Source organism: Neopelma chrysocephalum, unplaced genomic scaffold (genome assembly GCF_003984885.1).
Source record: "Neopelma chrysocephalum unplaced genomic scaffold, ASM398488v2 Primary Assembly neopelma1_80b, whole genome shotgun sequence".
Taxonomy (NCBI): domain Eukaryota; kingdom Metazoa; phylum Chordata; class Aves; order Passeriformes; family Pipridae; genus Neopelma; species Neopelma chrysocephalum.
The window spans coordinates 2,931,803-3,003,891 of NW_020897742.1; the positions used below are offsets into that span (position 1 = coordinate 2,931,803).

At 38.1% G+C, this 72,089-nt stretch overlaps 1 protein-coding gene across 11 annotated transcripts; it reads left to right on the forward strand.

Annotated features, from left to right (window-relative positions):
• The first annotated feature begins 2,678 nt into the window (after positions 1-2,678).
• FAM49A (family with sequence similarity 49 member A) lies at positions 2,679-57,934 on the forward strand. Of its 11 annotated transcripts, none has more exons than XM_027690204.1 (14): positions 2,679-2,793; positions 18,611-18,661; positions 20,434-20,502; positions 34,312-34,457; positions 38,317-38,396; positions 47,703-47,824; positions 48,736-48,841; positions 49,605-49,741; positions 49,826-49,903; positions 50,176-50,292; positions 50,383-50,462; positions 52,215-52,341; positions 54,906-55,027; positions 55,763-57,934. In XM_027690204.1, exons 5-14 carry the CDS (start codon positions 38,327-38,329, stop codon positions 55,824-55,826), a joined length of 1,023 nt encoding a protein of 340 aa, XP_027546005.1. In that variant the 5' UTR covers positions 2,679-2,793; positions 18,611-18,661; positions 20,434-20,502; positions 34,312-34,457; positions 38,317-38,326; the 3' UTR covers positions 55,827-57,934. The 11 variants fall into 11 exon arrangements, with proteins under 11 accessions (XP_027546005.1, XP_027546000.1, XP_027546004.1 ...); XM_027690199.1 differs by lacking the exon at positions 34,312-34,457 and adding an exon at positions 38,585-38,664; XM_027690203.1 differs by lacking the exon at positions 34,312-34,457.
• Positions 57,935-72,089: the final 14,155 nt, after the last annotated feature.

Consider the following 72,089-nt stretch of genomic DNA (forward strand, 5'->3'; position numbering starts at 1 on the left):
CACCTAAAAAAATCAGGAGATTGCTGCTAGGCTGCTATGAGCCATGTCAACTGGCTGTGTATACACTGTCATAACTGTGAAATAAAATGTGTTAATGCCCCTGAGATTTGAGATTGCAAATCGATTTGGATGGAATTTAGTGTGAGATTCAGACTCCTAAACTTTAGATATCTGTATGCATGTGTCTTTAGCTAAATGTCTTACATATCCACTGTGGTGAAGACAGATGCACTTACATAGGCAGTGGACATTCTGAGCTACATCTATAGGTCACAGGAGATCCAGGGCTTCTGGAAGACCAGTAGAGAACAAAGCAAGATACCAAGGGCATCTTAAGAATCTCTGAATGTTTCTGGTTAACCTGCCCATGGATCAGGACCTGGGTAGCTTTAAGTTGTGATAACACAGACTCTTACTGGCTGGTCCATTGCATTACTCACCTGAGAACTGATTGTAGGCACCTGCTTCTTGTGATGTGTGAGACAATCTTATGAAAACACCACACCTGGATTCTAGTACTGCCTGTAATGGGAGATTAGACACCTAATTAATGTCTAAGAAACGGAGCTGTCTGTATACCCAAATTAAGAGGCACAATTCACCTGTGTAAATATAAGAACATCCTTTTACCTGAGAAAGTTTAGGGTGCTTGAGGTACTGGAATGGGGCTGGAAAAGATAGAAATTTAGGTATCTTATATCTCTTCAAATCAAAAACTGGGCACTATGTGTGATCCCTCACAGAGTCGAAGTGATCAGAATTTACTTTATTGAGGAATCTGATCTCTACCAATGTGCTGCAAACTGAATTTGTCTCGCACCAGCAATGGGATAACAGTTTCACACAGACAGTTGTGGCTTGGTAATACATCAGTATCTGGTTAAATAATTGTTTTCTCATCTCTAATGTCATTATCCAAAGCTGAGAATCTGAAATCTACCACTCGCCTGCCATTTCCCCTACAGGCTGTTCAACTTCAGTCTTACGGCGGTATATTACACTACAGCTATGTTCTGATGTTCTACAGTTCATTTCATCAATATACAGCAGTTCCTTTGTTTTTGGCAGGGTTTAAAAGCTAGACTTTTGTAACTCCTAAATATTACCTATATGCAGAATAAAAATATTCTTCTGGCTGTCCCTGATGCATTCAAGTGCAAGCAATCTGAGACCATGCACTCACAGAGTCAGAATATTTCCAAATGATGTGACAGCTGCCTCTTCTTTTGTAAAACCATCCGGTTAAGACACGTCCATTATACAGCAGTCAGAATGCATGCCCCAGAAAAATAACTAAAAGGGGACATTAAGCTGCTAGCTGGGAACCTGAGGTTCAGTTCTCTCTCCTGGTTCAAGTTTTCCATGTGACTGTTCTTCCCACTTGAAAGTGGAGCATTGCTATTTACTTCTTTTAAAGGGTACTTTGAGACTTGTGGGTAAAAAATGCAAGCCAGCAGCTTAGTGTTCTACTGAGCTGGGTGCTGTAAGGGTAGCTATATTAGATATGTGCTACAGCAACAGACACAAGGTTTTTAATAGACTAAGTATGTCACTTGAATTATTTTCTAACTAGACAATTTGGAATTTTCAGATCAAAGAGGAACAATTCAAGGACATCTGGATACAGCCTGGGTAAAGGCAAGAAGTTAAAGCATGGAAGTGATGCTTCTCTGGAATGCTTGCTCAGAGGGAGTGACAGGAGAGAGGGTCAAGTCGGCAGCAGGCCCTACATGCTCACAGCTCCACCAAACCATTCAGCTTCATAATGCTCCAAAACTTGCCTTATTCATGAGAATCACACCTTTTGAGGCACACAGCTCTATTCAACACATCTGCCCCAGGCAGGACGCAGCTGTGAACTCTCAGGTTCACTGGCACAGAGCTGTGATGGCTTTTGTGGTCAGCATCACAGCTTCTCACATTTAAAGAGCTCAGCAAGCAAAACCCTGGTATGAACAAATAAGTAGGTATTTCTGTGCTGTACTTCCAGTATTGTCACTTGAAGGCTCTTGTTTTTCTCTTTCTTGCTTGCTTTCTTTCTGTTTTTCTGTAAATGGTTCACAGACTGACTTTTAGGGAAGGGGGAAACCAAGCGCCGCACAGCCATTCTGGCGACTTTAACCTCATTTAACCCTCAGCACAGCAAGAGGAAGTACAAAGTATTTTCACGAGCTGTGAATGGGCTCAGATCTCTTTTTTTTTTCTTTTTTTTTTTCGTCTTGAGGAAGCGCTGCCTTCTGCAAAGCCAGAAATTAAAAAAAAAAAAAAAATGTATCTGCAGTCCTGAACTCCAGCATTTACACACGCACGCTCCGTCCCGTCCCGCCCGCCCCCCACCCCAAAACAGAGCCCACGGGCTGGGAGGAGAAGAGAGGGGACGGGGAGGGTTTGGGTCAGCGCCGATGTCCCCGGGCAGGGTGACAGCCGCTTGCTGCCCTGCCCTTATTTCCAAGTGGACACCCCAGACCCCCGAACTGTGGAGCCAGGGGGACCTCACGGCCGGTCTGTGCGGGAGTGAGGGACCCATCCCCCAACCCCATCCCCATCCACCACCCCTCGGAGGGCGCTTCGCCCCCCCAGCCCTGGGCGGCGGGAGGCGGGTCCGGGGGAGCCGCGCCCGGGGCGGCCGCCGGCGGGAGCCGCACGCAGCCACCGCGGGGCGGGGCGGCTCTGCCACAGCGTCGCGCTGGGCCGGGCGGGCTGGGCCGCGCCGCAGCGCCGGCGACTGACTCGGAGGAGCAACGGGGGATGGACGAGGGTCCCTGCAGCTGCCAGCAGCGACGGGCGGCTCAGGTAAGGGCGCAGAGGCACCGGGGGCCGCCACCCCCCCCGGGGGCTGCGCGGGGGCGGGCGGGCTGAGCCGCCTCTGCCGCTCCTTCGCTCGGCGCCCCCGCATCACCCCGCGGCGGCGGGGCGGGGACGGCGCGCTGCAGCCCCGGGGTTCCTGCGCTCCCCGAGTCCCCCGAGCCCTCGCAGCCGCCTTTGTACCCGCTGCCCGGCCCCGAGTCACCCTCCTCGCGGTGCCCCTCGCACCGCACCGCGGGGGCGGCACCGGGGGACACGGGGGGGACACGGCCAACTGTTGCCTGGGAAGCGCCGTCCCCGGAGCGCTGCCAGCGCCCGCGGCATCGCGGCGGTGAGCGCTGGGGGGGGCTGCATTCGCCCCCACCCGCGTCCGGAGAGGCATCGGGTGCGGTGCGAGCCCCAGTGAACGTTCCCCGCTTGGTCTCGCCCCAACCTGGGGAGACGCTTCCCCAACCACTGGCACTCCTGGGTGGAAGTGTCCGGGTTGTCGCTGCCAGGGGGTGGTGCCGGAGTCGCCGCGGCCGCGGGGACCCGGCCCGGGGCAGTCCGGCCGCGCTCCAACGCTGGCCAAGGTTGTTGGTCTCACACAGCGCGCCGCTGTTCCTGGCTGGAGTGAGTACTGGGGGGAGAAAGGGAGGTTAAGCTTCCAACTTTGGTTATACCGAAAACTTTCTGTTCCAGCTGCTGGTAGTTGCTGGATGGGGGGTGGCATAAGCGTAGTGTTTCCAGAGGGATGTACCTAGACGAGAGATGAAAAACAGGCTCTGTAATGCTGCCTTCCTTTCGTTGGAATCGCTGTCCATGTTGAGAGGTGTTACAGTGAACAGATACGACGCTTGCATCCATTCTTCCTGTTATTACTTTTTCCCCTAATTTGATTTCGAGACCGTTTAGCTTTAATTTTATTTATGTGGGGTTTGTTGTGCTAAGGTCTTGATAATACAAGACACCACTGTGTAAAATCGAATACTCCATAATTCGCTGGCAACACAGCGAGGCTCTTAACTGCACAGGCTTTCAGTGGTGCTGCTGATAACTTGCCGTGGGTGGTGATGTGCGTTGATTTCCAGCCTGTTCCTGGTAGTCTCTAGTTGTCGTACAGCCCATCTTTGTGCTCTCTGATTTTGTTTACCAGTTCTAAAGGCAGCTTATATGTGTATGGGGAAAGGGTAAGGTAAGAGGGACAGAGGTGTGTTTCCTTTGCTTCTTCTGTTTTGACCATCTGCAAGGTCAGAAAAAATTGAAAACAACTTTGGCAGTGAACTCTTAGGTGGGGAGACCTGGAATGAAATACTATCGTGACATGAGGTTCCCTCATGAGGCAAAGATTTTCACATGCTCTGCACAACTCTACAAAAATACCCCAACTCATATTACACAGGGAAGAACTGAGCTGATACTTCCCTTTTCGCTGTTATGGTAACTTTTGTGTTTTTATAACATGTTAGGAAGACTGATACATCAGCAATGTACTTTTTAAAAGTAGTATAAAAAGATCAACTTCTCATGTTTAAATATCCTTTCTACTGTCCTGTACTACCCCCACTCTCCCACCTCACTAGGCCTAAATTATAAACTAATGATAACCCCTACTACTTCCTAGGGTAGACTTAAAAAAAAAAAGTTTTAATGAAATGAAATTACGGAGCATGGGAATATCATGAAGGGTTTGACTTAGATTCATAAAAAGCGTAAGGTAGCAACTAAGAATAAAATTCTTCAACTTGAACAACTGTAGTATAGTTTATCTGGTCTTTAAAATTTCTCTTTATGTAAACTATGGCAAATATAAGCAAGGCTTTCTGAGTTTCTGGTTTACAAGGTTACGAGGTTTTCTGAGTTCTGGTTTCTCAAAGACTGTGCAATGTTTTATTGTATTCTGCTCTGTACTTTTTCAGTACCCTTCTGTGTTGTTTTTGCAGTGATGCATTTTTTTCCCGTGAACTTCTGTTCTTTATTAAAAATAGAAAATGAACAAACAACAAGTGATTAAAAAGACAATGTATGCCAGTAATTAGAGTAAAAAAAACCTTGATTAAGTAAAAAAGGAAAACTGATGACCATCTTGGATACTACTGCATAGTTACTGTCAGCAGATGTCATTTTGCCATAATAGTGAGTCTATTAGAGAATTTTACAGTGCTGAGAAGATAATTCATTGTTAGTGTGCTTAGCTTGTCCTCATGACATCATTTTTGACACTGTTTTGTCAGGCTGAAATATTTTGGCCTCAGCAGTATGGTAGCCTCACAAAGACATTGAGGATTTGCATGTGCAGTATGTTGCAGATTTACGCGTTATGTGTTATACAAAATGAGAGCTTAAAATGTCTGTCAATAATACGAGATGTTATTTAAATGAATAACCATTCCGGTACTTTGACAGAAGTAATATTTTATAGATGTACAGATACTACAAGTAAGACCTCCTTAGTCGATCGTATTTCTGTCTACTTCCAAATACCCTCCTAATTAGAGTTTTTAGAGAAACTGTAAAATATTTTTGTAGAGTCACTGGCATTCTTTAGCACTAGGTGCATGCTACATGCAGCAGCACATGAACTTGATAATTCAATTCAGATTTTATACAAACCAGAAAAATACTATTCTATATCCAAAACCTGTATACGATCCAGACATCATTAGGTCTCCTGTTAAATCCCTGGAGACAAACTGACTGTGTCAATGTGACCTATAACATCAATATACAGGGGCATATTCATGCCAGCAATGTATGTTGATTTGAAGGAGCCAAAAGCTTTCAGTGTTTCCTCTGTACTGAATTCAGAATGTGTTTGGATCCATTTCAATATTACCAATCATTCTTTTAGCAGTGCTTTCTACTCATGTTATCTAGGAATGCAAAACAGTAACACTAAATCAGAGAAAACAGTTTGAGAGGCATGAATTAAAATACTTAATATATGGGGCAGCTTGAGAGCTACAAAAAATGCAGTCATAAATTTTAATTTTGTTGTTTAAATTAAAATTGTAATAGAAGCTGCTATGCACTGCTGGGAATGATGATGAGAGCAACGTCAGTGAAGTGAGATGTACAGATCTGAATTCTTATGAAGTACCAAGAATTTACCATTCTTCTGCTTTCACAAAATTCCAATTCCTACTTCCAATGAAAAGTGTGTCTTATCTTTACTTACTGCTTATAAAAGTTCTTGGTTTAAAATGGTAGCAGTAGTGGATTCTACAGAAAAACTAACAGTAATAGATATAGGACAAATACCTTTTAGGACAGATGTGACCCAGTACAGCAATGCCACACAGGTGCTTGAGAGATTTTTATTTAGTATTGTGGATTTAAAATGTTTAGAAATAATGCCAACCATGAGATTTAGTTAAACATCAGTCAGCCTTACCTTTACTCAGGAACAGTTTTGCATGCTAACAGCTGAAATACTCTTGTCTAATTTGTGAACTTCTCAATAGACTACAAAACCAGTGCTCTCTGGGACTTCTGTTAGCCTTTTTTTTTTCTTTGTCCATAACAACAGTACTTCTGTAGCACTGTTCATAGTGGACTATGAAAGTCAAGGCTGACTTTTAACATCATGGTTTGGATAACTGGCAGTGCAAAAGGTGAAGTTAATGCATAAGTCCCAGGCTTATTTTTGAGTAAATCTGTGTAAGGAACTTATGACATTTGTAACATGTGAAAAGTTAATTTTGAAGGTTCCAGTAGCCTGGTGGAACCTTCCGGTGGTGTTATGTGTGCCTCTGTGTGCTGGTCTGGTTTGGTTCAAGACTTAATAAATATATTTCACAAGCATGTGTCCCTCAGGCATGTTGAAGAGCATCAATATGGCATGGGAGTTGTCATGTCTAGAATGTGGCATGTAGCATACTGGGATCTTGAGTTTGATCCTATTTGTCTGTGGTGAGCTCTGGATGACAGAGTGCGAGTTTTCACAATTTAATAACACTGGAGGTGGTTTGGTGTTTTTAAGGGGATGTGTAGACTTACACTGACTGTACTCTCCTGTATCTCTCTGATACACATAGGTTTAACTTAAAATTTAAATAGTTGTTAGAAGCTTTTTTATATATAATTTATGGGATTTGGGCAGGGGGGGAATCCTTTTCCCTACTGTATTACTGCCTGAATTCATAAATTATTTGAGTGGCCTATTTTACAATTAGATGCCTCAAAGCTAAGGTTGATGGTCTTAAAACCCCTGTCTGAAAGCACACTTTTCCACATTTTTTACTGTGAAGAAAATGAGATGCACAGAGCTTAGTTTCTGCATCCATCCAGAGCTATTACCAGAGACTGTTCTGGAGAGTGGCATCTCTCTCCTGCCTCACTGCATTTGGCATCCAGAGATGGAAATGTTTCCTCAGGATTTGAAAAGCCTGTTTTGCTAAGAAATAAATGCATTCTACCCCAAACTCAAGGTAGAAGCATTTGCAGTGATGTTAATCTCTCCCTCTTCTCTTTGTCTGATGTTGCATTAGTTGCATCCCATACTCATTAAATGTGATGCTTGATTCTCTTTCCTCTTTTCAGCTTTAAGTACCTTTCACTAACATCACCTTCTTCCCAAGAGAGTGCAACAAGCAGCTTGTCATAAGCTGTCCTTTATTTCACCTGCAACTGTGTTACTTTGAAAAACACCCCAAACAATAATTAGGCCAGAGGGAGAGTGACTCCTGCCCTGTGATTAAGGCATTCAGGTGAGGGAAATCTGGTTTCTATATGTGTTTCATTGTTTCATCCAGTGAATATTTTTCCATTTCATGGCTTCAGCAGGAATAGTCTTAGGATTGTGGTTTAGGGCACTACCCTGGTGTGCAGAGATGTGGTTGGGAGCCAGTCCCTCAACCTGAAAAGAGCCTACCACCCACTTTTACTTCCTCTGTGGTTGCTTTCCTGATGCTTTTAAATTGCTCTATGGTGCTTGGGGGCATGCTCCTGCCCTCTCATCCGAAACTTCAAAATTGCATGACTCCTTTCCTCAGGAGCTTGTGAAAAGAATAACTTTGTATCTTGCTACTGAGGAGACCTGAGGGTTTTACAACCCTTTTTAATAACATAGGTACCTCTTGAGCTTCCAGGAATAGGAGACATCAGTTTAAGGTACAGCCTTCACAACTTTGTTACCTACTAGGTTAGATGGTTTTCTGCTTACTATCCCAGTTATCTTACTTTCCGTTACCCAAATTTGTTGTAGCCATGCTCAAAATTCTCCTGTTGAGTCCAATTTGTGCTTCTAGATTCATATGGACTAATAAATCTAAGAAGAGTATAGATTTGGGGGGTGGGGTTGGAGGCCAGAATTTGACAAGACTGAGGACTCCAGGAGAAAGTCTTCAGTTTGAGTTTAGAATACAATTTGAGTCTGGTTTGATTCAGTTGTTCAGTGTAGGTGTCTTGTCCTTGATGAGATGCTTTACGACATCCCTTGCATCTTGGTGCAGATGTGAGGCGGCCAGGAGACCCATGTCTTGCGTGGATCCATGTCCTGTAGCGCCTGCCGGTAAGGTGGGATATTTTAAAACAGCTGAATACTATTTGCTTCTGCAACTGAACTGAGCTCAGTAGTGTCCTAAGACTATTGTTGCCTAGGCTGAATGTGGTTAGACTAAGAAGTGGGAGGAAGGGCTTGTTTTCTTGTTTTTCAAAGATAACCTGCTTTCTGTTTTATTTTCTTTATTGTGAGTGTATTTAATGCCTAACTTGATCATAATTTTCATTTTGCATCTGCCCCAGATTAAATCTGGAAGGTTAGCTTGAGTTAATGGCTCTCTGGGAAGAGGGGGAGAAAGTTCATCTTCTGGTTTCTCTCATGCATGTTAATAGTGGTGTGGAGCTGTGGGGCAAAAATTCATTACTGTTGTTAGCTGGTGTGGAAATGCTGAGTGATGGTGCCACTTACAGAACAGAATTGGTTTTGGAGAAGAAGGAAAATTCTCTCTGATAACTGATCTGTATGATCCTATCTCCAGTAAATTGATTCTAGAATTGTGTTTAAATGGCTTCCATGGGAGATGTACAGTGGTATTTATTTAGTAGAGGTGATCTGTTGGTCCTGATTTTTTGGAGGGGATTCCTATAATGCTGTGGAAACTGGGGAGGGAAGCAATGGTGGGGGGGAAATTCTATAATAGTATTTCTCAAGAGTTGTTCAGACCTGTTTAGATTTGAGAAGGCTATTAAGGTTGTTAAATTTGTTACATTTGTTTCCAGGAATAGTCTAATTTTGTCTCAGTTACACTTTTCTCCCACCCACACATATATGGCCTGACTCCCTGTACTGTATAGCTCTGCAATTGCATAGTGCTCTGCTTCAAGGATCGTCTGTAGGCAGTTGGTGACTCCTTCAGGTAAAGATTTCGTGATGAACTTTGGCATCTTTAGAAGCTTCTGGAAATAAGTCTGTAATCCTCTCCCTAATCATTGATGGTGGCAGAGGAATTTGAATCTACTAATTCTCTGTTTTTCCTATGTTTTTATTATTAAAGCATAAAAGCCCTGTAAGACTGGAGTGCTTCCCTCACCCTCTCACAAGGCTGTGCTTCAGCAGGGCTCTGTAATACCAGTTACTGTGGGGACAGTTTGCCATTTCAGATGAGATCATGATGGCGATGCTGGAAAACGAGCCTCTCTCAAAATGTGTTTTATGCTCTGAATACTTGAGAGATTTTGTTATAGTGTGATATTTAGGTCTATGGGGTTTATATTTTTAATTAGTGAAGAGATTAAAAAATCCACTTAAAATTTTCTGTCAACATCTCTTGTATTCAACAGGAAAACAGAAAAAAATTCCTAATCTTGAAGTATTTTGGGATTGTGTTGCCTTAGAAGTGATTGGTATTTCTGCAACTAGATAACAGTACTACTTTTGTTTATTTTATTTTTTTCCCAAAAGACAAGGGGAGAGCACATGTATTAGAGGCCTTAGATGTATAGATAATATATACCTATTTTTTTGTCCATTTTTATACCATGAGACACAAAATGATTGGGCTCCGACTACTTATGCCTTTGTTTTACTGAGGTTTTGATTCATTAAGACACAGACAGTATCATTTTGTCCTTTACTGAACTAAAAGTAAAACTGCCAAAAAAAATCCCCTTTTGTTCTGCTGCTGAGGAACACTGTGGGCTGCCAAATCCTGACAGTCTGAGTCACCACAATTGTAATAAAGTGTTTGTACTTTGGCGGTTGCTGTTATTCAATGTCTTCTAATTTATAAGCCAAAGGGACACCTACAGGTTAAAATACTATTTTTTAAAGAAGCAGTCCATGTTTATAATGAAATAACATTTATCAATAGAGAATTAAATAAATTCTTGAAACACTTCCAAGGAATAAATTATTAATCTTTAACAGTAAGGAATATATACATTATACATATATGTATAACAAAAATTCCATGTTCTGTGTAAGAGTAGTGCTGGACTTCAAAAAATGATGAGATTGTTTTAAACTCCCTACTGAACTCTGCTGTTTTGGCCGTCTGATCTGACCTGATAATGATCCGATAACCAGGAAGACTGTTTCCTTCCTTAAAAAAAAAAAAGTTTTAAGGACAGGGCCTCTGACTCTGGAAATGCTTATCTGCATTTTAACTTAAATGCATGGGCCATGACCCAGCAAGCATAGCTCATGTAATTGAATTCAGTTGTTTTCAGCATCACTCCCAAATAAAGTAGTCAAGTTTAAGTTGTAATAGTCAAATTAAGTCGTAAGAGTCAGATAACACTCGGAATGACTGCACGTAAACAGCTGAGGGAAAGCAAGGTGGCTCTGAATGGAGGATGGGTACTTGTAGGACTGACAGGTATGTTCCCAGACTCCACAGCAGGTGTTCCATGGGTGGCCATGTGTACACAATAGTGATCTGGCTGATGGATTCTGTTGCCTGTGCTTCAACGGGAGAGGGGAGTTCTTACAAATTCTTGATCCCATCACCTACACATGGAGAGGAAGTGTGTTTCTTTACAATTTCTCAGTACGGTAGATGTTTATGGATGGGAGTCCTCATATTGTCTGCTATTGGTTATCGGGGCAGAAACAATGATTTCTTTCTATTGATTAAATAACAACAAGGCTTTTATTCCTTTTTTTTGCCTGATACATAGGGAATTTTGTGTATCATTTACCTTTTCCTAAAATTGAGCTAATGAGATTTCCGCTGTTCTTTCTCGCAAAAAAAAAAGGCAAATTTGCTGAGTTGGATCATGAATAACTTTCCCTGAATCTGTCTTGTGGAGCAGCTGAAGAGAAGGACTGAGCTGGGTGTGGGTGGTGGGCACTGGGGCAGTGTGGGACACATGGAAATTCATGCAGCAGAAAGCACTATAATTTTAATTGCTGCTCAGTGTCACACTATCACTACAGCTGTTTCCCAAAGAAGTGCTTTGCCTGCTATTGACAGGACATGCACACAAAGGGAGGAGATGGTAGATAAGCAAATGCAAATATATTATATGCCTTCTATCCTTTGGTTTTTAATACATTCTGTAGTAACGAGTTCAGCGTGAAACACTCAGCGACATGTAATTATATATGCATTAAGTGGCAGTTGATTCATAGTGTCCCTCTTTCAGGGTGTATATCCATAATGCACTGAGGTAGGGATGAGTGAGGAGTAGCACAGCTCTGAGCTGCTTGATTCATGTGGCACTGCAGTCCTGCTCGGCTGCTGACTTCCTTTCTCCTTTTTTTTTGCCCATAAAAGGAGAAAAGTGCTGCCATATGACTTGCTCTAGAGAGAATCACAAGACGAGGTGGCGGGGGGGGAAGTTATTCAGGTAGCTTTGTTTCTTGTACAAGACATTCTGCTTTCCGTGTTTTAATGTGGTATTACTAGCAAAGCATGTGGTAGTATTTCCTTCAGCTGGCATTGAAGTAAAACATTTCATTCTTTTAATAACTTCTCTTTTCTTTTTTTTTGTTTTCTGCACGGATGAAAGATTCTAAAGGGAAGCCGGATATAAGTGTGTTTGGAAAGGAGATAGCCCCAGTTCCTAGGGATTAGGCTATCCTCCAAACCTGCAGACACTTTCCTGCTGGTTGTTAAGGAATGACTGCATGTGGTATTCTCCCATCTTGTGCCAGTGACTGTAGGTAGGCATGCCTGAATTCACTGCTTAATTTTGGACTGTTAAAAAGCTTCATCTCCATCTTTTCCAGAAAACAGACTGATTGGGTGATTCTCTGAAGACTTGCTCAGACACCAAATCGGAATAACTCTGTGTCTTTGCAAGAAGTCCATGAGCTTGCTTACTCTGTAGTCTCACAGTGACTGTTGGTGTACAGTAGAGCAAGAGTTGCCTGACTTCCTTTGGTATATTCTGACAAAAAGCGCAGCCTTGCCACTGATGAGGGTCACATTTTCTCCATAGATGAAGGCAATTAACATCTCTAAATGAGCTTCTAGCATGGGTTACTAGGTGCTGTGTGATGGGCTCCTGATTCTGCCAGCACCAGGATGGTCAGCTCCAACCATGCTGCCGGCTGATGTCCTGCGTGTGTGTTCAAAGCCATCTCTGAGTCGATGATTCACAGTATTGATCAGCTTGGGTTTAGTCAGCCTTGTATGTTCCCTTTATTTACTGATGCTGTGAAATGATTTGACATGGGGGCACGTAAATCAGCTGTCTCTCTTCTTGCTCAGCCCAACACAAGATGTTTTAGAAATCACAGCAGAATAGATGTGTCTGTGTAAACCAGACTTTTTCCTTTGACAGCTATGAAAAGTGGAGATCTTTGACCCGAACATTTACTTTCATATGAAATGAAGCATTTTGTCAAGGAGCCCAAAGGGAGCTGGAGAAAATTAAGATCTTAATGAGCAGTCCCTTTTCTGGCATCACCCTTTTCTAATGTCGCTGTAGGTATCCTGGGAACAAAAGAAAAGGATCATACTAATTCTGGATCTAAAGTAATTTTTTTAATTTTTCTTTTTAGCTGTTGCTTTGGGGTTTTTTTCACATCAGAACTAGGATGTAGGCCAAGATCTGTGAAAAACAGATGTCTGTCTCATACCTCCAGTGTTATCATCACTGGGATTTAATAAATTTGTTGGTTCACGTATGTGGGTGGGCATTTGGTTGTTTTTCTTGAAAGATCTAGTGGTTTTTTGGTCAATTGGAGTAATGGTCTTTAGTCGGTGTTGGCATCACTGTTGAGATAAATTTGTCATTTTTCATCTCTTTGGAAGACTGAAATTGTACCTGTAGTTCAAGGCACTATGACTAAAGTATTTCTGGGTAAATCAGGCTATGGAAGTTCATCGTATGGGACTATTAGGTTGAGGCAGGTGGTTATTAGGTGGATGATTAGGTGAACTCACTGGACCAGATTGGCAGCCAGTACTCCAATGGTTATAAATGGGTGGTCAAGGTTTGACAAAGTAATAAGCAGTTTTGTCAGTACTGTGGTGGATTAACCCTGTCGAGGTGGTAGGTGCCGACTGAAGCTGCTCTATCATTGCCCTCCTCAGCTTGACAGGGGAGAGAAAACATAATGAAAGGCTTGTGAGTTGAAATAAAGGCAGGGAGAGATCGCTCACCAGTGACTGTCATGGGCAAAACAGACTCCACTTGGGGAAATTAGTTTAACTTAATCAAATCAGAGTAGGATAATTAATAATAAACTCAAATCCTAAAACACCTTCCCCCCATCCCTCCCTTCTTCCTGGGCTCCACTTCATTCCCAAATTCTCTGTCTCTTTCCCTCAAGCTACACAAGGGGGATGGAGAATGGGGGTTGCAGTCAGTTCAGCACACGTCTGCCACTCCATCCTCCTCACACTCTTCCCCTGCTCCAGCGTGGGGTCCCTCCCACAGGAAACAGTCCTTCATGAACTTTTCTGATGTGAACTCTTCCCAGAGGCTGCAGTTCTTCACGAACTGCTCCCATGTGATCCCTCCCTCAGGATGCAGTCCTTCAGGAGCAGGCTGCTCCAGTGTGGGTCCCCTGTGAGGTCACAAGTCCTGTCAGCAAACCTGCTCCAGCATGAGCTCCTCTCTCCATGGGTCCACAGGTCCTACCAGGGGCCTGCTCCAGCATAGGCTTCCCATGGGGTCAAAATCCTTTGAGCATCCATCCACCTGCTCTGGAGTGGAGTCCTCCCCAGTCTGCAGGTGGATCTCTGCTCCCTTGTGGACGTCCATGGCTGCAGGGACACAGCTGCCTCATCATAGTCTGCACCACGGGCTGCAGGAGAATCTTGTACCTCCTGCCCCTCCTTCTGCACTGACCTTGGGATCTGCAGGTTTGTTGCTCTCATGCTCTCACTCCTCTCTCTGGCTGCTGTTCTGCAGCAGTTTTTTTCCACCTTCGTAACTCTGTTATCCCAGAAGTGCTGCACCATCGCTGATGGGCTCGGCCTTGGCCAGTGGTGGATTGTGTCATCCTGTCCTGTTCCCCTCCACCTCACTCCTGCTACCAAAACCTTGCCACGGAAATCCAATACACAATACCCTTACACTTTTAAGACAAGAAGACAAGCTGAATTGGGACTGAAGAAGCATCAGCTTTAGGTCAGCAGCTGTAAAAGATGTGTATGTTTTTGTACTGTCCAGATGACTTTTTGGTACCCCATGACACTGCACAATCACATCTATACAAAGTTTTACACACAGTAATTTTTGCCAAGTATAATATTTACATCCAGATTTGCACCATGGTAGTTGTGTTTTCCTTTGGAAAAATTTTATGTGCCTCTCTTGTGTTTACAAGAACTTCTTGCTTGTGGGTTTTTTTGTGCAAAATAAGAGTAAATGTTTCTGATTCAGATTGGCATTAAATTTTTTAAAGTTGGGATTTCTGACTTAGAAGAGAGAAACAAATTTGTGAAGACATATATAACTTTGTGAATTATTGAAAAAAACACACATTTGTCCCAAAAATGCTGATCTTGATAAGGTGAATTTCTTCCTTGTCCATCACACTGATGTGGGTGAGGTTTGGAGAAGCAGAGTTTCAGCTGCTCTGCATTGGGATGCTGTCAGTAGAGCTATGCCCACTCTATACCAGCTGACAGTCAGGGCCAATGTTCTACTGGCAGCAATCCAGGCTTGCTGAAATTAAGAAGTCAGATGCTCATGTTTAGTCTGCCTGAACACATTAAAAAACTGCAAAAACCTAGAGTGCAAATTTTCGCGTGTGCTGCATATAATACGTGCAGAAACACAAATGCCCAACTGTTACATGTTTATATTGTTCTGTTCCCTTGGTTTGAAAGCAGCAGCCACCTAGGTGAGGATGTGATATTAAAGCTAGGAGCTAAAAAGCCTGGAAAAGGTGACCTGTTAATTCTGAAATGCATTTGGCTGCTTATGGAATTAACTTCTAAAAATTTTATTCTCCAGAAGCAGCTGGGTACTGTATTTGTGATGCATGTTCATAGTAGGAACTAAATAAGGAGTGAATATGGCATGCAACTCTACTGTTACATTTTTAGTACTGCTCATGACACAGTTTTGTCCTGTGCCAACTAACACTCACAGATAATGCCCAAGCATAGTTCTGGGGTTAGGAGAGAGATGGACCATTTCCAAAAGGCTGTTTGGATCTGGCCAGGCTGTTTTGGAGGAATAGAATTTTAGTTGTCCATCTACAAGCTGTACCATGTTTGTTGGTTCCAAGCCCAGAGCGTGGCTGTGTGCCTTGGTCTGTTTTATTTTCTGACATACATGTGGCCACAGATCCTGCTTTCCAGGAAGCTGGGATTCAGATGCTTTTTGGGGAAGGCAATGGCAGCATTGTCTTTGAAAGGTAGGAGAAAAAATTCTTTCAAGCCTGGAAGTGAGAGTTCCTGTGTCTGGAAAGCAGGAAAAATAATCCAGAGCAACTTAAAATCATAGAATAATTGAGTTTCACAATTTTTTTTGGAAGACAAACCCCAGAGAATATACAGGTATAATCAGCAACTTTGAAAACAATTGCTTAAAAAAAAATGTATTTTTTTAGAATTATGGCCTGGCATTTTAAATCAAAATGAATAAATTCAGTGTGAGCAGATGGCATGTACAGTGTCCTCAACCAAAGGATGTATATCTTGACAGTAGAGTAAAATTTATCCCTGACCTAAGCTTTGCCTTCTGTTAGCTAAAGGAGCAGCAGCAACCTACTAGCGCAAACCTGAGTTGGCATGATGTTTAGGCTTTCCCTGGGGAATCCCTGTCTTAAGCAAATGTCTCAGCCCTTTTCTACTAATTGGCTGTTTGCCTCTGTCAAGGAGATGCAAGTCTAACCTTATATTTAGCAAAAACCAAAGGGTGTGAAGTTTTGTGGGTGGGTGTTTTTTTTTCTTTAAGCAGTGTTAAAGGTATTAGAGTCCTAATGACTTAACAGTGTCTGGTGCAACAGACAACTCAAGGATTGACTCTAGTCCGTGGAGCACAACCATCTGTCTCACCACCTTCCTTCTGTAGTACTTGAGGAATAGCTGTTGGGATTGCGTAGGTGTCCTGGTGAACTTGCCATGTATTCCTCCTCCTGGAAGTGGCCCAGTGGTCAGAAACTAAGCTCCCAGTCCCTGCATGGAGAGTGACAGGTTAAGTGCCATTCCTGCGCTGGGAATTCTTGCTATCTGGTGCAGTTTGTGGTGTGAGGATTGTGTGGGGAGAGAATCAAAGCTCAGGTCAGGATGCTTTAAGGATGAGCTGCCCTGAATTACCTGCATTGCCATCAACATCATTTGCATCTTTCTGCATAATATTTATGTAGTACCAACTTGGTAATAAAGGCTTTAATGAGTCTGTGCTTTTTCAGTATATACATTGATAAGTGTGTTTGGCTGCTGTTCCTTTTTTATTTTTTGTATGTTAAATCAGAATATAATTCTTTGCATGATTTTGGAACTTGTACTTTCTAGTTCTTGAGTAAAGGACTTCTAAAACATGAAAAAATATTGTGGTTGCATAGTTAGGATTGAGAGTCTGGCCTCTGACACACACTTCATATTATTTAACTCTTCTGTTTTGCCTTTGAACTACAACATTACATAGTCCATTCTGTAATGCAGCTTCACTTAACTCTTTATTTGCAAATAGAATTAATTTAGCATCTTTGCTATTTATGCTTCGTTGAATACCGATCGTACAGCCTTAATTATTTCTTACACAGCAGGAAACTTTCAAAATAGCAGCTGTGTTTTTCCTTAAGTCAAATTGGTTGTGAACTACGACTGCTCAAATCCCTGGGTGGATAATAAGCTTTACTCCCAGCAGGTCCCCCAGACTACTACGCTGAGGGAACCAAACTGATTCCTGTGTTTTATTGTATAAATGCATTTTAACTAGGGATAAATTGACTTACTGGATGTTACCAAAACAGGAAAAGAGAATTTTCTCTTCCATGTTAATATTTGATGGTTTGCCTCCTTGTTGATATCCTTCCCTTAAGGCAGCATTAAGGTTTTGCTAAGGTTCCCAGAGTGTCTTATTTATTTCTGTCCATTTTTATCTTGCTGATGTTAAGGAATGAACACTTTCCTTTCTTTCTAACTTGCAAATTCTCTCGAGGAGAAGAGCGATTGCTCATAAATTTGTTTCTTTACCCTGTGGTTAAGTCACAATGTTGCAAGAAGTGTCTTTATATTTAGTTATTTTATAAACACATTAAAGTGTTCTTCCTCTTCATTCCCCTCAGCTTTCCTATGGAAAATTCTGATATCAATCTTAGGCTCTTTATCTCCACTTCTAAAGGAATATTCCTTTTTAAATACCTGAAACTGGAAACTTGAAACTTTGCAGAGTAGTTTATCCTCTTTCCCCTCCCATGGCACTTGCTCTCCCACTCAACCACATCTCTCTCAATCCAAATGCGTTACCTCAATGAACTGGCCTTGCAGCCCATTCCACACAGTTATTGCTTGTGAACAAGAAGTGCTTCCTGGCATCACCTGGTCTTTTTTTAATACCCATTTCATACTGGTTCATCACAATAACTCTGTGAATTGGACTCACATTGTTCTTAGATCCCATTTGATCTTTGTGTTAGTTTGATTTTGTTTTATACTGAAGTTTGGATATCTGTGATAAATTTTTTAAAAGGTTTAAAAGTAAGCTTCCAGAATGGAATGTGTATTTCGTTAAAAATCTAACTTAGTCCTAGCTTCTACTTAAATTGTGCTGAGGGATAGCTGTTCTGTGTAAGTTGCAAAGTTTTTGTAATTTTATGATACAGCTGAACAGGAGGTACTCCTTGATAATTGCTGGTTTTTTGTTTCCAAAATTTAATTTTTCTATATAAATTTAGTTAGTGCTGGAGTTCCTAAGTCTTTCAGTCTGTCATTTTTGTTGTTGGGTCAAGAGGGAAGGGGACATGTTTTCATATATCTTGAACCAGTAAATGCTGGTTCAAGATATATGAAAAACAATGTAAAAAACAATGATATTTAGAGCTGGTTTTTGCAACCCAGTCATGCTGGAGGGTCAGAAGTTGTCTCTTACTACATAACTGCTCTGTAGGAAAAGGGGTATTTCTGGGTTCTGTGAGGTGCTTTCCCTATCCTGAGGTGTTCCTGCTTTGCCTGTTCTCTGGTGCCTCCTTCCCGTCTTCTTTCCCATGTCAGGTGCATCACTCTTCAGGGTGAACTTGGTGTCCTAAACACAGTAATAGTAGTTCACTGTCTATACTGAGAGACTGATTGACCTTTTACTCTGGGCATAATACACAGTAGAAGATACCTTGCAGGAATACTCTTTGTTTTTGAAAAAAAGGCAAATTACTCAGTGTTTAAGGCATTTAAGTAACATTTCTGATTTTTACTTAGTAATTGAAACAGTTTCATTAATAACAGTCCTTTTAAACAACTTTTAAAATCCACAGATTGCAGCCTCTGTCTAAGTATCAGGAAGGCTCTGGATCATCTTCAACAAGGTAAGAGTCAACTCTGGTACTTTCAGTCTTGCACAGAACAGCTGTCTAGCAGATTTGAATGTCATCAATGATAAATGAACACTCAGCCACCCTTGAATGCCATCCTATTATGTAGTTTTACTGTTGCACCTAACTGGTGCTTTAAAAATGCTATCTGGGCATAATATTCTCGCCTTGGGGTTTTTATTTGTTTGCCTTTCTTATTATAGAATAACAACTGAGAATTCTTCTTCCCATGTACTTTTTTCATTTACTCCACTGTTTGTTTTGAGTCGTTTCACTGTTATTGTTCTGGTCTGTGTAAACCCTTGGGACAGAATTGGCTTAGGCAGAGAGCAGGATTTGTTCTCATCCCTTTTGAAGTCCTGATTCCGTGATTTTTACAGGGCTTCTACTGCCATTTTTTCCCCCAAATCTTGACTGAGTTCCCATCAAACTCTCTGAAATATAAGTTCTAAATACCTTCCACTGCTACAGAACTGGAGAGAATTTGCAGCCAGCAGCAAAATAAAGCAATGCTGAAAATAGACATTTTTCCCCTAGAGAAAGGGAGTTCCCTGACTTGACCAGCTACTAATTGGTACAAAGATATGTTTACACAGAGGAGCTATTGCTAATTAGTTCCCTGTGTGGGTGTTCTACTTGGGAAATTAGTGTTACATTTTGATTTAATTTAATCTGCTTTTATAATGAATTGTTATAATTTGCAGTAAGGAACGTATTTTTAGGAAAAAAGCCAATCTGCACCACACCACCCTTCCCCTGAGTTTCAACAGATAATTCCTCTTTAGGCAGAAATCAAGAATTCTTACTATTTTGAATTTAAATGATAAAAATGCATAATTAGATTAGAACCAGTTTTTAGTCATATATCTATAAATATAGCTGCAGAAACACAACCATGTGTTTTTCAAAGCTAAAACTTAATTAAGCTGATTTATGGACTTGATGGCTTGGCCTCTGAGGTTTTGTGGATAGTGAACCTGAATATCTGGGAAGAGTGTTTGTGGAGTTATATTAGCATTATTGAGGTTATGGTTGAAATAGAAGTTCACTTCCAAGTTTTTCTGTAGTGGATTTATTTTTCTTGTTACCTTCGCCTTTATTCTGGAAGCAAACTTGCATCTCTCTAAGTTATTTTGAGAGTTGAAAAAGTGACATTAGAACAGCTGTCCCTTCAGATCCTTGTGGAGGAGGTGGTGCTCTTGTTTTTCCAGTAGACCCTCCCTCTCTCCCACACTTGCAGAAGGAAATTATCACTACTGGGCATTTAAATTACATTCTTCATTTCAGTAGTTACAAAAGATTGGAAAATTAATTTCTGAACTTAGAACTGCTTTAACTGGACTTTTTCAATATAAATACTGTTTTAAATAAGTATAGCCGTTGTACTAAATTGCTAAATGTTTTGGAAATGTATTCCCATTTTCATGATTTCATTATTATATCTTTTAATTCTTAATGTAATGCACACCAGTATTAGTGAACATTATTTTCCTTTGGTTCTACCAGCCTTTGCAACAGCTCATTATAAAATCCAACTTAAATTGATTCTGTTCTGCAGAATTATATGGGATAAAATTTAGCTTAAGTACCTGATTGTTTCAACCCAGCTGCATTTTTGAATGGTATTGCTCCAAAAATTTTTGGATGATACAAAGTTCACTTTGAATAGAATAATTTCTTTTTTAAACTAGAAAGCTTAATCTGAAAATTGAGATAGGGAAAAGCACAATGATCCCAAGTGTAATCTTGAATATTTTTCATGACAGACGGACATTGAATGTTTAGCATCACCTCTTTGGATTTTTGAATGTGAATTGGAACCACTGTATTCCTAGGTAAGATGTAACCAAGTGTTTAAGTACTCCCTTTCTTTTATACGTGAAATACAAAAAAGCTAAAGAGTGCAATATGCTGGACTTTTCGTTATGCAGTGTTTATGTCTTTGTTGAATGAGTCCAATGTTATTTGATCTTTTAAATAATAATAGTTCACTTGCCCTAAATTTTAATATTCCCTGAGAGAAACCACACCAACAAATGTATGACCATCTATGTACAGGATTATCTTTATGATCGGGAGTGTAGTTGTTTGATCAGCGTGTTGCCGTCCAAAGTGGCAGGTGAGTTCTGTTTGCCCCTTTTCTTCTATCAACATCTTCACTCAGCAGGATATGCTGGTTTAGGGAATTTGCTGCTGAAAATATGTGGGATTGCAAAGGCTTCCTGGAGGATTACTTTTGTCAGTTTGGAACTCTGCATCAGCACACTGCAGACTCAAACAAGTACTGGTGTCAATGCAAGGAAATCAGTGCCAGTATCTGCAGCAACAAATTGTTTTATTGGCTTTAAACTTCTTGTTTCTCTCTGCTGCAAGAAAAGGTTTGATATATGAGGAAGACTATGAAGGGGTTGTGAACAGCTGCAGACTTCAATAACTGAGGAGGAAGCAGAGGAGCTAGAAGGTTTTGATCTGTAAATATAATTAAAAGAGAATTTGTCACTGAAGATTAGCTTTTTTTTTAGTGAAATACTAGAGATTGTGCCAATTTGGCTATCCATGTTTTCTGCGTAGGTTACAAGGAACAGAAGGGAGATCTCAGGGTCACACTACACACGTGGCCAAGTTGAGGTCAGCACTGCGCTGGGGTTTCTGGGCTGCGAGTCACAGACACCAGGTCTGCTGGTTCTGCCCCAACCACTGCTGTTTGCCAGCCCCTTCTGGGCTGCTGGGAAACGTGAAACACACAGGAAATTCGACCTGGGCACTTGCAGCATCTAACACTTAAGATCTGAAGGGCAATATCTTTATTGTGGGAAGTAAGGCTATGCTAGATGGTAGTTTTGATCTGGTGTTTTCTCAGAGATGGAAGCCATTGAGTATGGAAAGGACTCTTTAAGCTAACCCTATTTTATTAAGAGTGAATGATGTCATTAATTAAGCTGCTGTGAGAGGCATCCAACAAGCAATGCTGTGGGCAAAAGACCACAAAAACTTCCATTTGTTGCAGGTAGAAACAAGCCCAATGTGGCAGCAATCTGACTGAGTTTCTGTTAAAGCAGGTTCACAGTATCCAGGTGAACCCAGAGCAATCTGTCAAAATAAAGGTATTTGTAATCATGCAGGTTTACTCAAAAGAAATAAAGCCACCTGCAGAGGCATTTGGAAGATGTAGAGATTCATTAATTTAAGGCCACAAAGGATGTGGGACCAGCATCATTGAAAGACGGCAATATTCCTGTTTCATTTCACTCAATGGGTGAATAAACCCAGGACCAACAGAGAAGGTGGATGTGAGGGGTGGCAGGAGAAACTTACTTAGATGAAAGGCTACAGTCAGAGCTTTGACAATTTCTGCAGTGTAGGAAATTATTCTTCTCTGTATTTTAAAATAATGATGTGAACTTGTAAGGACTGTATATTTTACCAGCGAAGCTTTACGTATTTTATTTTTATTTTCTCCTTTAAAATGCCTTCCAGCCTTCCATTTTGTTAGAGTTGTATGGAATTTGAAGTAGGAATTATGTATATGACATACCTATTAAATTTTATAATAGCAATTTAACTAATTAATGGCCCATGCTACTTTTTAAATGCAGGATGATCCTTCTGAGCCAGAGAGGACAGAATCTCAAAAATGAGTGCTCTACATGGGCTTATCTACCCCAGGGATGGGGAGGACTGAGATCTTACAGACAGGACAAGTAGAATGAAAAGGAAGAATAAAAGGAAAAATGGTAGGAATGGGGATAAATACTCTTGATGTGTCAGAAGAAACAGAAAATGAGGAGAAAAAAGGAGGGTGAAATGAGGAAATAGAGATTTGTTAAATTACGGATTATTTCAAATATTATTCCATAGAAAGTTAATGTTACTACAGCATGTTTCACTGCTTTTATTAAGCTAATTGGCAGGAAATAATAGGAATTACAACTGGTAGGAAAATGTGTTAGTTTTTTTCTTTTACCTGATATATTTTTGAAGTCCTAACTGTTTGCTATTAGAGACCTTTTACAGTTATTAAGACTTTTTTTTTCCAAATGAAACCCTTAAATATGCCTTTAATGACTTTAAAGATTGATTTTTTTTCAGAAGACTGACAAAATACAAGCTATAGAACCATCTGAAGATTTTTTTTTTTTAAGAAAAGATTCTGAAAATCAAATCTTAATATGACAGTGACAAGCCAATAATAAATTCTAAATACTAATGTGACAGAAGCAATTCTTTGTGCTCATAGCTCTGAGCTCCTTGAGCTGTGCTGGGAATTTCACATGACAAGGATTTCATTTCTCTCAGTGCAAAGAGAAAGACTGAATCTCGTGGACCGTTTTTAAAATGACCAGTATCCCTTAAAACTGTTTGGAAAAGTATTACATTAAATATTGCTTTATTTCTCCAGAATTTGAATTTTCCTATCAAATTAAATAATTGTATCTGTGTTGGCTTTTAAACAACCTTGGGAGCAGGAGAATGTGAAGTGGGAAGAGAATAAACTAGTTTTCATTTTCAGTTTCCTGTTTTCTAAGTATACATAGGCAAGTTTCTTAATTAAATAATACCATAGTAGACATAAGTTAGACAAAGAACTATGATGGTGAACTATGATGATTCAGGTCTTCAGATGGTAAGTGTATTCTGAAATAGTAACTGGTTGACAAGAATTAGGCATCATTTTCTACCAAAAGCAGTGTGAACTGTTGAGATGAAGTTAGCAATGCAGGGAGAACAACATCAAACATTTAAACTAATTTCCACAATTAAGTTGGATGCCTGAAGTATGCTTCACTAACTGCTTGAGGTGCCAGAATTAATATCTAAAGCTGAATCTCTGGAGCGAATTTGTACTTCACACACAAACGTGTCCTTGGGGATCACCTCAGGCCATGATTACTTACTAGCATCTCAACTACCTTGAGAAAATAAGCACTGTGGTCGTAGAACTTCAGAATGCATGTTAGACATTTTTTTAGAAAGTAATTAAAAGTTTATAAACAAGATGATAACATTTCACACCTGTTGCTATGCAGTCTTTGAGAGATTGTTTTTATGCCCACAGAGTACCTTGTACAGACATGTTCTGTACTGTTGCAAGGAGTACCATGTAATGATGTTTTCAATACTGATTACTAGTTAATTCTTTGGCAAGTATTTTACAGATATAATGCATAATCATGTTTCGGGGAGACCTGCGAAGAAAAGTACTCTGATAACTGTAGGGGGCTGCCTTGCATTGTTGGCCAGATGTGTTTTCCCAAGAACTAGGCACAGTCTCAATCTGGAATTCGGCTGTATGCTAGATTTTGGTCTGTAGTGCTAGACTGTGACTCAGTCAGAGCCTAAAATTAAAATGCTTTTTCTGAGTTTTGCATCCTCAAAGAAGGATGGTTTCCCAGCAGGTGTTAATGATGAGTTGTTGCTAATTTACAGCAGTGAAACTTCATGAAGTTTTTGAAATTAAGGGTAAAATTTTTCTAAAGTAGCAAAAGACACATTATTGACTTCTTCTGAAATAAAGGCTCTAATATTTCATCAATAGCAAAAAGTACGGCTTTGTGTTATCTCTTTTTTTAATAAAAAAGTTTGCAAGAGATTTTTCTTTCACGAGAAAGATTTGCAAGCTCTTTTTTTGCAATGTTCACCTTCATTAACACAACTTGCTGACTTCCTTCCTCAGCTGCAGTTCTTCCTACACTCAGAGGTCAGAAAAGAGCAAGATCAACAAGCCACACATCTGGCTGTCCCTCTTTCCAACTGGAACAAAGAAACAATTTTTTAATGGCTTTTTGAGTTAATTGTAAACAATTTGGTTTTGGAGTCGCTGACTTGCAGCAAATGTTTGTAGTAGGCGGATGTAGGGAAAAAGGACCATGTCCAAATCCAATTCCTCTGTGGCTGGTGAGGAAAAAAAAATCACTTAAAAAAAAAGGAATGTCTTGCTCATTGTAGCATTGGAGTATGCTGAGAATTTTGAGTGCATGTATAGGACATTTCACAAGCTTAAAATATATGCTTTGATGAGGCAGGGAGACTCTAGTTGCTCATTTAAATTTTCTGTAGTCTTGTCTACGATAATACTGTTTTTTTTCCCCTTTATTTTCAATAGCTATTTATGGATGAACAAATTGACAGTGATAAAAGACCAGGGACAAACAATAGGAATAGGGGAAAACTACTTTAAAATGAGAGTTCTGTTCTAATACTTTTTTTCTGGTATTTCTACTGTTCCTAAAGGCATTTTTCCAGCAAACAATTGTCAAAACCCCCCAATATTTAGTCATTAATCCTTAAGTAACATTTTGAAAACAAATCCCTAAATAATTAGTGAAGCGTGATTTTCTTGCTTTCCCAATTACTGTAATTTTTTAATACTATATAGCATCAGGTAGCATCAGTATATCTAATTTATTGGATTTGCTTTTTTTAAAAAGTGTTTTATCTAAAGTAAAGTAAACATCTGGTGTTGCTTTTATACTTCACAACAGGAAATACTAGAATTGTTGATTTGCAGCACTACTGAAACCCCTTTTAAAATACCTTGTTGTACGTTTATGTGTCTAATTTGAACTTATATTGCTCCCAGATTTTGGTTGCTTTGTTTAATAGGTCTGTCATGATGGTTTTGTTTCTAACCTGACCATCCTGCTAAATATTTCCAAATGTTTTGATGTGAAAAGTAAATTGGTAGTGCTGTTTGGAACAATGCCAAAGTTTATTAAAAACTGGAATAAAATGAATCATTCAAAAAAATGTTTTCCATCAATTTGTTTGTAGGGGGTAAAATGTTCTTTACAATTATTATTTTTGGTCAAAATTAGGTGTTTGGGTTGATAATGCCACTTAGTGGATAACTGCCTCAACTGCAGCCTGCTTCCAAAACCAAATCAGGTGCTGGACAGCTATCTTGATTTGTATTGGAGTTTCCTCCTGCCGGGAATATGCTGAACATAGCATGTTTTCAAAGAACCTTTAATCATCAGCCCCATTTTAGGAATTTTATTATAGCTAGTTCAATTTCTGAATTAAGTGTATTAAATGTAGGAATTATTTATTACAGAATTTTAAACTTCTTATAGGAAAGTAGGGTTTTTCAGTTTGATTTGAAATGGTAAACAACAATCTTGGTCACTTTGCTCTGATTCTTTAGGTTAATAAAATATTAATTGGTACTATGGTGGTAATTTTAGGCAATGCTTCATTTTAGCCCTTATGGTTGGAAGATGGGTGGCTGGGCAAACACTGAACTAGAACAAGCCGATAATTCAATAACTGAATTGAAGATTCAAGTTCAAATAAAATCAAGGTCTGATTGAGAGTAGTTATTGCCTTTTGTTGGGTGACAGTGTGGAGGCCATACCCAAAATGGAAGTGTAGGACTTGAATGGGCCTTGCTGGAGTTGGACTTTTTCAGACTTCAAATAATTCTCCTTCAGAAGATCAGAAAGGTGAGATAGGTACCAAATGTGCATTCCACCACTGTTATTTACAGTTATCATTTCTTGAATATATTTCTTTCATAAAAATTCTACAAAGTAGTTTGGATGGTAGTATTAATAACGTAGTGTATTTGATATAAAATTAAAATATATAAAAATCCAACTTTGATACCAATGTAGATATACATATATATAGTTTATATTGTTCATATATGTATATTTTTTCCAATATTAGTGTTTCAAAACAAAAATCTAGTCTATAATAAAAGACTATTATCCTTTTTGCAGTTTAAAAGCTTTTTTTATAGAAAATATTTTTGCACTTTTGAAATGTGTATTGATTTAGGTCTTTCAATTTCTTTTCAGTCTTTAAACTCTGTTCTTTGAACTTTTTTTTTTTGACCTAAGTAAATTTGCATTACTTGCAAACCTGATAATCTTCAATCACTGAGTATTTTTTACTTATTTTCTCAGGCTTTTCTGAAGTTTTCATTGATGTCGTTTTTATTAGTAAGTCAGTTGAATAAATTGCAACTAAAATAATAATTGGCTCAGAGGAGAATAAAACAAAATTCAATTTCCAGAGATGTTTCCAGTGCTGTGTGGAACTCCTTGTGTACATGAGTATATGCATATGCTTGGGGAGGGGAGTGGTGTCTGCCTGTGTAGTTTTTACACAATTTAAGTTTTTCAACAAAGTTCTAAATATTTTTAAATTTCCTATTTAAATAGTTGCTTATACTTTGAAATTTTCTTAGAAACTAATGAATGTTGTCTTTACAAGGATGTATTTATTTTAGATATGACTTATGCCACCTCTAAGTGTGAACGGCAAGTTAGTTACAACTGAAGATGAAACAAGGTTATGCAAAAGCAAAATTTCAAATTTTGCTCTAAACCTAAATATAGTGTATTTTCTATAGTTCCATGATTTGCCTTTCAAACAGGATTCAGCAAAGGCAGTAAGAAAATCTTGGATGTGACTGCTTCCTTCAATTTTTGATAGCAAGTAACTGGCATTTTAAAATTAGTGTATCTCATACTATGTATCTCTTTTAGTCACACTACCAAACCATTTCTTCTTTCTCAACTTTTAGACTGCTGCTTAGCTTCAAAAGAAATAATGCTAATCAAAACTGCTTGAATAAGTGTAAATAGAAATGTTATTTCTGTTCAGAAGGAGAAAACAGAACTGGTGCCAGGGCTGATGTGGAATGTGTCGGATGCCCTGCTGAGAACACTCACCACCCTCGGGATTTCACTCTGCTAAGCCTAAACAGCCCCCATGTGCTGTTCAACCTTTGAGTGGAAATGACAGTTGTGGTAATTTTCGATGCAGTCACAGTTACTTTTAAACTAAGTTCTGAGTTCAGCAGAAAAAAAGGGAAAGCGATATAATTATTTTTTTTAATATTGGTATTAGTTCTGAAATGTGGTTATTAAAATATTGTCTGGGTTAGTTTGGGGTTTGTTCAAGCTGTAAGCGTAGAGGAGGAGGTCATCTACTGATGGAGGAGCTGGAGTCCCTGCAGGAATCCAGGTGGACACGTGGGTCTCCTGCAGAGGGATGTTGGCACTGTTGGGCTGAGCTCAGATGGCGTTAGGGCTCATCCTGGCCTTTACTTAGGTGGGGAGATGGGCTCTGGAGGTGGTCAGCACACTGGAGCACCTCATTATAAGGAAAGGCTGAGGGAGCTGGGCCAGTTTAGCCTGGAGAGGAGAAAACTGAGGGGACCTTATCAGTGTCTTTAAGTATCTGAAAAGGGGAGCATCAGGAGGATGGAGCCGGGATTTTCCCGGCAGTGCCCAGGACAAGAGACAACGGCAAGAAACTGATGCACAGTAAAGGTCCAGCTGAACCCGAGGAGGAGCTTTCCCGCGCGGGTGCCCGGGGGGGCTGCGGATCTCCAGAGCCTGGGGGCTGTTCCTGCCGAGCGGCAGCAGGGGGCGCCCCCGCGCCGCGCTGTCCCCGCTCCCGCCGCTTTCCCTGGAAAACGAGCCCCCGGGGTTTGTGCATCTCCTAATGGGGAGGGAATAAACCGGCGTAAATGGGTTTGGGGCCGATCGCCATCCACAGCGGTCAGTCAGCTAAAAATGGATATATAGCAAAGGAAAGGAGTGGGGTATAAAGTCACGACTGTGCATCAATTTTATCGGCTTAATAAAAAGTTACCGTGCAAATTTCATTACTTAAATTAGGAATAGCTTCCAGTAGCGATTAGGATTAATTACTGATGAGCCTGTCAGGATCGCTAGGGGATTTCAATTTTTTTTATGCTTACAAGAAATCTTAATTTTTAATTAAGAGGATGGTTTTAATTTGGTGTCGTCTGCAGTAGGTCCTTCCCTGTTTGTCATCTTAGGCAAATAGCAGACTTGTTAATATACCCAAAAAACTTGCAATGGTGTTTAGCTAGTTCATGTTGGGGCACAAGGCTTGTTTGGCAGTCAGTGTAAGTAAAACACTGGTTTTGAAAATAGATTTACTAGGGAATGTGCTTCTTAAAGTATTAGGCACAATACAAAATTAAAAATCTCTTTGTGTTTGCATCATTAAGAGGGCTAATGTGCTTGTCTACTAACTAAATGCAATTTTTAAAGCAGGCTGTTTTGCAGAAAAATGGCAAGGAACCATTCTGCCCTGTATGTCTTAATGAATTGAGTCTTTAATGTGAAGGAAAAGGAATTAAGAAAATAATATCAGAAGGATTTTAAAAGTGGCACAAAGTTAATTAAGAAAAAAAGAGGAGTTTTATTGAAATTTATACTTTTCTGTAACTCCTGCATGCTTGCAGATTATACTAGTGTTTTGGAGAAAACATGTTCTTGTTCAATATTCAGTCCCTTCATCACTTAATTTGACTGTGAGAGCAGTCATAGAAAAATTCCAGAATTTAGCAACTTTCTAACCTGCTTTATGTTTAATTTAAAGTCCAGTATAATGATTAAATATTTTTTTCCTCAGCCTTTCTGCTTACCAGTCCATCTACATTTGTAGGATTGATTTGTTTTTTTCCTTGAATGGAATAATTTACATATATGTTTATGGAATGTCTTCTGGATAGTGTCTCCAGTTTATCAAAGTGATTTTGAATTATGATCCTATTTTCCAGAGTATTTTAATTCCCTTCTAGATTAGTGCATGTTTTAAAAGGGTATTTTCCTCTTCTCTATCTGTCATTAATTAGAAGTATTGAGCAAAAACAGATCTATACAACAGATAACAGATACTGTTTAAAAAATACCATTCTCTTTTTTTGTCAACTGCTGACAGCTGCTTTTCAGATTTTCAAAGTTTTAGCAAATTTATGGTAGTAAATAACTTTTTCTCTTTTCTCATCTCCAGTTCTTTGTCAAAGCTCCCTCTCTATTTCTTCCTTCAGTTCTACCCCATGGTTAAACAGATGTATTGATTTCTGAGCCTCTGTTCTGTCTCTTTTGTCCATCAGAATAACCTGTTTTGTATTGTCTTAACTACTGAGTTTCCTGCACTCCCTTATTTCTTAAATCAGCTTTCCAAGAAACCTATCCTTCCAGGTACCTGAGAGTACTGAAACTGCTTTTGTGAAATCATGATCTTTAATTTGCTGTTTTCTCCTTGTTTAGTAACCTCTGCTGTTTTTAATCAATTTCTCCTGTAATTCCATCCCCAAATTCAGTTAATTTTCCCTATAACTATCATAAAAGTCAAAAATAGCCATTCCTCTAGCAAACTCCTCTAGAAAGAACATTCGTTACTCCAGAAGCCTGTACACATACCTGGTTAATTAGCCCTCCTGAAGCTTCTTGCCCCATTCTGTTACTCTTACATCTCCATACTTCAGCAGAACTTTCTTTATCACTCTCTTGAGTTAGGTTGTCCCCCAAGTTGCTATTTTGGGGATGATACCTGTTCTTTCTTCCTTTACACTCACCCAGAGACATCTGGGTAACCTTTTTCTGAAGTTCTAAATAATTTTCTTAAAGTCTGTATTAACCTCCAGTTTATCTATAGTGGTTTTTTGAATATTTTTTTTGCCTAGTGGAACTCTTGCTATTTCCATCAACAGCTTTGTAACAGAAATCGGTCAGGAATTTTTCTTATTTTGTGTAATGAGATATTAAATAAGACCACTTTTACACTAGTGGAAGTATTTGAAACTAATAGCAACTAATCCCTACAAAGATCCATTTAATCTTTAATTCCTCAAATTGTGAGCTATTGGTACATATAGTCAGCCATAGCTGTCTTAATTCCATTAATGTCAATATCTTCGATCTGAATGTATCTGCTTAGTATTTTAATATATTGTTTGACTTCCCTCTCTTTTTCCAGGAAGCAATACTTGTAAAGACTGCTTCGGATCTGTATCTTACAGATCTGGTTTGTACCCTACAAACTAGAAATACAAAATGGCAAAATGCATTATGTCCTAACTACTGACACATTCAGAGCAGATCACTGGCAAATACGCAGGAAGGAATCCGGTCACTGTAGGATTTATGGTTTTATATCTCAGGACTTGACTGAGATTAGATGTACTGTTTTGGCATTTATGTATTAAAATGAGAAGTAAAATAGAAGAAAATTAGGATGCAAAGACTTATTCCTGTTATCAACTGGCACAAGAAATAACTTGAAAATAAAATCAAACTGAGGAAAGTTTTTACCATCATTGCCCAAAAAACTATAATATGATGGATCTAGTTTTTTCAACCACTTGCACTGGATTTTCTGTGAGCATGATAAAAATACTCTGTGTGGCATAGCCAGAAGACTGAATAATCAGCAGTCATTTATAGGCAGAAAGGACCAGCAACATTTTTTTCCTGTTCCTAATTTTTCACCCAAGAGTCTGTTTCTGATTCTGTATCTAAGAACTTATCTGATCAAGAATAGATTTTTCACTCATTATATTCACAGATGTTGAAACCACATACCTTCTCAAATGTTCAAATCATTAGATTTCCAAAACTGAATGGGGTTTAAGATGGCTTACTTCCTTTTTCACTATGATTTTGGTGAGAAATTATGAGGACAAGAAACTTTTAAGGAGAAGATGTTGGTGTGGCTGCCCTTCTCTTACAAAAGCTTGGAAGAAATCAAACTCCACTTGGGAAAAAATACAGTGGTTTTGTTTTGAAGGAAGAGACACTTAAAACTAGCTCTCCCTGCTGTGTATCAGTTTGATAAGAAGTGGTATCCTGCTTTGCTTATCTAACAGCATCAACTGATAGAGGCTCCGTTTATCATGTACAGAGGAATTGTGTCCCCGTTTTGTGTAAAGCATCTATGCAGGCAATGGCATATTCAGACTAGGTTACTGTAGTTACTCTGCACTCAGACAGAAGAAGCAAAGTGCAACAGTGTTTTCCTGATTTCAAATATAATTTTATTCTAATTACTCAATTGGCTTCCATTTCACATTTCTGTTGGTGTTTTTTTGTTTGTTTCATTTGTGTTGTGGGTTTTATTATTATTATTATTATTGTTATTATTATTATTATGATGACCTATGAATCAAAATACAGATATTTTGGTTGCCTGGTTTTCATTCTTTCATGATGGCTGCTCTGACATTATGTACTTTGAAAATACATATGAGTTCTGTTCAAAGTATATTCAGGTGTGAGAGTTGGCATATAGAAAAATCCCCGTTGGATAAATTTTAAGTTCATCTAAGGTAATTTTTTTTCTTTTTTTACCTTTTAATTTTAATGAAACCACAAGCCAAATCTGTAATCCTTGGGGCTACGGGTACTAATGTTGATGGCCAAGTCTTTAAACATTTTATGATTAGTGAAAATGTATTTGTCATTACAAACCATTTATTAATTCCCTTTTACTTGCCTCACTTTTTTTTTAGGTTTTAATTGTGTCCTGCAATCTGCATATCAGTTAACAGCAAAAGCTCTTGGCTGGAAGTGTTGCTTATCTAGGAATTTTAATAAAATGATTGTTCAAAGCAGGAATGACTCTTTTATCTTGAGTTACTTTCACCTTGAGCGACTTTCTTCTCTTATTCCACTTTTCACTTCTTTATATCTATTTTTTTGGCTTTGAGTTTGTTGGGGTTTCTTTTTGTCTGTTTGTGCTTCACCTGCCTAAGGAATGTGTGGCACTGATTTTTCTTTGCTTGCATATAGGTTTTCTCTTGGTGCACTTTATGTATGTCATTTATATTATGAAAATCCTATAAATACAGGGTTTAGAGGCCAGCATTGGGGATAATTTTTTTTTTCTGGAAAATGAATGTAGCTTGCTCTCTGAAAAAAAAAAAGGATATTTTCTAGAGAATACTGTATGTTCTTCACTATCAAATATCTTATATATATATTGGGGATTTTGTGCAATTAGCATCTCAAACACAAATATATGACTATTTTTACTTTTTTCTTTTCTTAGTATAACAATACAATCTTAAACTTATTTCTAAAATGAATTCCATAGAGGATTAATACCACTTTTGAAAACTAAATGTATTTGCACAATTGAGACTATTAAATACCAGTTGTTATGTTATTCTTCGTCAATGCAACTACAATTTATAAGATTTAAACATTTCTCAGTAAAACAATGGAAGATAATGATAACATATCCATGCAAATATTCTTAACTATAATAAAAATGGAGAGATGATTGAAAAGAAACCTACTGTAGAGTTTGATGGGAATAAATTATAGGATCATAGGATCATTTAGGTTGGAAAAGACCTCCAAGTTCATTGAGTCCTGCTGCTAACCAGATCCTGCCAAATCCACCACATCTCTAAGCACCACATCTACATGACTTTTAAATACCTCCAGGGATGGTGACTCACCCACTTCCCTGGGCAATTCTTGGCAACCCTTTCAGAGAAGAAGTTTTTCCTAATATCCAATCTAAACTTGCTGCGACTTGAGGTCATTTCCCCTTCCTGGTCCTGCTGGCCATACTATGACTGATACAGGCCAGGATGCCATTGGCCTTCTTGGTCACCTGGGCACACACTGGCTCACGTTCAGCTGGCTGTCGACCAGCACCCCCAGGTCCTTTTCCTTTTGGCAGCTTTCAAATCACTCTGTCCCCAGCCTGTAGTTGCCAGTTGTGCAGGACCCTTGTTGAACCTCATACCACTGGCCTTGGCACATCAATCCAGCATGTCTAGATCCCTCTGCAGAGCCTTCCTGCTCTCCAGATGATAAACACTCATGCCCCACTTGGTGTCGCCTGCCAACTGACTGAGAGTGCACTCGATCAGAAAATCACAGAATCATTTAGGTTGGAAAAAGACCCCCAAGCCCAGCCTTTGAACGATCACCACCAAATGAGCTAGACCATGGCACTAGATGCCACATCCAGTCATTTCTTGAACACTTCCAGGGATGGTGATTCCACCACTTCCCTGGGCAGTCTGTTCCAATGTTTACAACCCTTTCCAGGAAGAAATCTTTCCTGGTGTCCAACCTGAATTTCTCCTGGCACAGCTTGAGGCCATGTGTTCTCATCCTGTCGATAGTTGCCTGGCAGAAGAGACTGATGCCTGCCTTGCTACAACTTACTTTCAGGTAGTTGTAGAGAGCAATAAGGTCACTCCTGAGCCTCCTCTTCTCCAAGCTAAACAACCCCACTCCCTCAGCCACTCTTCATAGGTCTTACTCTCCAGACCCTCCACCACCTTCATTGCACTTCTCTGGACATGCTCCAGCACTTCAATGTCATTCTTGAAGTGAGGAGGCCAGAACTGGACACAGTACTCAGAGTGCAGCCTCACCAATGCAAATCTCCTTGTCCAGATCACTGATAAATATATTAAACAGGACTGGCCCCAGTACTGAGGCCTGGGAAACCCTACTAGTGTCTGACCACTAGCTGGATGTAATTCCACAGCTGAATGTAACTCCACTCACCACCACTCCCTCAGCTTGGCCATCCAGCCAGTTTTCCACCTAGTGTCCAGTGCACCCATCCAAGCCATGAGCAGCCAGTTGTCCGAGTAAATTTTTTGAATCTTGCACTTCTGCTGTTTCCTTACAAGCACCTCAACAAACTGTATAAGTGAATATCGCAATGATTTGGAATCCTGCTTTTGATCTGACAGATCTTGAGTTTGTTCAGATGCTGGTGTATTTTTGAAACCACAATTAATTATTCATGCAGTAAGGTCAGTTCCAGCACTTTAGTGACACTGATGTGCTCAGTATAGTTCCCTCAGACTGGGGACTGGATGCCTCCTGTCTCTACTCATGCAGGTGTGGCACTAGAACTTACCATTCTGAACCTTTCAGTGCCTCTGCAGAGCTTGGGAGCCTCTGTTTCTCCTGAAACTCCCAATGGAGCTGCTCATGAGAACACTCACAGTCCTGCTTCGTTAGGGTGATCTAAATGAGTTTAAGCAGTAAGTATTTGCTGATCCAGCTCATTTTGACAAAAGCCTTTTAGACCATGTTTATGCAAGCAGGCAGATTTAGGAAATAGTATCTAGCAAAGGAGCACTGATGAGCAGCAAAGGCTTGAGCTGGTGAATGTGTCCTTTTTCAATAATGTGGTTTAAATGCTTTATCTGTCTCTTTTATCTTCAGTGTAGCTGCAATGCTGCTGATAGTTTTGGGTTGGTGCTGATTAAATTAGTCCTGTAAGAGAAGAAATCAATTAGTACTTCTCTAACAATTTATATTTTACTGTAGCTGTCATTTGAAAGGAGTGCAAAACTTCACACTTGAAAATTATGTAGTTGCTTAAAACAGTGTGTAAACAAAGATTTTAAAGAAGAGTTAAATAACATGATATTTAGCTTTGGACATTCAATGTTTAGTTACCAATACCCAGTTTGTGAACACTTACTACATTTTCAAAACTGGATTTAAATATATAATAAGAATATATTTTGATATACAAAATCCATGGCAAATTTGTAGGGTTGAGTTTGTTTGGGGGAGGGGGCATAGTATTTCATATATCACAATTCAAAAATAAACTGATTTGTTTAGTGGGGGAAAAGAAATTTATTTTCCCATCCTAGGTAATACCTCTAGAATGTTGAAACTGAATCAATGAAATTTTAGGAACAAAGTTATGTGTTGGAAAATCAGCCTGTGCTATTTTGTTCAAAGCTCAGATTTTTAAATATGCTACTGAATAATGGTAAATAAACCCCAAAATTCTAAATGTTCCTTCTTGTTCATTACTAGTGTTATGGTTTATGTCTGTGTGCTACTAGTTAAGTGTTGAGCATCAAAAATCAAGCAATGAGCTTTAAACTATCAACAGCATCTTAAAAAAGTATTTTCTATATGCTTATGTAATATCTTAGGGTAAGCTTTAATGATTTGGGTAGCAGTAGAGAAAAAGAAACTGCAAACATTGTTGTCAACATGTCAAAATTTTTAAAGCAGAGTTAAAAGTTAGGATGTTAAGGGATTTAGAGACTAAAGAGAAGCCACTGTCATTTAGTAGTGCAACATCAGCAATATTTTTATATATGCATTGAGTCTCATTTCAACATTTAAACTGATTTTACAGTAAGTAAAATAAAATGCTTTCCAGTTTTATTAAATGGATTTTTATGCTCTTAAGTTAAACCTTCCTTATTTGCTTCTATGCATCAGCTGTTATTTGCATTTTTCTTGCAACCACAGTATATATCCTGACCTGCTCAGAATGCCTTCCATTATTTACTTTGAAATTCCATTAAAACTTATCCTGGAGGTAACTTGCAGTTCCTGAGGTTTGGCATATGTTGTTAGAGTTTTTAAGGAAAGACAGTTTGGAAGATCCAATTAGTGGGAAGCAGCAAGCTATCCAGAATAAAATAATTCAGTTTGACGCAAGGAATTGTGTTTATTAGCACGTCCATTAAGGTGAAGATTGGCCTTTTAATTCGGAGTCAAAACTTAGTGTAGAATGATGAATTATACTTGAAAACTTCTTGGAACTAGATGTTACTTTTAGGTATTTTTTTTAGAAAACCATTAAGAAATTATTTCAGTTCACAGAGAATTAAAGCATGTTTAGCAGCTACCTGAACCATATTTTGTGGATGTTGATGTTGATTATGACTATTTTTGGAGTTGAGGTACTTTGAAAATAGATGGTGTCAAACCAGAGCCTTCAGGATCATTGGAAAATGCTGCCTGACCATGAACGTGTGTATAAGTTTGTGCGGGGTACTGTTTCATACTTATGACCTAAATAGCTGAATCAGTTTTTACACAAGGATTGAAGGAAAGGGGAATAAAATGAAAAACAAGCTAAAAAAAACAACAAAAGTTCCGGAAAAATACTCAGAAATCTCCCAAGCCGAGTCGTGCTGTACTTGTGTAAGAAGGATCAGAAAGCAGAGCTTGGGCACATGACCTCAAGCTACTCAGTGCAAATGAGGGAGCATATCAACAGGTTTTTGGCACAAAGGGTTTCTTGCTGTTCGAAGCATTCTATCAGCTAAACCAGTTCTGGATGCAGTGCAAACTTTGGCAGTAGAAGAAATGGTTGGATACTCTCTGAAGATTGAAGGCGATGAGGTAAGATATGGCTTAAAATGAGTTGAAAGTGAAGAATCCACGCTGAGTCAGTCATTTAGATTGTGTTACTATTGCATAGTATAATTTTTTTCTTTCAAGGTTATGAAAAGGAAAATAAGTGTATACACATTATCTTGTTCCTCTTAGCTAATACTGTTAAAATGTATTATGCCAGTTTGATGAAAATATTAAATTATTGAAGATACAAGTTTTAACACTGTATAAAATCTGTTTTGCTTTGTCCGCATGTTTTTCCCCTTTCTAGGAACAGTGTATTTTTTTTCCTGCATATAAATGAATGTAACTTTACAAATAATGGAAAATGCTTCTTTATGTTTCAATTTTGTATATGCAAGATGCTGCTAATTGCAAAGGGCTTGACAGTCTGCTCGCTGGATTTGTTCTGGAGAGAAAATTTCGAAGTAGTATTTAATACAAAACAAAGCCATTTGTCTAACAAAAGCCTTGTTTACATGAAGCTGCATGCTCTGAAGAGAATATTGATTAAATTTATATCATTTTATGGTATGATTGTGGCTATTTTGAAATCTGCAAGCCTCACATTACCTTTCGAGGTTTTCCTGCTATAGAAATATATCCCTTATATGTATGTAGAAATTAGGATTGATGATACTTTCTCTACTGTAATGCTTGTGGGAGAACTTGAAAAAAGCTTTGTCTTGTAGTATCAGCCATGTACATGCTTAGAATAATTTTTTGTGGTCTGATTTCTTAAGTGGGAAAAGAGTTAAACTGAATCACAGATGAACATCAGATGTGAGCCCCAAGAGCCATGGCTTAGAGTACTGAGAATATTTATCTTTGAGGCAAAAATCATTTTCAACCTGCATTTTAAATCTAAAATTACATTTTTCTACATCCCTCCAGGCAAACCTCTTTGTCCTTATATGTGCTTTTCATGGTTTAATTATTCTCTCTTCTGACAAAAAGTTTAAGTTTGACCAAGAAAGCTCTACTTCTACATAGTTTTAGAATAATTTATCTTCTTAAGGACTGTACTGGTAAAAAACTTTTCTTCAAATCTCCTTCCTACTTATCTTCCATAGAGACTTCCTTTTTTACTAATTGGTCACTTTTCCTTTTGGGAGTTTTTCATAACTTGACATGCAAAGACTTCCAAGATGATAAAAGATAGGAATAACAGATAAAAAGATAGAGTTTGAACCTCTTCTTTTTTTTTTTTTTAATGCATACATGCATTTTTAAAAGTTAAAAAGAGCTGTTCTTTGTGATAGATTGTTGCAGTAATATTTTATAAAATCTTGCTCATTGGAAACAGATTTTTTTTCTTAAATTGGGTTATTTTCTTAAAATAACATGGATTTATGCTGAGGAACCTAAGACAAGTATTAAGACCTCAGTTTTTACTTTGAAATGGTGTTCACTAATAAAGAATTCAGCAATTTAGAGGATTTACAAATAGAGATGTAGTTCTGAGTTTGTTTCTCTTGCTAAGTAAATAAACTCATAAGTATTCTGGGATGTTATATGGAAGTTTAAATTTCAATTTGTTGAATGAAATTATTTCTGTGTTTCTCCAAGATCTTCCTCTTTCCATTGCTACTTATAAATACCACAGAACTGACCATCAAAATGTTTCTCATGGTCCAGAATGTGACAAAGTGTAGAATATATGATGCAGACTGTGTCAAGCCTTTAGCTGTAGCATTCTGTGTTTATGTGTATAACTCTTTACGATTTTGTTGCATTTACTAGGTTTGCTGGGATGGGTAATCTTCTTAAGGTCCTTACCAGGGAAATTGAAAACTATCCACATTTTTTCCTGGATTTTGAAAGTAAGTTCAAACAATTACAAGACAATGAGAGATTCTTTTCCCTGACTTAACAGCAAATTGAGGAAAAACTTTTAATATCTGATTGCTTAGAGTGTGTATTTTCCACCACAACCAATCTGTCCAAGTCCTTGTCTCTAAAATCACTTGTTCACTCAGGACTCCTTTTCTCTTCCTTTTCTATTTTTCAGGAACCAAATGGGAAATCTTTTAAAAGTTCTCACTTGCACAGAGCTTGATCAGGGGCCAAATTTTTTCCTTGACTTTGAAAGTGAGCAAAGCTTCTTGCCTGGCTTGCCTTCTTTGCTTATTATTTCCTAATAAACTGCATGCGCTCATGCATCATAAAGCAATTCAAAAGGGATTTGCAAACAAATCAAATTACACTTCAGTAGAATACTGCTTTTTGATATTTATAGAACCATACAAAATTCCTTCAATTCATTCTGAGCAGAGAAAGGGACAGAAAGGTAGATATGCAAGTAAAACCTTACCTTGAGTTAAATTCAAAACATTTATGAGCCATTGTTAAATTTACATCTGAATTAACTCAGCCTCAGCTTTTTTTAATAAATCAGGGTTAAAAAAATTATGATTCTTCCTTGAATGGAAATACCTGTTTGAAATAAAAAGCTGCAAAAATATAAGCAGTGGAGGTGTAACTATTTTGGTTGGTTCAGTGATGATTTAACTGGGATTATAGTTTCTAAAAAGTAGCAAAGGGGTCAAAGTGTATGCGCTTGATTGCATCTCTCTTAATTGCATAGTTATGAGTTTGCAGAACAGCATTCTAATTTCCTTGTCATGTCTATATTTGATTCAAAGCTGTTTCACTTTTGCTGATTATATTTTCCCTGCATGTACTTCTAGACATTCTCATCAAATCCTTTAATATGGCTTTAATCTTTCTTCACTACATACATGAAATGCTTTTTATTTAAAACACTAACAGTGTGTGATGTTTTGTCTCTTAATACCTCTCTTCTAAAAAAAAAACTTCAAAAAAAGTTTTGAGAAAAGCCAGTGTCTTTAAAATAACTTTCTTTTGTAGCATTGGTTTAAGAGAGCATTTCAGGTGTTTAGACACATATTTTATTGTCTTGAAATAGTTTTGTTCTTGCATTATTTATTCCTGAATTATTTTTCTGAAAAAAGTAACTGACACATTCTGTGTGTATGAGTGTTTGTGCACTCTGAAGCACTGCTTCAAAACATCAGGGTGTATGACTGTAACTGTGTTCATATCTTCTCATCTAGATCATAATAACCTCATTATGAAGAATCAATTTTAATTGATGAAAAAAAGTTAATTGGTTAGTTTGGGTTTAGGACAAGGTACTATCAACCTTGTATCCCTCCTCCTCTGTCCATATCACTTGAAAATTTTATTGTCATCCTGGAATGTCAAACCTTTATCCAAACCACCACTTAATTTTTTTTTTTAATCAAACTTTTGAAGGCCTTGTGCTCTGTGGTTTTGCCAAGACACTGTGGAAGTTTTCTGCTGATCCAAAGTTCCAGATTTAATCAGCCCCACTGTGGCCTGGGTGATAAGAAAATGTTCCTGACCCAGGCTGCAGGAAAGACGTGGTCTGGCAACGGGAAGCCTTGGTAGAGGTGGTGATGAGAGGGGAAAATATCAGGTTTGTTGCCTTGGCAGCAAAGGTTGTTTTTTGTTCTAAAGGCATGTGTCCAAGGACTGAATGTGTTGAAGTGCCCTCTCCCAGGGAGGGTCCAGTTGTCAATGCACACTAGTCAGGCACAACTACATGCAGAGGAATGAAACTGTCACCTCCAAATTTCAGTGGCTTTGGTGCTCATGAGTGGAAGTTTAAAATGTTTTTCCTGTGAAATACAGAGGTTATTGACACAAAATCTGTATTGGGTCAAAGGGGTGTGACTGAAGATGGCTGTGGTTGTGTGCTTTGGTCTCCTTTAATTGACCATCTTACAGTGCAAAAGGACACTCTCAGTGGACACAGTTCAGAGTCTGGTGTGTCTGGTGTGTCTGGTGTGTGCTTGCTGGAAGTGTGACTTTCTGTGGCCTGAGCTGTCAGTTTGAGCTCATGGATGAAAATGATCACTTCAGTTGGCCATTTGGAGGATGAGGGGTATGCTGAGCTGATTTACTGTATTCATTATTTGCATCAGCATATTGCTTTCTAGGTTTTGTGCACTTTTTCATTAGGCAGGAGCTTAAATCTCAAAGTAAATATGTCAGCACTGCTTCTGAAATGTTTACAGAGGTTTTGGATACTCCTACCCTGGCATTTTTTTGCTGTTCTTCATTTGGTATGTATTGTATCTGAAAGGAGGGGGTGTGACATACTTCTCCCTGCTATGTATACAATGTGCCACACAAATACTGCTTAAAAAGCCAGAAACAGCCTTCTTCCTCCTACGCAGGGGAAGAACAGATACAATATGTCTACGTGCCTCAAAAAAGCAGAGGCTTTGATGTGTTTATGTAAAGAAAGTGGGAAAATAACATTAAGGTGTCAACTTCATTTGACAGTTGATTTAATCTGTGCTATTCCCAAAGGGATCATCCCATGGGTGATGGTTGGCCACATGGTCTCATATCCTTGTGCTAGAATTGAGATGAACAAACACATGATTGCACTCATCATGAATGACAGCTGTGTGGGAAAATTAACTTAGTAAGAACTAGACCCTACCAAATTACCACCTTACCTCTCTCCCCCACCTACTAAGTACTCGTCCAGTCAGGTCAGGGTGATGAGGATGATGGTGTGGTTGGAGAAACCCTAGCAGTGACGCATGGATGGGAACAGAAATGTAGGAGAGGATGGCAAGCACTTGTACAGATTTAGATTTATTTATGGATTGGATTTTATTTATTATAGATAGCCTATGTCAGTATAGTAGCTTTTTATTCTGTTATTTTCCCTTAGTATCCTTAACTAACACATTTTAGAGGCAAGGATGAGTCATTCTGTGCAACAAAAATGAATTTATTTTCTTGTTAATTACTCTTCCCCAGAGCAGAATTCTGTTTTGCTGAAAAATTTGAGGAGAACAATCTTGTATTGCATCTTTTGAAAAATTCCATTAGAGGTTTTGTTTGTTTAAAATATACTTAGTGGCAAGTTGCTTTTCATCAGCTGCATGCTCACTTTGCTTTTATATGTTTTTCACCAGACTGATTTTTTCATATTTAACCTTTAAGCATCTCTTCTATGGAATTCTTGAGGTCTTGAAAAACGGGCAGGTAGAAACAGGAACACTTAGAAAAATTAAGTTTTTTCAATGTATTCTGTTACTTTTCCAAACTCTGCCTTGTGCTATATTTGAAAATGGGAAGGAATCATGAAAAAAAAAGAAGTTTCAAAATTTCACCTTCCATTTTTTGTTGTTGGTTTTTTTTTGGTTTTGGTTTTTTATTTTTAATAGCTATTTTAATTTTTCCCTAGAAAAGTTTAGGTTAAAAAAAAAAAGGTTTAAAATCATCTCTTTTCCACTGCTTTCCTGAAAGTGTCCACATCATCAGTTGTAATTCCTTTTGACACCTGTTGCTTACATTATTCTTCAGTCCAAACTGGGAACCAGGTTTTGTAACTCCATGGTCATACTTGAAAAAACTTAAATCCAGCATTAATTTTAGTTAATGTTATATAGCAGTTGTTTGCTCTCCAGTGTCAATTTTAGAGTTAGGCAGTTACTCTGGATCTGTGCAAGAAGCAATCTGAAGAAACATTCAATCCAGCCTTGAAAGCAAACGAGAAATGGGAATTGTGGGCATGTGGGGAATAGTGTTCTCCTATGCAGGTGGAACAGCCTTTTCTTTGAGGTGAATTGCAAACTATAGGTATTTAGCCAAATTACTCTTTTTAAGGTCTACTGAAAAGTTTACATAAAGAAAAAAAATTTCATGCTTCCCGGAAAGTGCACCGTATGGCTGTTTTATACTGGGATCTTGGTGTGGGTATTTTTAATCAAACTGCTACCTATTGGATTTGATTATATACCACTTACTTTACCTTAAGTTCTTCTTAGCTCTCAACTTGAAAAATAATGTTAGGAAGAGAGAGTGCCTGGCAGGTCTTGAGAGTCCTGGACTTCAGGATTTCATGAGCCCACAGGGTGAATTCTCTTGAAATGGATTTTGTCAGTTCAAGAACTGTTTTGTTCTTTAGATGTTGACCTTATTTAAATTAGTCACAGATAAATGAATTCTGGGTATTTGAACTCTTTGCATAGCAGCTTACAATTGCTCTTTTTTGCAGAAAATCTATTGTCAAATTACTGCTGCCTTTTTCAGGCAGAGTAAACAAATATTTCCACATGAATTCTTGGAAATAATTTGGAGTTTGAGGCAGCAACAATTTATTTTGAACCTAAAAGACTAAAGCTTATAGATTATTGATAGGAGGTGTCCTTAAGGGGCATCTACAGTCTCATCCTCTCCTCAAATACCTTTTATAAGACCAAACTCTCTAACCTTAATGTGAGCAGGTTCCTTTTTTTCTTAAATGTTAACTGGGTGGGCTTGTTACCTGATCCTAATTTAATCCCACTCATAGCCCCCATGATTCTTATTTTCTAAGATTCCCCCCCACCCCAGAAAGATTAATGAAATTTTCAGTTATTGTTCATGTATGATTAAAAGGGTCTATTATTAGCACATGTCTGGCAGCAAAACAGCTGCCCACTTTTCACATAATAGGATATTAATTAATACCCTTACTGCACAGGCAGCAAGGCTGGGGATATGATCTGGACCCAGCCTGCAGGAAGTTAAACTATCTTCCTGTGCAGAATACCCTAAGCAGGAGCTACAGCTCAGCTGGAGAGAGGCTGGGTGTCCGTTCCGTGTCCACCACAGAGCTGAGCCTGGCACTGACATCCTTGGCACACCACCCTGCCTGTAGGATAAAGTTCAAAAACCCATTGTAGCCTGGATAGGGTACTGGTGCTGTCCAATACTAGGGTTTTTTAATATATGGAGTATAGCAGGTTCTGGTACCCTCTAAAGTGTATTTACTCACTGTAGTTGTAATGCCTTTGCTCTTTTCTAGGAGTTTTTCATCTAACTTTGTGCCAAATTGGGATTGAAAAAAATATTGTCATGGTGACAAACTTGAAATAGGACTTTAGCATTATGCAGTTACATATGTGTACTGCTCTCTTAACTGGCTGGCTGATGGAATTATTGGCCACCTTCAGCAGTGGACATGAAAAGCTGAAAGCAGAGCCTGTGAGAGCTCTTGTTTAACTCGCTTTCTTTTGCTGTGGTATTAAGGCCAGAAGGGTATGGCGTTTTTATGACAAATATGATTCCATATTCACTGAAATGGAAGCACTAACCATCCTCAGTGGGAATCTTCTTATCCACCTGAGGGTGGAGTAAACTTCTGAGCTTTTGGTCTGCATTTCAGATTCAGAAAGGGTGTGTGAGTTTGAAGTGCTTCTTTTAGTACTGTTTTGTTATCTCTTCATTAAAATTAATTACTGAGATACTGTTATACTTCATTTTGTATTGATAAAGGCTTCATATCCTTTCTATATTTAATCTTGTCCTATGGGTACTACTGTCTTACCTCCCTAGCAGTTTCTAATGCACATTTGATGAAGGATGAGATAGATACCTTGCACTGCTGGAGGGATTTTCTGAAACAAGTGACAGGTATTTTTCTAAGAAAATAATGAAGATCCCACTTTCATGCCTGACCATTCACCTGAAATGCTTAATGCATCCACAAATGGATTGTGTTGGGTCCAGCTTTCCTCCTTGTTTTTATGAAGTGCAAAGTGCCATTCAAAACATGGTACAGACCATGTGTAAAGGTGAAAGAGAGCATGTGTTCATGGAAGGGATGAATTATCATATCCTGATTATTTCTGATGGAGCCAATAGAACTGCATTTCTCTCCAGAGCTAAAATTTTGAAATTTTGCTGATAGAATCTGTATATGGAAGATTCAAGCCTCCACTAGGATTCATGTAATTGTTGGGTTTAGGGTTCACATTAGAAATAATTGGCCAAAGGGAGGTGAAAAGGTTTTCTATTTTGTCTTATTAAAGACAGCATGCTCTGAATGCTACTCATGAGTACTCCAAAAACTCAGACTTGAAATCAAAGTCTGGTCATTATAGTAGCTTATTACTAAGAGGGCCTGCATCCAGTATGAGTTAGTCAGTGGCAGTGGTTTTATTTATAAATGGGCTCAGATTGCTTAAGTGTGTACTGGTTCTGTGGTGGCATGAGGATAAGTGGTGAGCGCTGCCAGGCAGTGATCCCATACAGTGATTCAGGACTGGCATTTTTTAGTTCAAAACAGAGAAACAGGCTTTGGTATTGTTGGAATAGAAAGCCAGATTTAAAAGCCAAAATCTGCCATGAAGAAGTCTCTATTCCTTTTAGTTCTTGTTGCTGTTTTTATTGTTGTTGTTGACAGTAAGATAAAATTGTTTTCAAAGTGATCCATTCAAGTTAATTTAGCTGACCATTTTTGGCAGGATCTTCATGTAAAATCCCTTTTGAAACATGGCCATGGTCTTTTCAGAACATCTGTTTGCATAACATGTATTTCATAAATAAGATGCATGTTTTTTTTAAAAAGCCTGAATCATCCTCCCTACCTTTATTTTTAAGCTAAACATTTCCAGCATAAATATAAACAGCTTCTGCAAATGCAAGCTAAGCATGTTGCTCTGTAGCCTTTGCAGCCCTATTCCTCTCCCTTCCCCTTCTTTCCCATCTCCCACACACCTACCTTCCTCTTGCTCCTACTTCCCCAGGTACTGTGATACCACAGAAAACTCAATGGGTTTCAAATATTCCTCCTTCCCCAACTCCAAAAGATAAATTTGAAAAATATTTCCAATAAAGGGTGTAACTAAAGGCCAATTTGAAGTCCTAAAGTGCTGAGCAATCTATAGCATTTACATCCCTCTTAGGCACTATTTTTTTTTTAAACAAACAAATTGTGAAAAGTAACATAGAAGTACTTTTTTAACCAACAAGGTTAACAACATGCTTCAGGTGACCTGCACATGCAAATTTTACATTCATGAACTGCATTATCAAATTATTTGTTCTCTTTGGTGTTAGTAGTCACTGAAAATGTTATTTCAATTAACTTTTATTTAACTATTAAAATATAGATACTGATTTATGTGCAACTCTTACCTTTCCCTACTCTGTTCTTGTATGCTTGGTAGCTGCTTAGCAAGATCACCACTTTCCTCATTAAATTCAGAAGAGTTTTCTGTTTTGCTTGTTTATTACAAGGTGACAGACCCCTTCCAGTGTATACCTGAGATTTCTTGCAGCTTGAGGGAAGAACGAGTCTGGAACACTGTAAACTTAATGTGACTGGTAGACTGGTTCAACATCCATGTCCCAGATGGGATTTTCCTGTGGGGTTTTTCCCTTTAATGCTACTTTCCCTCACTTTCTGAAGGATAATGGAATTTTTTAGTCACATGAAGTATTTTGGCTATAAAACCCAGCTAAGTAAGCCCAGTTTATGTTTGCTTTCACTTTTTAAATAAGATTAAGGAAAACTTCCAGAATAAAAGGAAAGTAAAACCAGTGTTGTTTTATGTGACCAGTCTCATGGGACTCATGATGCCATAAGAATATAGGAAAGATTTTAAGTACTAGTTGCTTCAGAGCTAGTATAGTATGGCCAGTCTTCACGAACAAAGATTTTGGGAAGGGTCTTTTACCTTTCAAGCCTGCGCAATGGATTTTTTAGGTGAGACACAGCTTGCGCTGACTGAGCCGACCCTTTAATCCTAAGGTTCGTCTGCTGGGGCCAAGCAAGCTTGGACAATGGCAGTGAGGTTCTCAGGACGTAGGTTTGTTTAGAGTGACCTTCTCTTAGATGGATGGCCTCACAGGGCTGACGAGCTCCATCTGCCCGGGGGAGTGTCCCTGACTGGGAATCGAACCCGGGCCTCGGCGGTGAGAGCGCCGGATCCTAACCACTAGACCACCAGGGGTCCCTTGCTTCAGAGCTACAGACATGTAAATCTCAGCCATTTGTGTCCCATTCATGCAAGGTCCATAGATAACTTGAAACATCTAAACAAATTATCCTAACCTGAAACATCATGGAGAGGGTGACTGCTCTTTCCATACACTCCAATGTGAACTGGTAGTTCATTTGCTTCTGATGGGGGCTGGGTAAATGAATCCTGTACTGATACATGGGTATAAAAATGTGTCTGTTTTCTTAAGAAGAGTGATAAGACTAAATAGAAAAAGTGTTTTTAATACTTCTTGTCTACTAATGGAGAGATGTGTACTGTAGCTTTTCTTAACTGATGAGTTTTGAAGTTATCTCATTCCTTTTAATTCAAACAAATAGTCACTAAGTTCTAAGATTCACCTTCAAAGTAATTGTTTTCTTCCCTAAAAATTAAAATTCTATCTTTACAAAGTAAAAACTAAGTAAAAAAAATTAGTTGTGTCCCTGTAGAAATCTGCTGGGACAATATCGTTTTTCCTACGCATACTGACTGCAATCCCATATATAGGTCATCTAGTCTTTGGTCAGTGCTTGTCATCTTTATGTTTTAAAGCAAAAGAAGACAGAAGATCTCTGCCTTGTCTAATATGCCTATGTTCTGGTCATAACATCACTCCTTGGTGTCACATTGCTGTGTAAATCCCATAGGATTAGATTTGAATGGGAAAATTGATCTACTTTCAAATGTCATTTCTCTGAACAATAAAGGTCTACAGGTCACTCCCACCCTGAAAACTGATTATTGGCAGATCTGGATTTATTTTAGTGGCAGAAATGATCTCTGGCATACTGAGAAAAAATGTACTTTTAACAGTAGTGTATCTGTGTTTTACAAAAGGAGAAATAAATTACCCTAGTTAAGGAAGCTCGGAGCAAAGTCAAAGTGGAGTAATATCCCACTGCTCCGTCCACTGAAAGGCCTGATTTCATCCCCAAGCTGCAAGAAAAGTGAACAATTCTTTGTAATTGAGCTGTGGAGCTCATGAAAGAGAGGGACTGATGCATTATCCTATTTTCTAATAACATTGCTTTATGATACTGCTACTCTTTAAAATGCTGCATTTTGAGAAGAGGCATTATGAGCCAGAGCATACAAAAACTGTACTGTTTTTCCTTCCATGCTATAAAAAGCAGAGACTTGGATGTTAGCAGAATGGCAGTGCAGTATAATTGTATATTAAAAAAATCTACATCAGTATGCAGTTACTCATAGACAAGCTGGATATATTGTTAAGTAGAACTGAGTAATCTTGCCATTTGTATTTCAGCTTCCTTTTGACTTTATGCATTTTGCTTTTCTGTTTCTTAGATGCACAGCCCACAGATGGAGAAAGGGAGGTATGGAATCAGATCAGTGCAGTTTTACAGGACTCGGAAAGTATGCTTGCAGACCTTCAGGCTTACAAAGGAGCAGGACAAGAAATTAGAGATGTATGTTTGTTAATGAGAGTTCTTTGGAAGCAAAATCAAGCAAAACTCAATGTGTTCCTAGCTTCTGTTCTCTATCCAAGCACATTCAATGAATTTATATGAAAGTCTCATTAAAATTGTATTTTTAAAATACATCACAGATTATGCATAATATTCAATATAAATCCCTAATGTGAAGTCATTAAGTGATGGCTGTTGGAACTTCTTTTAGGTTTTCTGTTAGTAATTAGTAATTATTTTTCACTTTAAGAAACACCGTTTCATATACCCTGTTTCATGTATCTCCTAGTAGAAGTTGAGGACATGGAATAAATAATACTTGGATGTTAGAAACACATGACAAAAGTAGTTGCTCTTCTGTGTAAATGGAATAATGAACCACAGTAAATTTTAACCTTACATCCACTTTATTCTGTGAAACTGGTCCTGAAGTACAGTTTTGAACTGTAACTTACAATTTTCTTAGGTGACCAAACCTTTTCCTGCATCAGCTTTGCAGTTACTGTTACTGTGAGCTGTTGATTACTTAAGAACTTCAACATGTTGAAGATCTCAAAATCATCAAAACCTTGTATAAAAGGCTACTTCTGTAACCAGTAGTCATATAAAAGGTTTTTTACCTGGTGCTTTTACAATAGTTTTGTTCCCAAGAGGATACACTAGAGCACGTTTCCCTATGTCAGTGGTGCACTGTAATGAATGATTTTAAATCGGTATGTTACAGGGGGACAGGGAAGGGGGAAAACATGGGGTTTTTTTTGACTTATTAATTTTCTGTTCCTATGTAATATAATTTCTCAGAATTGTTCTACGTTTTGGAATACTTTTTAAAATAATGTAGAAAAATTACAGACTGCCTTTTGCTTGTTATTTGTTTATCACAGTTCTTTACAGTAATATTTTCATTTCAGGCAATACAAAATCCCAATGATATCCAGTTGCAAGAAAAAGCATGGAATTCAGTCTGTCCTCTGGTTGTAAGGCTGAAGCGCTTTTATGAGTTTTCACTCAGATTAGGTGAGCCCTGTTTTAGTATGTTTGTTTAATAGGTTATTTATATATAGCAAAATAGAAACTTTCTTTTTACACAGACTTTTAAAGAATTAATATTCTTTCTGTTTGATATCAGCAGACATTTAACTGCATTACATTTGTCAAGGCATATTTTTAATCTTAATTTAACTTTGTCATCCCTATAAACACAAAAAATTATATAATTGCTCTTTGAATTAGGATTTTGGAAGAGAAAAAGTTTGCAAGAATATATGTATGAAGTGGGAGAGCTCCCAATGCGAGGGAATTCTACAGCATTCTGCTAACTAAGTCTTTCACTTTTTGAGTGATGCTGGTAATTATAGCCACAAGAGCTGATTTATATTGCTATCAGTGCCTAAGAGTACACTTTTAGTAACAGAGATGCCAGAATAATCTATACTGAGCTGATGGCTAATTGGGGAAGATGAAAGAGAAAGAGTTGAATATCTTGAATGAATATGAGTTGAATGCAAGAAAAATGCTTCCTCTAGAATTCTTGATAGGGATCCCAGATAAAGGGAAAAGAGCTCAGTGATACAAAATGGAGAGAAAATGGCAGAACCTGAAGAGGCAGGTGTCTTTGACTAACGTTTCTCACTTTAGGATAGTAAGAAAAAGCATTTCTGTTAGGGCTCTACATGTTCAGAGGGTTCCTTTCCTTCAAAAGCAATATATTTAGATATACACTTAAAACTTTGTCATAATGTGGACTGACTAGAATTTGTACTTCTGATCTTATATTCAGAGAAAGCCCTGCAGAGCTTACTGGAGTCATTGACCTGCCCGCCCTACACTCCAACTCAGCACCTGGAACGGGAACAGGCTCTAGCAAAAGAGTTTGCAGAAATATTACATTTTACTCTTCGTTTTGATGAACTTAAGGTTAATAAAATCTTTTAATACATTTTGATTTTTGCCATGTGTTTTGAACCAAAACTGATTATTTCCTATTTGTCTTCTTGAAAGATGAGAAACCCAGCAATTCAGAATGACTTCAGTTATTACAGGCGGACAATAAGTCGCAACAGAATAAACAACATGCATGTAAGTAAATAAACTCTGATCTGCTGCTCACACTGAGGTATTTACCAGGGTGCATTTATGCCGTTTGTAGTAAAGTTTTTGCTTTTGATTCGCTAGCTGTCGTGTTTTCTCCTTCACACTGAGAGTTAATCAGCAGTCCGGATGAAGTGATTAGAGTGGAACTACTCATGCAACAATCTGCTTGCTGACATGAACATGTACTGTATCTTTTTCTTGCTGCTGGCAAGATTTTAAAGAGCTTTGCTGACTATTTTTTCTCCTGTTTTCATCAGCTAGACATTGAGAATGAAGTGAACAATGAAATGGCCAACAGGATGTCCCTGTTTTATGCAGAAGCCACACCAATGCTGAAGACACTCAGTAATGCAACGACACATTTTGTATCAGAAGTAGGTAATGGGGGAGAAAGGTCTAACCATCCTTGATTTTAATTTTGCATGATGGTTTACTGAACATGGACTTTTTTTTTTGCCTTCCAGAACAAAACGTTACCAATTGAAAATACGACGGATTGTCTAAGTACTATGGCCAGTGTATGTAAAGTCATGTTGGAAACACCGTAAGTTTTATCTTAAATCTTGGGAGTTTTTTATGAGAGAAACCTGTATTGTATTTTAAGTTGCCACCTGGGGCACCTCAGTTTTTTTCCAATAAAAACTGTATCTTTGCCTTAAGTGTTACCACGTTTTGTACACAAAGCACAGCCTGGTATTAGAAAGCCTTGCCTCCTATTTTAACCACCTTATGATGTTTTTCATGAATCAGCATTGAGTTTTGTTCGAGGGAGCTTACATGGTCAGCCTGCATTTCAACAAAAGGTTAAAATATGAGTGGAATCTCATGCACTCATAGGCTTCAGTGTCTGTGTCTTGTCTAGCCTGGCCCATAGGCCAACTGCTGCCTCCTGTTTGCCTGTGCTGCTCAATTATTAGCACACAGAGGCAAGATTTTGGCTCTTCCACGCAGAGCTTTAGCAAATGATACACAAGGACTATTTCAAGGATCATTGAAGTAGATATTTTTTTGGATGCAACCATCTTATTCTAGGTATGAAAAAAATCAGCTGTATGATTTTTTCATTCATATGAATGTATTCAGCTATACAGTTGTGTTCATATCTACTGGTGTAGATAATAGCCAGGGGGGTTGTTTATTATTGTTCTGCTGTGCATTTAGCGGAGTATTTTTTAGGTTAGATGTCTTTTTAGTGGAAAACACATACTAGATAGAGCCAAAGTAGAGTTTTCTGCCTTTGAATCATTTGCTCATGGCACCATGTAAAAGGCAGAATTTCTGAGGTTTGTTTATGAAAATTCTGGAGAAGTGTATGTTGGGGCAGGACTCATCTCACAATCCCAGGACATCATAGAAGTAGTAATTGAAAAGTAGCCTTATGTGTCAGCTCTTTTTTTGACCAAAGAAGAGAAACAAAGTTGTGAGTCATCTACTAGAAGATTATCTGATATTTAAGTCTAATTGTGGGATAATCAAGCATTATCACATCAAAATGTCTGTAGCCTTTAAATCTATTCATGTTATGATGCTGTGTAAGAATAAAAGTTCAAATTGGAAACTGAGAGGTACTGTAGTACAGATTTTAATATTTTTAATGTCGTTTAAGTGAAAAAATCAAGTTTTGTATTGAAAATAAATTGATATTTATATTGCAATATTTCTACATATTATTTATGTTTATAAATTAATTTATATTGAAATGAATTTTCTGTTGAAATTAATGACACTAAACAAATCTATGTATTATCTACTCAAAATAATATTTGTTAGAATAAATATGATAATTTCTTTTTTTCCCAGTTTCTATTTTTCTCTGCTGCAGTTCATTTTTCATTTCCTGACAATGGTTTCAGGGATTACAGCCTAGAGGGCCTGTCTTAACAGTGCCATCCATACTCTTATGAAAAGTCAGAGAAAAACTCTGGAATTAATTCAGACCAGTCCTATCTAGTGGTACTTCATACTGGGACTCCAGTGTGTTGGGTCTCTGAAATTAAACAGTCTCCATCATATTTCATGAAGTTTTCTCTGAAGCCGTCATCACATACATTTTGTGAAGTGAGGATCTCAACTGTGCATGAGTATTAGCAGAGGTTTATATCTCTCTATTTGCTTTCTAACCATTCTTCTAAATTGACAAGGGCTTATGATAGTCAAAGATCTTTGAAATCTTACTAAGGTGCATCTTCAGCCTTAAAATACACTTTTGATTCAGACTTCATGCACTCACTGTCTAATTTTTTTAAATTGTCTAGTAAAAATCAAGACTGTTTATTTCTTTTGTTCTGTTTTCCAGAGAGTATAGGAGTAGATTCACCAGTGAAGAGACCCTTATGTTCTGCATGCGAGTAATGGTGGGAGTTATTATTCTGTATGATCACGTTCATCCTGTGGGAGCTTTCTCAAAGACATCAAAGATTGATGTAAGAGATGCTTTTCTTTAATACTCTGTAGGTTTGGGAATGCTAGTCTGCAGGTCTCTTTCAGCACAAGCTTATGACTTGATACAAATAATTTTAATTCCTTTTGGATGGCAAAATTTAGAATTTGTCTTCACCTGTGTACTTTAATACATCAGCTTGTTTGAAAGTAAAATAAGGATCAACTTTTTTTCTTTGCATTTTCTTCCAGCTACAGATAATAATTTTTTTTTGTTAGTTCTGCTTTATTGCCAAGTGTATAGTTACACTAAAATAATTTTTATTACACCTACCCTGGAATATGGTCCATGGTCATAATTTTTTTTTAATCATGTATTTTATTGACCCTGAAATGCTCTTCTTTGGCAGTAGTTCTCTTGTAAATAAGTAGATATTCAACATTGTCTCTGCTTTGTGTGAGATCTGAAGTAGCAGAACTGAAATGTTACTGTTGTAATGCTGATAATGACCCTTCAGTTTTAGCATTAGCATGGCCAGTCACAGGGAAATCAACCTTATTTTTCCATTTGAAAAATTGCAAGCATACATAAAAAAAGCACTCTTATTTTTTTCTATATGTTTTTACAAACCTAAATCTTATGCATGACGTCTTCCAGCAGAAATAATCTGTTATTCATGAAAAAAGATGCCAAGTCTTTCCCTTTACAAGACAGCCTGCTTCAAAAGAAAAAAAAATATATATTATTGCCCTCCATGACCCTGGGTCTTCATTAGCATTTTGCATCTGCAGATACCAGTGTTTTGCCGCATCTCCCCTTTGACTCTGTGCAGAGGGAAAGATGTGTCACAGAGAGGTGAATTGATCTGCTCAAGGTCATGAAGCAGATAGAGCGTGGGACTTGAATGCAGATTTCCTGACTGCCAGTTCAGTTTCTTGCCTACAGAAATAACACAAGTGAAATTTTGATAGGACCAAATATACAGTGTGTGTACTTTGTTTCTCACATTTATCCTAAAGCCCTGTAATGTTACAGTAAAGTTATGTAGAGGTAAATGGGAAGCAGGAGATGTATGACTCAGGTTTTTTTTAATGACTACATGGTCCCAAATCTTGAATAAAACTAATTAGTTTAGTGATTCTTCTCTAATTAAAATATCTTCTAATATTTCATATGATGAGTTTGTTTTACTGTGAAAAACAATTCTTTTCTCCCACTTCTTGGGAGCCATTTCAAGAGAATTTCAGGGACAGTGGAGTATATTACCCTTTCCTTACTGTTTCAAGACTGGAGGCTGTATTTCAAGCTGTTAATTACAGGTTCCTAGCTTAGGCAACATAATAGCTTCTCTTTTTGACTGTTCTAGGGATTCTGATTCTAACAAAAATGAAAAAGAACTGTTTGAATTTTCATCCCCTTTGAGTTGGTCTTGTCTGATCTGACAGGGCATGTACACCTCTACTGAGTGATGTGCATATAGTCTTGAGTTTCTCTAGTTTGGGAAATGTAGCGGTGTCACTTCAAAACATGTGGTGCTACCCTGAGAATTTTATCTGATCTGCTATTTGCAAAGCTAGTTATGCTTTCCAGGTAGAAATGAGCCAACTGAGCAGTGATCAGTGTCTGTTAGGCTGGTCACTGCCAAGGAGGCTGAACTACTTTTCTGAGTAATTTTTGTTGGCAAATAAATGGACCCTGACTTCAGTTAAGTTTTTCATCAACCACTTCCTTAATAAGGCAGAGGTGCCCTTTAGCTGCAAAGACAATAGTGGTGCATAGATTTAGCACTCTAATGTGACTTGGAAAATTAGAAGATTCAGATCTTGACTCAGCCATGCCTTTATCTGTCATTTTGAATAAGATGGAATTCATCTAGACTAATTTCTGGATAACTATATTAGGTGTCTTCATAGCAGTGGGAAGAAATAGGTACTTCTGGGGCATAATTAGTTACATATAAAAGTATATTCTGAATAGGTTAGAGAGATTTCTTGTTTCTCTCTATTGGGATAGGGAGTCTGTACAGTGGGTCAAATGAGTTCTACTTTCTCTGCTTCATTTCCCTTTTAGTAAATTTGGACAGAGTTTCAGCCTGTTTTTTGAAGTCTCCACAAAGATATTCATTCAGTGTGGTGTTTAAAATCGACATCAGGGACTTCTTATCTCAGATTAAATTTGTAACCCCTCGTTATGAAACCAATCATAAGATGTCACCAGTTAAATTTACAACTAAAAACTGAATACTGAAAATTACTTCCTTGTCTGCAAACATAAAAATAAAAGTTAAAACATCTCTTCTGAAAGTTGCTAACAACAATGAGATGGAACTCCCCAAATCTTTTTTTTAGCTTGTATCAGCTGTTCTTAATTTTTTTTTCTAACTTTGAATTGAAGAAATCATGTTCAAGTGAAAATATATATACTTGATAGTTAATTTACTCTCTACAAATGCTTATTAAAGTAGATGTTTTCTCCAAAGTTGGGTTTTTAACTTAGATATAATTGTTAATAAGTTTTAATGCTTTTATTGTGTCATATAAAGCAGCATTAACACTCAGTAGGAAAAAAACCCTGCCTGTCTATGGTGAAATTTTTCCTTGTTTTCAGCTAGTGCAGTTCATATATTATTGTTCAATAGTGGCATGCTTCTATTCCCAGATGAAGGGATGCATAAAAGTTTTAAAGGAACAACCACCTGACACTGTGGAAGGACTTCTGAATGCTCTCAGGTATGTATGGAATAATTGTGTGATTCAGCCTTAAAAAGTTATCTCTTTATAATTAAGGCTCTTCACCTTAGAAACTTGATTTATTAAGACTGTCCTTTCAGGTTTGCCTTCATTACCTGGGGTTTTCTTAAGTAACATTCATTTCTCTCAGTTTCATTTCAGTTGGATAAGCAAGGATTATAAATATTGTCAACAGTGTATCTAAGCTAAGATTTGTTATATAAAATGCCCCAGCAACTAGAAGATTTTAGAAGCCAAGTGTAGGATTTCTGTTTCTCAAACTTGGAAAAAAAAACAATGAAGCTCTTCAGTGTTCCCAGGACATTTAAGAAAGCTGCTTTAAGTAATAGATTATGCCAAAAGTCAGTCTGGATTCCTAAGTGCTTTTAATATTTACCATATTTCTTATGTCTTTCCATGATTTTGCTTCTTTTGAGGTTTTTAACTGGGGGGAAAAAAGGGAGATAATTTTGACCCAAATTATGACAATGTTGTAGGTGGGTAGAAAACAGGATTTAGCCACAATTCTCCATCTTTTAGAAGGAAATAATTTATTGCAAAAAGTATTTAGAAGATGAAGAGCATCAGATTATTACCAGTTAAATTCCAGTGAAATATGTAAGTTCCTCCCTTGTGAAACTGAACTGTGCTGATTTCAAAAAGGGGCTTCAAGTTTTCAGACTTTCCTAATGTCCATTCATTTTATAAAATATTGTTTTAACTTGTAATTTCTAGGTTCACTACAAAACACCTGAATGATGAATCTACTTCAAAACAAATTCGAGCTATGCTGCAGTAGTATCCTGAGACAAGTAGATGTTTGTATTGATCACAGAAGATGTGTATGTTTACATAATTTAATACAGTTTGATGTTAATACTTGTGTGTATTTACATAACCATTTTCTTCACATTGCTAAAATATATGAATCTGTTCATAACCTGACTGACTTTATATAGTGCATCCTGTTTTTATGCTAGGCTTTATCTTCTGATCTTTAAAATACTTTTTTACTTAGATACTTCAGTTATGACAGTTTATCTGTGCAGTTTAATCCTTAAATACCTTCTCTATCAGAGCATTAAGTAGTAGTGAAGACAAAATGGAAATCAAATAAACTGATATGTCAAAGGTACCACAAAAAAGAAGCTTTAAAGAAGGAGAAAGTTAATATGAGGGAAAGGAAAATTCATTGAATGTGTTTTAAGAACATGTGCACAGTTTTTTGGTAAGTTTTCGGATCTCGTCAAACTACTATGAATAGGAGAATACCTGAATGTTCATCACTCTCATAAAACACATTGTCTTTCCTGTAATAAGTGGAGATCCACCTAATTTTAAGAATTATGTGCTGACTGTCATCCAAAAATGTATTGCAAAGAGGTAATTTTACCTTTTTAATTAAGTATAATGTACCTTTCAACAACTGAGGAAATTAATATCCTTTTTCGGATTCAATATAAATAAACAGAAAATGTGTTTAAATACCACTGATAGATTTTGAAAATTCTGTATAATTTTATTAGATTTAGAAAAAAAAGGGAAAATACTAATGCCTTGACTTAACTGGAAAGAGTTTGTCAGTGTAAATATATCACAATGAACATTAACTCTTTGGCAGCTCTAGCTGGTGAGTAATTTTTTTGCTGATCTAAACTGGTACACTCTTCTGTAGCAGCAAATTTCCCTAGTGTCAAATTGGCCTCATCAAACTAGGGATGATAAAAATTTAAGAGCTGAGCTGTTCTTAGGAACTCCATCAAGTTCCTTACAGTGTTATTCATAAGGTGATTCAGAGTCAACACAGAAATATTTGTCAGCTGACTGCTCTTCATTGGTTTTTGAGATGTGATTGATACTTCAAGGAGTTGAGTTCCTTGATGCATTGTTTGTTCTTACTTTCTAGTAAATTTTCCAGTAAACGGAATAGAAATACTTTGCCAAAAGCAGCAAAGTGCTCATGCTCTGTTAAATGTGTCTTCTGGGTGGTCTGCAGTTGCTGTACATATTTTTGCAGAGGTCATGTTCTGAAAATGTGTTTGATTTTGTGTACTTTGCTTGCATTATATGTGTGAAAACTCCAGTGCTTGTGCACAGATTCAGATTTGCCTTTGCTTATTCCTGTGTACATATATCCGGGTTTGTATGCTTTCACTGGAATTTTCATGCATATCACTTCTAAAAACATTACCTTAAGACTTTGAAGATGCATTTGGTCTGCTGAAACTTGGCTACGCTGTGACAAATTGTGTAATTGAACTCAGTTCTTAAATAGTATTAATATCACAAGTTCTCTGGAATAGAGATTGGCTTAAGAGTTTATTTCTGAGCAGAACAACCACTATGAGGTTTCTCAGACCTGATCAGAACCCACAGGTGCCAACATCAGTGTGGTGATACTGGATAGCACCACATCTCCAGCATTCGTGTCACACGCCTGCAGTTGCAGCAGCTGATCACTGTGTTATTGTCAGGAACAGAATTAGAACTCACATTAGTTTTTGGGGTTTTCTTTCTGGAAGCAATGTTCACACTGTTTCTTCCCAGTAGTAAATCCACTGTTTACAAGCTCCGTTTTTAATGGGAGGACATTTAAAAATGTATGTTAGGGAAAATCCTGCTTTGTTGATAGTCACTTCCAGTTAGGTGAATCTAGGTGGATGACAGGTCATTTTGTTGAGCTTTGAAGTTAATACATGCTTACCTGCAATTATTTGTCAAACAATGAAGTCTTCTCTTTAAGTAGCCCAGAGAAAAGCTATTTGTCACTTGTATAATAAAAGTGTAAACCTTAAATCATTCCGTGAGTTGTCATGTGCTGTTTGCTGAAGTCACAGAATTTCTATGCCTGCTTTGATGTTTTTGTACAGAAGTTTGTTTGAAATAATAAAAAGTTTGGTACAGTAAGCATTGGGACTCTCTGTGTTTAGAGACAACAAAAACAGGTTGTGAAATACCTCATTTAATGTTTTGGATCAGTGATACAGTAGTCTCACATTTATGTATCCAGTTTATATTTTATTTTAAAACCATTGGAGATGTTTCACTTGTACGCCACAATAGTATAACCTCACATCACTTAAACAATTCCTGTCTTTTTCTGACAGTTCTTGACACTTGTCTGTCATCTTGATAAGGGGAAAATGTTGATACTGCTGAGGGCATGAATCTCTTCTATGACTTTTATACCTTCACATTAGTCATCCTAGCCTGTGGTGGCCATCTCAGGTTTGTGTTTACAGTCAATAAGGTCACCAGAGGATGAATCATTTAGTCATAAGATAAGTGCAAATGAATTGCTTTTGGAAGAAGAGCTGTGTAGACTAATGGTCAAAGTTTTTGTTCTCCATTTTGATGGTGTTTCTTATTATTTTGTCTCATCATTATGTAAGAATACATTTTTTTTTTGTATGATAAATATTTAAGCCTCGTAGTGATAGTACTTTGGAATGTTCATGAAATACTGTGAACTGTTTGGGTCAGAAGAGCCCTACAAATTTGCTAGTTTTGTGGTGGAAGAAAATACTATTTTAGAGTGGTATGAATTTGAAAGACTAAAGTTTGTCACTTTGAATGAATGTGTTTGAAACATAATTTATGACTTCTAAGTAGATTTGGGAAAACTCTGCATCATTTTTTCGTGCCATATCTGAACGAAAGCCGTCCAGCTGTCCAATTCTCAGTCTGTCAAGGTCCCTCTGCATGGCAACACAACCATCTGGTGTATCAACGACTCCTCCCAGTTTTGTATCATCTGCAAAATTCCTGAAGGTACATTCTGCCCTGCCCTCTGCATCACTAACGAAGATGTTAAATGGTATTGATCCCAGTATCAACCACTGGGGTACACCAGTAGTGACTGACCTCAAGATGCATTTTGTGCTGCTAATGACATCCCCTTTGAGCCTGGAGTTCAGCCAGTTCTCAGTATACCTCACTGCCTATTTATCTCATCTGTGGTTCATCAGTTTATCCATGAGGAAGTTATGAGAGACAGTGTCAGAAGCCTTGGTAAAGTCAAGATAAACAAGCCTTCAGGGATGTCAGCCAGCTCACTCGACATTTGTGGTGCATCCCATCAGGTCCCATAGACTTGTGTAGGTCCAGTTTGTTTAAATGCTCCCAACGTGATCCTTCTCTGCCAGAAGTTAAGTCTTCCTTGCTCCAGATTTTTCCTCTGGTCTGAGAGGCCTGGGATTCCTGAAGGCAAATCCTACCATTAAAGGACTGAGGGAAAGGCAGCACTGAATTCCTTGATCTTTTCTACATTCTTTGTCACCAGGTCCCATACCCCGTTTAGCAGCAGGCACACATTTGCCATAGCTTTCCAGTTGCTGCTGATAAACCTGTAGAAGCTCTTTTTTGTAGACCTTCATGTCTTTCACCAAATTTAAATTCAGAAGAGCTTTGGCTTTCCTAAGCCCAACCATGTGTGCTCAGACAAAGTCTTTACATTTTTCCTGCGTCTCATCCTTGCTCTAAATTCCTGCATGCTTCCTCTTTCTGTTTGAGTTTATCCAGCAGCTTTGTGTTCATCCCTGCAGGCCTCCTGCCATCTTTTTTTGGTTTCGTGCTTACCAGGAAGGGCCATTGTTGAGCTTGGAGGAGGTGATCCACGGAAATAAGCCAGCTCTCCTGGGCAAAATCATCTCTCCAGTACTGTATCCCATGCAATGCTTCCAACCAGATCCTTGACCAAGCCAAGTTAAAACTCCCAAGCAAAATCTTTTTCGTAAATCATCTTGTGGCTGAGTAGTTAGAAATATGCTTTTAAAATTGCGTGTTTTCTAGGACTATTAGAAGTGCATGATTCTGTGAACATCAAAAGTCAAGAAAAAAATCTTGCATGTCCAAAAATTTGCCAGTAGTTGTGAATAGTTGGAAAAGATTTTGATTTTTTTGCTTTAAAAACTAGGACACTAATTACTGTTGTCTTACCTCAGATTAATTCTCTAATGCAAAATTGTCATACCTTGAAGCACGTTAGATAACACAGTGCAAGCAAGCAGGCTTAAACAGTGACATGAATTTGATTTGCCAATAAGAGGATAAATTCCATTTTGGTTAAAAAGTCAGCATAAAAAAACTAGGATTTTAATTTAGCAATCTTTTAGTAATGCTTCCTGCTACAGACTAATAAATGTGAATTCCTGACTGCCACATAATCCAGATTCTGCAAACACAGAATTCTCTTTCACACTGATTTGAGACAAAGGTAACTCTGTTGATTTCAATAGACCTGTTTCTGATTCACACAGGTATAAACGATACTCTTTGTCTTTTCTCAGCCATGACCTTTGACCCAAATTTCTTACTGCTGAACAAATTGAGACTTCTAGTGAGGATTAATGACATAACATGATAATCTTGCAAAGATCTCCTGTACTTGACTGCTTTGAAAATAAAATTAAATGAACAATTAAATAAATAAAATTAAAATGAACAATGCAGTAGGTGTTCCAGAAAATAAGTATATAGTTTAGATGTAGACCAACCAAGTACTATTCCCTAGTTTAAGAGGAAGACATATCATGATTTTCCAACAGATATTAATTTGGGATCCAGCTGGAATTAATATAACTCTCTTGTCTTGGATATTTCGGCTGTTGACCATTAAATATGTAGACTTGGGTATTAAGAACTTGGCATACCTCTTGACATTTTAAAATTGCTAACAGAATTTAAAGGTTAAAATATTACTATGTGACTTGGATCAAAGTTGCTGTTACAGTTCATGATAATTCTCATTCTGATTCTGCATCCGCTTCAATGAAATTCCAGAGTTTAAAGAAGTTTTCTGTGGATTTCAGTGATGTGTCAAACAGCCACTCTCTTATTACTGCCTTGAAAATCGTGGAAGAGTTTGTCTTCTCTAGACACACAAAAGAAGCTGAAAGAGGACAGTGAAAGATGATCAGTCTCAACTGGCTTAGATCTTCCATAATGAAAAGAGAACAAAGCACGAGGCTCAACATGGATGCGGTCACCTGTCCCATGGGTGGTTGACATGGCAATGTCATCCAAGTCCCTGTTAGATGGACGTGAAAGGCTTTGACCAGGAAAGGACTCTACCCAAAATGAAGAGACTTTGCTTTACAGATACAATTTTAGGATACCATGGTAGGAGGAAACTTAAGGGCTCTCTCCAACCTTGCCTCTCTCCCCAGGGCAGCTGCACAGCACTGTGCAGAGCCCCAGATTCCACTCTAGCTGCTACCTGAGGGCCATAAGTTCTGCTCTTTGGTGCTTGTCGTTATTGAATGATGTAAAGCAGTGTGTGAGGGAATGTGAGGTGGCTCACTTTGGCTCATCTGTGTGCAACCTCCATCTGCCTTCTGGTCCTTTACACAGAGTCAATTTAGAGAGATGGGCATTGAACCTCATTTTGGGAACATTTCTGATAAGGTTATTGAAAAAACCGGTCTTGCACTGTTTTCTCAGCAATATTAAGATTTGGCAATTTCAGTTATATTTCTAAATCAAATGCTGTGGGTTTTATGATTTTAAATTTTTGTACTAGAATTTTCTATGCAGTTCCTATTTGTGTCTTTATACTCATAATAAAGAAATATCTGATGGAGTAGACTCTGGGAAAACAAATGTTTAAATCAATTTAATGTACTTTTTTTTTGTATTGCATATAAGGGCTGTGGTTAATTATAAACACTTCAACTATTTAGCTCAGGTTTAAATAACATGCAGCATCAAAACTCAAAGGCTCTTTAATAGAAACCTTCCCAAACAAGATTCCTTACAGGGGACTTGAATTCAGTTTCTTAGATGTGGTCCTAGCTGCTGAGATACCGAATATATCAGAAGACTGAAGCAGGCATTGCATCTCTATGGAAGTTTTCAGTTTGGAGAAAGAAAAGTTGTGCTACCTAATTAAAGGATTTTGTGGAGATTTTTGTTATGTGTTTCTGATGAAATGTACGTATTGGTTCTTCTGGTCAGTTTTGGATTACCCATACTCAGGTATACATTCATAATAATATCAATGATACTCATACAATGAGAAATTCTTTTAACCACTGACAGCCAATTATTTGCAGCTGCATTTTAAAACTACAGAGTGAATGCCACATTTGTTTTCCACAGCCTGTCAAATTGACTTTTGCTGTATTAAATTTGGAAGCTTAAGATTACTTTTGTTCAGTAGTTTCACATTCACATTGAAGCCCACTATTCTGATTATATGTTGTACAACTGTAATTACTTTGAGACACAAATAAGACCAATTTTTTTCTTTATTTTTGTCATTCACTATATAACTGTCCAGATTTTTAAATAATACAATTCAGTGTAGGTTAAATGAAGTCAGCAAAAGTACTCAAATGCATGCTACCAGAAAATTGCTGAAAACTTCTGAGACAAGATTATTTTTCAAACAAGTATCATTAGTCCTTCTCATATGTATAAACCTGGGGGGTTACTGTTACAAATATTACCTCAGTGTGCAAGTAGTTCAAATCAAGAAGCACAGTGTAACTGAGCTGAGAAAAGACAGAACAATTTCGTTAGGAGTTTGACCCAGGTGCCCAAGGCACTGATCACTCTTCATGTTAGAAAGTTAGAGATTCCTCAGTTCTTTCATACTGACGAAATGTAAAAAAAAAAAAAAAGTCATTCCTCTCTGACCCCAAGAACAATTTGAAACGCCATACTTAATAAAAATCAGCCTATACAGTCTAACAAGCAAACACTGTGGTTTTTAGCTTTTGAAAAGTACAGTCTTCAATTTAATTCGGATTATTTTCATGCCAGGTAGTAGTGGGGCTATTTATGTGTAAGACAAAAGGCCCAGGAAATAGCAAAGATTTGGCCTCGTGGAAAGTCATTTTTGATTTTGTGTGTATATGGAAAGTTCAGTTCTCCTGGGGTGTTCATTCAATTGTATCAAAATTAGAAACTTCTGCTGGAAAAATTCTCTGGGACATCTTCTATTGACTTCATGGGTCAAGAACCATAAAAATGAAAGATAGCATTCTAGACTTGGCAGTGACAGGTCATTTACCTCCCTGATCTTGAAAGCAAAATGAAAATAACTAATGGTCACAGTACTGGTATCAGAGCTCCTAAAATGTCATCCTTTCACCTTCTTTTTGGTGGCATTAATTTTTAAATTTCTTTTTATCATCTCTTTTCAAAATTAGAAAATATATTTTTGCCTCCATTTGAAGTAGATTAATTCTTCTATAGCTTTGTTCATCTTAACCTGATATGCTTTTTGAAGCGTAGAATCTTGTGTCCTGACTGCCATAAACATCTAAAAAATACAGGTGACAGGAGTTACAACCTTAGTTTTCATATGAAATTTCAAGGGACAGCACTTGGAACAGCCATAGGCTTTGCTTGAGGTAGGAAATTATGTCCTATGTGCAGTTCTCCAAAGAGTATGGAGACACAGACCTCTAAAGAACCTCATTCTTTGTGTTTGGGTAGACTAAATTTCCTCCAGAAATCACAGAATCATAGAATGCTTTGGTTTGGAAGGGACCTTAAAGATCATCTAGTTCCAACTGCTCTGCAATGGGCAGAGACACCTTTCACTAGACTAGGTTACTCAGAGCCCCATCCAACTTGTCCTTTAACTCTCCCAGGGATGGGGCATCAACAACTTCTTTGGGCAACCTTTTCCAGTGCCTCACCACCCCCACAGTAAAGAATTTGTTCCTAATACCTTATCTGAACCTATTCTCTTCAAGTTTGAAGCCATTGCCCCTTCTTCTGTCACTATACACCCTTGTAAAAAGTCTCTCTCTGTCTTTCTTGTAGACTCCCTTCAGGTACTGAAAGGCCACAATTAGGTTACCCCACAGCCTTCTTTTCTCCAGGCTGAACAATCCCAATTCCCTCAGCCTTTCCTCATAGGAGAGGTGCTCCATCCCTCTGATCATCTTGGCAGCCCTCCTCTGGACTTGCTCCAACAGGTCCATGTCCTTCCTGTGCTGGGGACCCCAGAGCTGGATGCAGCACTGCAGGTGGGTCTCACCAGAGCAGAGCAGAGGGACAGAATCCCCTCCCTCACCCTGCTGCCCACGCTGTTTTGGGTGCGGCCCAGGATACAACTTGGTTCCTGGGCTGTGAGTGCACTCTGTTGGCTCATGTCCAGCCTGTAATCCACCAGCACCCCAAAGTCCTTCTCTGCAGGGCTGTTCTCCATCTGTTCAGCCCCCTGCTTGTATGGATACCAGGGGTTGTCCTGACCCAGGTGCAGCACCTTGAACTTAGTCTTGATAAACTGCGTGAGATTCCCATGGGCCCACTTCTCTGTCTCTCCACTGTTGCCTGTGGAGATCCTGGATTATTACCTTGGATGAAATACCATCTCTTACAATGATCTTCAGGAGAGGTGACTAACTGTGAAAGTGTTCTCAGTATCTGACAGTTTTTCCTTTGAGCGTTGCCTGTTGCTATCCTGTGCTGGGATTTCTGCAACAGCAAGAGAGAGGCAACAAAAGCAGCAATATAAAATAAATGAAATGGCTTTCATTTTCATTTAGTTTATCTTTGAGGATCTGATTCAAAGCCTGTTTGAGTCATTAGCCTTCAAATTGCCAAGCTGAAAATAAACCAAAAAAGGCCAAGCAAAACCTCTTTATTCTTACAAGTTGTAACTTTTTCTTCATGTGTGCTAATAAATCATCTTTTCTGTCTAGTAGCACTCAGCTACCTGACAGCATCACCAGCAATGCTAATTTCCTCAACAGGGTTCAGCAGTTCAACCTTACTGGGTTACTAGGAACTCCTTTGACTTACTCTCTCTGGTCTCTTCCATCTGTATCCACTTAGAATAAATGTCCTCTAAATACAGTGTTTTAAGACGTTACCTTACATTTGCCCAAACACACGTTTCGTGCTCTGCAACAGTAGTGGAGAGTTACCCAAAATTTCTTTAGTGATGTCTGGTTGAGATTCTGTACTCATTGTATGTTGTAATTACAAGAATCTTAATTGTAGTTTCAAATAATTTTCAATTCTAATTACAAATAATTGTTCAATTAAAACTATTCAATAGATACTCAGAACACTTACATCATAACAGTATGCAACAATTCATAAAATCACAGAGCTGTTTTATCACATAGATTCTAGAAAAAGTCTCTACTTACAAAACTGCAACATATATATATAAAATTAAAACTAAAGAGTAAATTCAAATAATATCTATTTATATTATTATATTCTGGGGGTTTGCTTGCATTTTAAAATAAATATACTCCCCATTTTATGCCCATTACTGTTTGCTTTCTTTGAGATATAAGGAGTGTTTGCTGATAGAACAGAGTCTAAGTGTGGATTCTAGAGCACACAGAGGAAAGATTTGCTCCTGAAACCACTCCAAAAATGTTGCTTATCCAAACAAAGAATAGTAAACATTCAGCTCAGTTGGAGATTTCAGCATCAGACCAAACCACTGTTCAATAACAGCTTTCAAAGCTGTGTTGATATTTTACATTTAAATCCTTTGAAGAAAATTACAAACTACTGATGGGCAAACAACTAACAAAAGAATTCAAATTTAAGTTGAGCTTCAACTTGAACTGCATTCAGTAGAAAGACTGCATGAATCTTGGCTGACTTTGGGACAGGTTTAAGCTGACTTTTAATGATTACCTTTTTTTTGAAGACAGATCAGGCATGACTAAGTTATAGCTCATTCTCATTTTAAGTTTATTTTGATGATATGAGTGAGAACTTTTCTGAGTAAAGTTGAAGGACTGGGTCATTTACTAAGACTGAATTTGCTTTCATTGTTTGTATTTTTCCCTGAGTTAGACTTGATTGCTATAAACTGCAAACATTCTGCCAGCCATGGGCAAAACCTCTCTGCTGGCATAACCCTATTAATATAAGTGTCCTAGACATAAAAAGCAGCCTTTATCACGGATACGGTATGTTGCATGAGGCAAAGGCTGTAATGTGCTATTTATATCATGAAATGCAATACAGCATAGGGAAGGATAGAATTTGGCCCTTAGTTTAATCTTATTAGACATTTATTTTTTCTTGGTTTTCATTGTGAGACAGATTTCTCCCTTATTACCAGTTCGTACTCTGGCAACTTTTTTTCCCTGTACTTATATTTCATAGAATTTTTTTTTTTAATTTTTTTTTTTCACTTCTAGTCAGATCAGCTTTTTTCTTGTAGGGAAAGAAAATTAAAAGACTGGTCTGTTGTCTCACATTTCAGTTAAGTCTAACATATATTTGCTTAGGGGTAAAAAAGGTTGAGGAAAAAAGGGAAATGTAAAAAATGAATAATAAATGGCATATAAACAGAAGCAGATTTTCTGTGATATGTTACCCCTGATAAACTTGATAATGTTTCCCAAATGTGTTGCCTTGGTTCAAATCCAAATCTACTGGTCAGGTTTTATGTGCTATTTTTAATTTTACTGCTTAAAAAACTTTACATCATCTTGTAGGAATTCCCTCCTACTGCATGGCTGTATCTAGTTATTTGTAGGTTAAAATTCATCTTAATATAGATTCATATAAAACATGTGTCACCACAGAGGCAGCAAAAAGGCAGATCTGGGTGGGTAAAACAAGCTGGATTTGCAAGGAAACTCTTTTTTCTTTCTAATGAAATATGTTTTCCTTTGAGGTCACTCTGCTGTTTGATATTGTAGACTCCAAGGTCTTTCCATTCAGTAAACTTTCCTTGCCCTTTAAACAGTGAAATCAGAATGTGAGAGGCGAATACAAACAACAGGGACAGGGAGACCTGGAAATGTTTAGGATCCACAAAAAGCCTCTAGAACTAGGCCGTGACCTTGAGGTATTGAAAAGCAGTTCAGCTCTTTGGAATACTTGAAAACAGAAATTGTGTCCTGTACGCACTGCTGCACTGACTTGGTGGAGTTACTGTAGACTGATAGGAATGGAGATATTTTTAGAGAAGAAACTTTCTCTACATAAAATATTAAAGATCTGGAAGCATTAAAATAGACTGAAAAAGGAAAGGAATTATGCTTCCAGTGGCACAATACTGATATGAGAAAACAGAACCCTAGGTTACTAGAAGAGCTGTACAGTGTTACTTGCTGCTCAGTCCATTAGCTAGTGGTTTTTCATTATCCCATAGCAAGTAGGAGATATGCTGCAAGTAATATCCTTAAATACTGAGTTCATGCTTCAGTACGCCAGCCTTAGCTAATTGCAGTATTTTGGAGCAGGTTGGGCCTGATGGACTTCATCATAAAGAATTTGATGAACTGGCTTAGCAGTGAGTGTAGTTTGCCACTTCTAAAGGGGAGGTGAGTCATGTGCCTGCCCTTAGAAATCAGGTAGGGGTGTGAAAATAAGAGCCTGCTTAGATAATGGGCTGTGTCACACCGTGTCAAAGCAGTGCAGTCTCCTTAACCAAAAAAAGTAGCAGAGAAGAAGCAGCAATATCAAGTCATTTGCCTCCATGAAGCTTTTGATACCACCTCACACAGATGGCCTGTAAACAGCTAAAGAAATGTGGTCTGGATAAATCTGTAACAGGGTAAACCCTGGAATACAGACACTCCAGCTGTACAGGGGCCAGGGCACAGGTGTGAGCGCCGAGAGCCTCTCAGTGCCTGGCACACTTCAGTCCCACAAGAAATGCCTTCAGTCTTTGCTCTGTCAGTTGTGACAGTGCTGTTTTGGAGGCAGAGACAGAATAAGGGCATGGTTGTAGCCATATCACGCCAGTCAGGCCACTGGCCAGAGACTAGACATGTTCAATTTATTAGTAGTGATATAAACTTTTTGTGTAGGCACTTTAGATCTTACTCTGGATAACTATGATTCAAGAAGGCAGAGATGTTGGATGAGGGAAAAAATGGTTCACCAGGCATGTTTTGTATTACATTATACCTTTTGTGTAGTTATTCCTTTAAACAAACGCCAAAATATGTTAGTTTGTATTAAGAAAAACGTTCGTTTAAATGGTTCATTATTAAGTGATATTATATAAAACTGTAGCCAGGTGATGAAATAGCAACTGTGCCATGTAGTCTAAAATATGAAGGACTTAGAAGGCATCTCTCATCCTCTGCTGAAGCACCTTAATTGATTTAAAAGAATTTATCCTGACTGAAGTTTATGAACATTAAGACAAAATACTAACATTCTAATAATAATATTTTAAAGCTTCAGTGGAAATGAATGGATAAAATATCCTTGTGCTGGTTCTCACTAGGAAAGCTACCTCTTTGCCTTTGTTTACCAGTTCATAAAACAGGGATAATTAGGCAAGGCTAGATCATTTAATCAGTTCATTAACAGGGCTTGCATGAGTACCCTGGAGTCAGAGATTACATTTGTTTTTTGTCCTTATTTGAGTGCCCTTTAACTATGAGTGGTCTGTGAAAGCCATGAATTTTAATTAATATAATCTAAGAAAGGTGAAGTGTAGTATAACTGAATATGGGAAAAATGTTAGTTTCATTTTCTTATTCTTGCTATATAATCATTATCAGCAGATAGTCAAAATAAGTAAAACAAGAACAAATGAAATTCTGATACTTATGATGCTGGATTTAATAAGCATGGGTGCCAAACAACAGCAGACTTTTGTGAACCATTCTTTATCTCACTTCCATCACTCCTTGATCTTACCTGGGGAAGAAAAGACCCTTCTCTCTTTTCAATATAAACTGTTGAAAACAAAGTTTTGGAAACAAACTTAAGTATTATGCATTTTATATTTTTGGTTTGGTTTTTGTGTTGGGGTGGGTTTTTTTTTAAATGCCTGTAGAGTAAAACCAGGGGCATGTGAGTTATGGCTGACATAGGCTAAATGCTGAGCCATTGACTTCCCCACCGTGTTGTTCACTTTGCTGCCAAAGCCAGGGGTCTTGGGATCTGGAGCTTCAGAGGAGCTTCCGGTCCCTGGCCAGGGCTGATGCAACAGTGTGTTCCTGCAGTCTGCAGACTGGCTTAGAGAGAGATACTGTTCGTGCTGAAAGGCAGGAGTGCAAGCTCTGTTACATCCTGCAAAGAGGTCAAAGAAGGAAGCAGGACACGGCAGCAGTAAGAGTCGAAGGAGAAAAATGGGCTGTGTATAGGATTGGGTGTGAGGAAAGCAGCAAAAAACACAAAAAGGCCTCTGAGTGAGTTGGGAGAGGGAACAATACAGCTTTATACAAGCCATGCTCCATGGAAAATGATGTGTGTGCAGCTCAGAACAAGGGTTTCCTTGCTCAGACGTGTATGTAAACATGACTTAGGAGCCCAAATCTCTTCTTTTGCATATTGTTTATATTCTAATGTAATTCCATTAGTTTAAATCACATCAGAAAAAAAAAAAAGCAAACACTTTCCTTTAATCTTAACATTAGGAAAATAAATTATTATCCCTCTAGTAAAAGCCTAAGAAGAGAAATCTCACATGTCAGATACATATAATGTTGTCCCATTCATGGTGGGAAGGTAATAAGGGCAATATAGGAAACTATATAGGCCTTGTACCCTGTTGAATTGTAGAAGGGTGCAGGTACAGTTTTGGAGTGCCTGTCTGTGAAAGCAAATTAATATAGAGAGATAATGATATTTAGAGAAGGCAGCTGAGATCTCTGGTGAGCTGAACCCTTCCACAAGATTTCCACCTGAGTAAGGTCTACTTGAAGACGGAGGAAAGACCTCCATGTTGGGTTTAATTGTGGATATACAACAGGAGAGACATGAAGCCTTGTAACCATATTATTTAGGTTGTGATTTTCACTTGTGAGAGCAGATTTTTTTGCTTGTTTTGTCTCCTGCCTTGTTTGAAAAGGCAGAAACTGGAGCTTATAGGTGAAACAATTACAGAACACAAGGATTACTACAGTTGTTATCTGCAGTAAGCATTGGCAGCAGGTCCAGTATCAGTTTACTGACTTGTAGAACAGCCTTCTCTCTGTTTTGCCCTAATACCTAATCATAACCAAACTGGAGAGACAACCCAAAAACCACATAGGTAGCAATAGAGGCACAGGATCAAGATGGTGCAATCAGTAGTCAGCATGGACATAAAAAAACAACTTCCAAGGGGGAACTGCAATCTTGTAATCCACCTACAGTGGACATTTCTATTTCTTAAGTACAGTACTTTCCTCCTATCCTATTTAATCCTGTTTTCAGGAAATTTCCCATTTGTCAAGACTTTGAACTCTGCTTCTGACCTTTGGTGTATTATTGGGGTGCAATTGCCAGGTCCCTTTACAATGGCTGTAGCTGAAGGGGCACACTATTCCTTGGTCTGAACCAGGTGTCATGTCACTGTCACATCTCCAATATGCAGTTTCAATTCCTGTATGAATACGTTTGAGAGAAAGCACGGCCTGGGGAAAATGGGACTATTTTTCAGTAGCAAGATGTACCTGAGCCTTTTTGTTGCTTTCTCAGTCCTTCCTATGTTTATATTACCTACAAATGTATTGGAAGGATTCTCTAGCCCATTGTCCGTTACTTTTATATACATTGAAGAACACCAGGCATTAGGACAGGCCTTTGCAAATCTTAGAAAAGTCCACCTCTAAATCATGTCCCTAAGAACCTCGTCTACATGTCTTTAAAATACCTCCAGGGACAGTGACACTACCACTTCCCTGGGCAGCCTGTTCCAATGCTTGACAACCTTTTCAGAGAAGAAATTTTTCCTAATATCCAACCTAAACCTCTCCCTGATGCAACTTGAGGTTTTTTGTTCCTGCCCTATCACTTGTTGCTTGGGAGAAGAGATTGACACCCACAAATCTTCTTTTGACATATAACTTCCTTCTGGCAATTAATTACTGATTAGTCTGTTTTTCCCTTATGAGATTTATTTAAGTGAATTATTTTGGATTAACATGGATTTTTAGTTTGTTTTTTTTTTCTTTTTTATAGACAGATTCGTCTATACAACTATGTTCACACTAAGTTGGTATCTCAAAGGACAAGTATTGGATGTGCAGTTTTAGGGTATCCATGGACAGGATTTTTATAGATACAAACGTGTTAAACCAAAAAATTGTCCTTGGCAACTATGAGGAATATATTCTTTCATCAATCTTCAAGGATGCTGTGTCTAATTTTTAGGAATCTTTTCTTTGTAGCAAATTATCTCCTTAATTGGCACAAATCAGAATAGTTCTATTTAATGAGTATCTCTAATTTATCCAAGTAGAGGTTGTGACCTTACCAAGCACTGTATTCTGAGGCAAAATACACACAGTTTACATTTGAACCCTGTGTAACTGTAGAAATACAGGCTCTTATTTTCAGTGTTCAGTTATATATAAAAAAAAAATTGAAAAGCAAAAGGCAAAAGTAGAAAACTGTGAAGATTCCAATATGAGCTGAGGATAAAATGCAATTTTTACCTATTAGACCACATCACCTACAGAACTACCCACACTAGAAATGATGATGACTGGGACCCCTGGGCATCAGCAGCATCTTCATCAGTGTCAGGAAAGCTAAGCACTTATGTAGAATCTTCAGAATGGGTTTTAGTTGTACTGGTTTTCTGCAAAGCATGGAAGATTTTAGGTGCATTGGTCTCTGAGGTCAAGTGGTAAGTGCTGCAGACTTAAGGTGTGCTCATACACTCTGCATTCTGGTCATCAGAGATGGTAAAATAAGGAGTGAGTACACCATACCAAGTCCCCAAAGAGGAATTTAATTTCATCATCATGTCCTCTTTCACCAGTCTTTGCCAGAGTGTACAACAAATTTACAAAGTTTTATTATTCCCATGAGAAATAGCTGTAGTGACACTTTTTTGAAGAGAGAGATTTATCTGACTCTGATGGAACTTTTTATTCAATTCTCAAGAACATTAAACAATAAAAACCCCAGGAAGTGGATGAGAGGTATGTGCAACTTCACTACAAAAAATCAAGGCTTTTACCTGAGGAGACCCTGGGTTTGGAGGGAAGAGAGCTGTATGAGTGTGAGCCAAGCTGTGGTCTTTGGCATCATTTATTTTCAAGCATAAACATAGCCTGAGGTCATCAGACACGTTTCCCACTTCCTTAATTTCCAATCTTCAGATTAAGTCGAGGAAATGTGAGTTGCATTTACCCCTACTTCTCTTGCAAATGAAATGTGTGTGTGGTGG

Coding starts and splice junctions, on each gene's coding strand:
- FAM49A (XM_027690197.1), top strand. Junction 48,842..49,604: donor TGAGTTTTCACTCAGATTAG/GTGAGCCCTGTT, acceptor TCTTATATTCAG/AGAAAGCCCTGCAGAGCTTA. Junction 49,742..49,825: donor TTCGTTTTGATGAACTTAAG/GTTAATAAAATC, acceptor TCTTCTTGAAAG/ATGAGAAACCCAGCAATTCA.